Source organism: Emys orbicularis, chromosome 5 (genome assembly GCF_028017835.1).
Source record: "Emys orbicularis isolate rEmyOrb1 chromosome 5, rEmyOrb1.hap1, whole genome shotgun sequence".
In the NCBI taxonomy this organism is placed as follows: Eukaryota; Metazoa; Chordata; order Testudines; family Emydidae; genus Emys; species Emys orbicularis.
The window spans coordinates 127,436,848-127,497,795 of NC_088687.1; the positions used below are offsets into that span (position 1 = coordinate 127,436,848).

The 60,948-nt window shown below is 45.4% G+C and overlaps 1 protein-coding gene across 1 annotated transcript; it reads right to left on the bottom strand.

The window, feature by feature from the left end:
- Positions 1–30,401: 30,401 nt before the first annotated feature.
- NICOL1 (NELL2 interacting cell ontogeny regulator 1) lies at positions 30,402–46,925 on the bottom strand. Its single transcript, XM_065404634.1, has 4 exons — positions 46,842–46,925; positions 43,751–43,895; positions 40,389–40,477; positions 30,402–30,473 (listed from the first exon to the last, which is right to left on the bottom strand). The coding sequence occupies exons 1-4, from the start codon at positions 46,923–46,925 to the stop codon at positions 30,402–30,404; spliced, it is 390 nt and encodes a 129-aa protein (XP_065260706.1).
- Positions 46,926–60,948: the final 14,023 nt, after the last annotated feature.

Genomic DNA, 60,948 nt, shown 5'->3' on the forward strand with positions numbered 1-60,948 from the left:
TGTAGTTTTGCACACACATTGGCAGGTGAGGGTAGAATTTGGGCCACTGGGTTCAAAAATTAAGCAGATACGGATACTTATTTCAGCCTGAACAGAAACACGTATTCATGGCATTCAAGCTATTTGAACATGCCAGACTTAGAATTCAGAAGTGCCTAACTCCCAGCCCCACATTCAAATCACTAGCCCAAACACCCTTGCTAATCATAAGAAACTTGCATTTTATCCATTAAGGATGCGGAAATTCCCTCAAAGACATAAAATGACTCACCGTAATTTAAATTTTAAACTAGAGTGAACAAATTATGTTTTATACATAAGCAACAATAGCGTGTATTTAAATACAGTGCACAATACATGATTCTTAACTCCACTGCAGATTTTTTTCTTAATTAATAGACAGTATTTATTTTTGCATATGTATGCAATTTTCCAAAGCAATAAAAAGGCACATTAAGCGCTGTAATACAGCTCATCTTTTATTGTTATAGACAATGAGGAGTACATATAACATAATGGCTACCATCACAGCTGTGAACTTGCAATGAATTCTATATGGGAAACATCCACCTATTATTCACTCTGCTTCTAACTCACGATACGCTGCATATGTGAAAATTCAAATGCTATCGACTACTTTCTAAATGCAATGCATGACATACCAAACAATATTATTTGCTTATAGGACTTTCCAGACTCTTTAAGTTGTTGTGACAGTAATAAGCATGCAAGATATTGATACAAAGCCATAGATACTATATTTACCCCCACTCCCCAAAGGGTGAGGCTGTGCTAGGAAATCCACAGGTTCAATGATGTATACAGGGTGAAATTTACCCCTTGTGCAGGGGTCAGCATAAGGCCACTTAAGTCCAAGTTCAAGTCCAAGTGGGAGTTAAGTGGTGCATTGACCTTGTGCTGTCTCTCTGCACAGGGGTGGGTTTCACCCAATTTGTTCTGCCTGTCGAAAAATATGTGATCTGTAACAGAGACATCTACAGCTACCCACTAGCTATGGTGAACTACTTTAGAGCATGGTGCAATGAGATTAGAAATAATTTTCTATTTTATAACCTGGTCCTGCAGCCCTTATTACATACAAAACTCTTCCTGACTTCACTGGGGGGATCTGCACATGAGGCTCAGTAAATATTGGTCCCTGATAATCTGCACAAGTGGCTTCTCTAGAATACCACAAGGTTCAAGGCATGATTCACACCTATAATGGAGAGTGAGAGGAGGTTTAAGCTTTCCTTTCCCGGGAAAATGTGGGGCCCAATCCTAAAGTCTTTACTCAGGCAAAACTCCCACTGAAGTCACAGGGTGAAATTCACCCCATACAGAAAGCCAGCCCAGCTCAAGGTTGATGCATTTAAATCCCACCTGAGCCCCACATCTTAAGGAGGATTTAAATGATGCACAGATCTACAGCTGGCTTTCCCCACAGGGCTGAATTTCATCCAAACTGATGAAGGACTGCAGGATCAGGCCCAAGAGAGCCACAGCACATAAGGTCCTCCACCACTGATAATGAATTCAGACACTGTGAGTCATTTCTGTTTACTGGCTGTTGTAAATGCAGCTTCTGGAGATGTTCAACAGGATGTTGGTGTTTGGCGGCAGGGTCTCGGATGAGTCAGGTATATCACCCTGGAAATTGTTTACAGGATGCCTCCTGCAAGCTGTCAGGACTTGAGCCCCAGCATGGTTTTATAATTACAGCCTGCGTGTGTTGTCCTTAGAACACCTCATCCTCCAGTTTTGCCAAAATGTTTAGCAATTCGGACACTGCTTGTAACCCAATTTATACGTATGTAGTAATGATGATAAATGTTTCAAAGCTAATTGTTTCATTAAGGAAAAAAAGTAAAAGCCCCACCATTCCTGAGTAGCCCGACAGTAACCTGTCAGTCACTTCTGGAAAGGTGCTATTGAATTCAATAGAAATTAAACAATAAGAATGAATAGATATTACTCTGAAAACCTGGGTCATTTCACACAGAGAATACTGTCCTTTCTATAGAACTTGTAAACCAGCTTATAGCATTCTCTAGCCAGGATATAATTCTCTATTAATTCTACAAGATGGTTTTAAGAACCCTAGAGAAAGTTTATTATTTTCTACAAGAGATTTGTCTGGCAAACAGAATGGAAGTGAAAGAATTAAAAAGGAATCATATTTCACTTGCAAGGTTTAAAAGAGTAACATGGCCAGCTACTGCAAACTGCTGCATGTCTCCTGAGAGGTCCTGCGCACCCTCATTTCCCACTGACTGCAGTGGGGAGCTGAAGGCACTTAGCAGGATCACCAGGCAGGAAACAATCAACACCTTGCAACCCTAGGGTGAAATTCATGCCCATTCAGAAGGCCCACTCAAAGGCTATGCACAACTTAAGTGCCACTTAATTCCTCAAAATAGGATTTACAGGGGATTTAAGTGAGGCATAGGCATTGTGTAGCGCCTCTGCCAAAACCATCTGAAGAAGGTAAGCTAGAATGGTTCAATCCAATACATGGTTTGCTTAATAAAGGACACTTCTTCAGAGAGTTTTGGCAGGTACATCCTGTTAAGCTGCCAGGCAGCATTCATGTGATTGCTAATGTTGCTGATTACTTCCCTCTCCCCCCGCCAAAAAAAATAAACCCCAAGATCAGATCTACCGTATGGCTCTGAAGAAGTTAGTGGTGTGAGATACAAATAACTGTATAACATACAAGATCAGGGGTAGGCAACCTATGGCACGTATGCCGAAGGCGGCACGCAAGCTGATTTTCAGTGGCACTCACACTGCCCGGGTCCTGGCCACCGGTCCGGGGGGGTTCTGCGTTTTAATTTAATTTTAAATGAAGCTTCTTAAACATTTTATAAACCTTATTTACTTTACATACAATAGTTTAGTTATATATTATAGACTTATAGAAAGAGACCTTCTAAAAATGTTAAAATGTATTACTGGCACGCGAAACCTTAAATTATAGTGAATAAATGAAGACTCGGCACACCACTTCTGAAAGGTTGCCGACCCCTGTACTAGATACTGATACAACTGGTATATTAATATGATAGATAACTGCTTTATTCACACTGCAAAGCAGTACATGTTAACCATTATTTTCTACATAAAACCATGACTTTTTGTGGAAAACTCTTTAGCTGAGCTCATTGTAGAATACGCTGCTTTTGGATGTGTAGGGTCATATTTTGACATTGGATACACCCATCATGAGTCATCAGTAAAGCCAATGGAAACCCCTTGGGGCCTCATCCCCAGTTGGTATGAACTGGTGTAGTTCTTTAGTGGACCTATGCCAATTTACATCGGCAGAAGACCTGGCCTGAACATCCAAGGGCAAAACTTGACTTGACATTTCAGAATAATGCAAATCTATTGTTACATAAATCCTAGAAGTGCAACTTTGGCACTGTTTCTTCTTTGACATTTCAGCATGTGTGACAAGAGAGACAGTAATGATCAACTATGTCAAAGCAAAAAAGGTCTAACTCAGCTGAATCTGTACAGATGAAAACAATGTTTTCCTTACATTGTGACATGTACTCAATAAATCTGTCCGTAGTTTATTCAATAGCATTTTTAAAATGAATAATGTCCATTGGCCAGGTCCCAGTGCTCATTTCAGTGCATTGCAGGAAAGCAATCACATAGGCCTCTCTTTTCTGCTCTCAGGAGGAGGGTTTCTGTCTGCAAAAGAACATTAAATCATGGAATTTAATATATCACTTTAAAGGAATATATAATTGATTAGATCTAATCCCTCAGCACTGCGATTGTCAGGGTGCCTTGTGGAATGAGAAATCATGGTTATTATAGCTGGTTTATATGGTGACTTACCTGGCAAACTGGTACATAATAAGCATGTTCAGAACTGAGGAATACAGACTAAACTGCATGGAAATATTTGGTGGTTTTAATGTTTTCACTTTCACAGTTAACCTCAGGGGGTTAGATTGTCAGAATTTATTGAAGTGTCTTTTATTAATGCTGGGCAAAACTCCACTCAGTTACACTCTTAATTCCTTCCACTTAACAGGAAGACATCAGCTACTGAACTGCCCAGAACTGTATAATTTAATAGTACCAGTTACTGTGCTAAGGGTCCAATTCTGCTCTCAGCTACACGCCTGTAAATCCAGAACAACTCCACTGAATTCTTTGGGGCTGTCAATTTAACTTCCCTGCCCCAACTTTTCTGAATCTGGACCCTTTCAAGGTAGGTCTGGGCTAGAGCTTGTGGTCCTGTTTTAACTCGAGTTAATTTATTGCCAGTTACAATACTGCCAAACCCAAGTGCTCAGAAATCATGAGTCAGACTCTCAAAACCCAGGAGACTAGCTCAAAAAATCAAGATTAAAACAAAACAAACAAACAAACGTCTTTATTTGACTTTTTGGTTTGGTGCTTTTAGGGGTTATGTTTACAAGATTTGATTATCACTACAAAAGGTTTTTTTCTCCTGAAGATAATAGTCCACCTTAATTGATTAGTCTGGTTAGAGTTGGTAAGGCAACCCCCATTTTTTCATGTTCTCTGTGTGTATATATATATATATATATATATATCTTTCTACTGTATTTTCCACTGCATGTATCTGATGAAGTGGGCTTTAGCCCACGAAAGCTTATTCCCAAATAAATGTGTTAGTCTTTAAGGTGCCACAAGTACTCCTCGTTCTTTTTGCTGATACAGACTAACACGGCTACCACTCTGAAAGATTTTCTCTGTAACCATGAGGGTTAGAAACTTACTTTAAAAAAAAAATGAAAGCTGAAATTCCCACCTACTCACATCACTACAGAAGCTGGGGCTTTCAGAGCAAATATCACAGGAATTGCGATAAAATCATGACTGTTGGCACTAACTCAAGATAGCGAAGACAATAATGTCTGGACACTTCACAAACATTTTTGCTGAATGTAACTAACCTTTCATGGTTTACCTTAGGCTAAATCCAATCCCAGATCAGGAAGGGTGAAATTCACCCTGACGTAGAGAGCCAGCACAAGGCCTATCCAGATTGGTTAAGGTAAACCACAAACATTTGTGTTCTGGCATTTTCAATAAGGTGTTCATTAATTTGAGTTAATAACCTGAATGAACTAACAGGACCTTTAACCAGTCAACTCTCCTTTGCCCTGATGCCTACAAAAAAACCTTTGACATTAGGTAGGCAGCTGCTGTGCTAAAATCACTGCCTATCAGGCTGACCAGAACTGCCTCATTGTTCTCTTGTGCTCCCGCTGTCTGTCTGTTTCTACCTGTTGTCTCTTTTGTCTTATACTTAGATTGTGAGGTCTTTGGGGCAGGTACTGTCTTTTTATTCTGTATTTGTACAGTGCCTAGCACAACAGGGTCTCATAGGCACTGTGGTAATATAAATAATAATAATGGACCACAAACTCCAGTTCAGACATATTTCAGGGTGAAATTCACCCTTGTGCAGAGAGACACGCTCATGTTCTAACTCTAACTGAAGCCCTGTTTTTTGTAGGCTTAAATAGCACATTGGCTTTGTGCTAGCTCTCTGCACAGGGTAAATACCACTCTTCCTGATTTGGGACTCGACTGCTTTCCCCTCCTATGTTCCCCCGACCCCTTTTTCTTTTAAACGCACAAGCTTTGCCTTTCACCTTGACATTAGAACGGAAGGCTTGCTCATTTTTCCTGTTGGCTTTCAATTATTGGCTTGATGCTGCAGCGTGTGTCATTAAACAACGCTCTTTGTGTGATTCAGAGCTGTGTGAGGTGAACATTCTTGTTGTCATAAGCCTAGCAGACAACATAAGATTATTTTAGCACCACAGCAGCTCTTTGGATTTGAATACTTGTGTAGGAGCAACGCCCTGGCATTCCCACCACATGCTTCCTATATGAGTCTCTTGGTCCTTATACAAGCTGGAAGGGCTGATCCGGGAGTGTTCAAAAATAATCTCAAAGGCTAACGAATGCAAAAAGATCCCCATCAATGCCACCGTTGGTCCCAGGAGTCCCCTAAAAGAACACTACTCTGCAGGCCGTGCTCTTGTAAAAGGTATTCTGAATATTTAGTTATTACATTAAATTAATTTGGCGTAAAACTTCACAAAAAGATGAGGTGGGCCAAACGCTGACTTGGAATAAGGATAATTGAGGGTGACATTTTCATAAGGCCGGAAGTGACCGTTGGGTCATCTAGTCTGATCTCCTGTATAATGCAGGCCATGGAATTTCACCTAGTTACCTCCTGTATTGATCCCACTAAGCTGTAAATGACTAAGCCACATCTTCGAGAAAGGCAGCCAGTCTTCATCTGAAGACTTCAAGAGATGGAGAACCCACCACTTCCCTGGGTAGTTTGTTCCCATTATTTAGTCACCATTTGACTCCTATAATGCAAGATAGAATCATAGGAATGTGGAAGGCACCTTGAAAGGTCATCTAGTCCATCCCCCTGCACTGAAGCAGGACTAGATACACTTAAACCATCCCTGACAGCATAGGCGCCGACTCCGCGGGTACTCCGGAGCTGGAGCACCCACAGGGAAAAATTGGTGGGTGCGAAGCACCCACTGGTAGCGCCCCGCCCCTCCCCCTGCCTCAGCTCACCTCCGCCTCCGCCTCCTCCCCTGAGCGGCCTCCGCGGCCTGCTTCTCCCCCCTCCCTCCCAGCGCTTGCGCTGCAAAACACCTGTTTCGCGGGGCAAGCCTGGGAGGGAGGGGGGAGGAGGAGTAACGCAGCAAGCTTGGGGAAGAGACGGGGCCAGGGTGGGGATTTGGGGAGGGATCCAATAGGGGCAGGGAGGGGGCGGGGACGGGGGGGGGGGTGCGAGCACCCACCAGCTCCAACAAAAGTTGATGCCTGTGCCTGACAGGTGTTTGTCCAACCTATCCTTAGAAACCTTCAGTAATAGGGATTCCACAACCTCCATTGGTTCCTGTACTTAACTATCCTTATAGTTAGAAAGATTTTCCTAATATCTAACCTAAATCTCCCTTGTGGCAGATTAAGCCCATTACTTCTTGTGTCCTACCGTCAGCAGACATGGAGAACACTGATCATTTATGCTTTCAAGGGCACAGTCTAATCCAGACCCACTAGTAGGGACGTCCTGTGGAGGATTTCAGCTAGTATTTTTAGATCTGCCTCGCTTAGAGGGACCGATCCTGGTCCAGTGTAAATCAAAGGCAAAAGTTCTCGTTAACTTCAATGGCGAAAGATCAGACACAAGAGGGTCAGTAAGACTCATTCATATCTTTGGCAGCCTTTCTTCTTTCCTGGTAATGGTGATATCCTCCTTTCTCGCCGCGCAGAGAGTAGTAAAACTGCACTGCTGAAAGTCTCGTTGTACATGGTAAGCAAGAGCTCTATCAACGTCCTGTTGAGATTTATCTTGTCAAAACTCAATGGGAATCTGTCAGTTGTAACTTAGATAGTGCTTGGTTATCTCTTCCTATTCTTCCCCATAAGGCCCTGTCTGCATTAAGGCAATTTGCGCTAGTGTCACTACATCATTGCAGTGGAAACCCCTAATGCAGGCATACTGCATCAGTGCAAAGCAGGGCTTGCAGCAGTGCAGCCTCACCCCAAGTAAAATACATATTGGTCACACCTCCCAAAGTAAGCCCCTCTGGCATAAGCTCCACAGCAGCACACCTGCCCTAGGGGTTTGCACTGGAATAACCATATTCATTGTTACACCACTAGTAAGTGGCAAGATATTATTATTTTAGTGCCTATGTCGGAGCTGAAATGTAGCCCTTAATGTACAGAGAATCCAGACATGATCAGTTTGCTGATCAATGGGAGCTGAGGGCACTCAGGACTTTCCAGGCTACAACCAGTACCTCACAGATTTGGGCCTTCTGTGACTGCCCAAGGTCACAGAAAGCAGTGGCAGAGCAAGGCAATAGTCTTGTTTGATATGTTTACAGTTCTTCAGATTGACCAGCTGTGAATGATGATTTCAGCAGACCATGACCTTAAAGAAACAGGTGGCTATAATCTCTAATTGGCCAAAGGCACCGCAATGATCAAAAGTACTGAATAGCTTTGGACAGTGGAAGCTGTGTAAAACTCATGCTTGGCCGTGGCTATTGAGCTCATAGGTAAACAGAAGAAATTTCAGATAATGCACAGAGAGGTGCTTTATTACATAATAATGATTTTTCCCTTCTGACAGCATGTACAGAGTGTTGTGCATTTTAAATTCATAAATTCCATCTTGTTCAGATGTGTCCATTCATGCTTCTGGATTAATATCCATATTCATTGTTAACAATGGTAAATCGATCATGCATTGATTTTCTGTATTCTAGGGCTTTGTATTCTGGTTCTGCAGGAACCCAAATCAAGCCCAATTCCCTGGCATTGGGCTCTATGTTTATATTTTGAATAGCGCTGTTTTGTTTTTGTTGTTTGCTTCATGGAGCCATTTATAATGACAAAATAATATGAGTTTGGTTCTCCTTGCCATCCGAGACATGAAACACTACGCGAAGGATATATCTCATGTTATTATTTTATCCCCATAAATGGCTCCCAGAGATTTTAAAAAGACTGAAATAAAACAAACACAAATTCTGGTCCACATTAGAAAACCTGCACCAGTTCAGCTAGATCAGTTTTAAATTGATCTAGTTAAACTGGCGCAAACCCCTAAGGTAGACAGACATACTTAAAATGGTTTAACCCTTGTTTAAATCAATTTAGCTTAATTTGACACAGGCTAAACCAGTTTAACAGTTAATACAATCTAAGGCTTTGTCTACACAGGAAAGTGGCACCAATTTAATTTAAAATCAGTTTTTACACCAATATAGTTATACCCAGTGCAAACTCCTATATAGATGCTCTTAGTTCAGATTAATTTAAACCTGTTCCCAAACAACTTAAGCTAAACCAAGAAGACCACTCTGATGCTGAAATGAGAGCATCTGCACAGGGAGTTGCTATGGTTTTATGATATCTGTTTAAATTCATGCCTTAGGTTATATCAGTGCACATTTCCCTAAGTGCATCTATGTTTGGGTTTTGTACCAAATTTAACTAAACTGATTGTGTTAAACCAGTTCAAAGTTCTAATGTGAACCAACCCGAACACGAAAACCCACGCATGTCATAAATTGTACCTGACCATGCCATCGGCAAAGCAATCAGAATGCTTTTGCACCCATGTGAGCTGTTTAAGCTGGTTTATTATGAGCTGGCACCAATGATGGGTGCAAATGTGACACCACGTAAGCTTTTCCTCCTCCTTTGTGCTCCCATTCCCTTTTGTCAGTGCTGCTATACTGTCTCTCTCCACTTTCCACCTTCTGCTGCTGTCCTGTTAACAGCCGTTGCTGAGTGGTGACTGACAATCAAAAAGGAATCCTACAAAGAATTGCTAAGGAGGAGGACAAAAGAATAACACAAGCATGTAGGGACAAAATCAGAAAGGCTAAGGCACAAAATGAGTTACACCTAGCAAGGGACATAAAAGGCAACAAGAAAAGGTTCTATAAATACATTAGGAAGAAGAGACAGATGAAGGGAAGTGTAGGTCCTCTGCTTAGAAGGGAAGGAGAGCTAATAATGGGTGACATCAAGAAGGCTAAGATGTTCAGTGCCTGTTTTGTTTCAGTCTTCACTAAAAAGGTTAATTATAACGTGGGAAGGAATGCAAACCAAAATAAGGAAAGAACAGGTTAAATAATAGTTAGATGTTTTCAAGTCAGCAGGGCCCATTGAAATTCATTCTAGGTACTTAAGGAACTAGCTGAAGCAATCTCAGAACTGTTAGAAATTATCTTTGAAAACTCACGGAGGAATGGTGAGGTCCCAGAGGACTGGAAAATGGAAAACAAAGAACCTAGTTTTAAAAAGGGGAACGGAGCGGATGCAGGGAATTATAGATCAATCAGTCTAACTTCAATACCTGGACAGATACTGGACCAAATGATTAAGCAATCAGTTTGTAAACACCTATAGGATAATAGGGTGATAAGTAATAGCCAACATGAATTTGACAACAAATCATATCAAATCAACCTAATTTCCTCTGGTTCTTGCTCTAGTAGATAACAAACTAGGGAAATGTGGTCTAGATGAAATTATTATAAGGGGATGTAAAACTAGTTGAAAAATCATACTCAGAGTAGTTATCAATGGTTCACTGTCAAACTGGGAGAACATATCTACTAGGATCCCGGAAGAGTCTGTCCTGGCTCTAGTACTACTCAATATTTTCATTAATGACTTGGATAATGTAGTGGAGACTATGCTTATAAAATCTGCAGATGACACCAAGCTGGGAGGGGTTGCTAGCACTTTGGAGGACAGGATTAGAATTCAAACAACCTTGACAAATTAGTCCAAAATCAACAAGATGAAATTCAATAAAGACAAGTGCAAAATACTTCATCTAGGAAGGAAACATCAAATGCACAACTTCAAAATGGGGAATAACTGGCTAGGTGGTAGTACTGCTGAAAAGGATCTGGGGATTATAGTTGATCATAAATTGAATATGAGCCAATAATGTGAGGCAGATACATACAGACCCCAGAATGTGTAAGATATGGGAGGTAATTGTCCCCCTCTACTCGGCATTGGTGAGGCCTCAGCTGGAGCACTGTGTCCAGTTCCGGGCACCACACTTTAAGGAAAATTTGGACAAATTGTGGTGAGTCAAGAGGAGAGCAACAGAAAAGGTTAGAAAACCAGCCCTATGAAGAAAACTTAGACAAACACCGCTCAGCAATGGTCTAGGTCAGGGGTGGCCAAACCATGGCTCGCGGCTCTTTTACAGTTGAAAGTGCGGCTCACGGAGCCCCCCACGCTTCCCCATTCTCCACCTACCAGACGGGGGGGGGGGCAAGCTCAGGGCTTCTGCCAGAGACAACTGGTGCCTGCTGAGAGTTGGGGGGCACAATTTAAAGGTCTGGCCCCCCAATAGCTTGTCATGCCCCCCCTTACCCTCGGCAGCCCCTCCCTGCAGCTCCCAGATGTTAACTCCAGGTGGAGAGGCAGTGGCAGAGAGCTGAGAGCTGCAGGGAGGGGCTGCTGCTATAGTTCCAGGGAAGAGGCATCAGCAAAAGCAGCGGCTCTTCCTGCAGCTCCCAGCTGTTTGCCGCTGCCTCTCCCCATGGCCGCAGCCCCCAGCTTGCTGGCTCCGGCAACTGCCGTGCATGGAGGGGGCACAGCAGCAGCACGTGACCGAGTGGGGCCAGCAAACCCAGGCAAAAAGCTGGGGGGGCCACCTGACCCAACCTGCCTCCCCCATGCGTTACCAGTGGGGAGGGGAGTCTTGGGGCTTTAGCCGCATGGGGCGCACCTGCCGGGGCTCAGGGCTTCAGCAGAGCAGGGCTGAAGCCCCAAGCTCAGCAGGTGCACCCCGGCTCTCGAATGTCTGAAGAGTGTCATATGCGGCTCGGAGTACATTTGGCCACCCTTGGTTTAGGTATACTTGGTCCTGCCTCAGCACAGGGGGATAGCCTCTCAAGGTTCCTTGCAGCCCTACATTTTTATGATTGTGATGGGAAAGGAAAGTCACCCTTCTTACGCTTCTCCTCTCCTTCTCCCTATGTGGGCTAGATGCAGGAACCAGTTGCTGTCGTTTTCTAGCCTGTGTAATGCAGAAAATCAGACTAGATGGTCATAATGGTCCCTTCTGGCCTTAAAAACTACTAATCTCTGCTTGACCCCAGTACAGTCCTATTTGTTTGAAATGAAAATCAGTCAGCAAAAGATGTTATGTCAGCTTTGCTCAGTCAGGGCGAGTTGGTACATTAAGCCTAAGTATCATTTCTAAGGTAACACCTACCCGTGTGTCTAGATTGTACGCAGTCTTCTTTAAATCCTGCAGGGCCCTCTGCATGAATTCAAACGCATGGCAGTCAACGCAGGGACGACCTGGGAAAGGGTTCAGTAGAAAGACATCACTGAAATGGCACGGAATTGATATCATGGCAATTCCAAGAGAAAATATGATCTTGTATTTCCGAGAAAAGTGCATTTAATAAAGTGAATGTGCCTGGGTTGCACACACAAAATGCCTGTGTGCATGTACAGGATGGGGCTGTGCCTATACAAAAGTATATGCCTGTATGTGCAAATCCCCTGTTCGCATGTCATTGCAAAAGTACAGGTACATTTTTGCACACCTGCTTTTTAAAACCTGGACCGTGCTGTTGAAGAACCTGACCCTGGTGTCACGTGCCGTCAACTCCCATTCACTTCCCTGGAGTGAAAACACTCAGACCCTCACATGAACGGGTCAGCTCCCTGCAGGACAAGACGCTATGGAGACATTTTCAGTGGTTCCAGAAATGTTACAGACATTTGTTCAGAAGCCCCCATGCATGTCTTGGCGAGGGAGAATGCCAAATCTGGGTTTTCCTCCTTTCTCCTGCTGTCATGTTGTGGGGGGGAGGGGGCAAAAATATTCCAGCTTAGGGCCCCTGATGGACTAGCACCGACACTGCCCACCCAACACTGATCGAGGTCTCAGTCTCCTGCATTTGATCAATGAATTAAGAAAGTCTGCCCTCTGAGGGAAATACATCATATAAAACTGCAACCCCTGGATAAACAGAAAATAAGGAGATTGTGATGTACAGTGATAACAGAGCATCCACTCCCAGAGAAAGGGGACCAGATCCTGGCCCATACAGCCTCTTTGTGCTGCTCTGACAATGCAAAGTGGTCGGAAAGCTGCCTTAGCCATACAGCTGACAAGAACCTCAGGTGAGGGAGTCCCTGGGTGGTGCAGGGCAGGTGTAGCTGTCACCCAGTTGTGGCCTCCTGGTATAGGGAGCGTATCAAAAGAGGGATGAAGAGAGGGATGTAGCCAAAGCACTTCTGTGCTCCGTCAATCCACAGCAGGCATAACAGCCCTTTGGAGAAGTTCCAGCAGCCCTGAGACTCCCCTAACTTGCAGCAGAAGCCAAACGAGTGCCTTAGTTGTGTGGATGAGGTGAGCAAGCATACCTCACCTTGTTACACACTGATCCTCGTGTCTGGCTGAGCTTTGAATTGGGGAGACTCAGATAGCTGGAAACTGCCTTTACCCCATCCCCATTCTGGACCCAGCAAGACACTTTTATGACAATTTTGTAAGAGTGACTTAATCCTTTTTTTTTTCTTCCCTCTTCCACCTAATCAGGAAGGATATCATTGTGTCTCAAGCATTTCTGATAGCTGAATATCTTCTGTAGTGTTAAAGAAAGGCTACCACTAAAGCTTTTCAACACCTTGGCAATTTATAACCCTATCTATTGCAATATGAATATTTTTCTAAATTAACACATTTTATTGTCTGTAGTTTATAGTTGTATTCTTATTGATTAAGGTGGATAATTGTGATGAGAATGAACTGTTCTCTTTATAGCACATCTGTACATATGTGGACCTCAGACTAGAGCGAGACTAAGGCAAGACATCAACAGTGCATATTCTTTTAACCTTTCCTCAGAGATCCTATTTTTCTAAACCTCCGTTGTTGCTGTCCTATGATATGAACTCAAATTTCTAACTCTTCTCCATTTTTCTCGATGCCAGGCATAGACATTACTGCATTAAGAGGCATTCCCCTATAAATGACAAGCAGCAAAGGCATTGTTCTCCAGGGTGGGGTTGAGTGGTGGAGAGGGGCTGGCTATGAGCCAGCCTTTAAAGTAACTCAGATTTGGAATGGTTTAAACAAATGGGATTTTTTAAAGGATTTCTGGTCTAATCATTTTAACTGCTGAGCACAGAATGAGAACCAGCAGAAAGAAGACTGGCTTTCCTCATCTTTTATCAGTGAACATATCATTAGCTTGGCATTGCAGCCTACTTTCTTAAATTACTGCATGTCTTTTGTAAGAGTCTTGTGATGACTCGGTACGATAAGGAGCTGCCCAAGCTGAAGTTATGGTCACTAAAACATTTACATCATCAGAACTTGGTGGTGCAAAAATGAAAGTCCGAAATGCTCATCTCAAGATGAGACACCTGTCTGTCTGCATAAGGAAGTGACACTGCAATCTGCAGTCAAACGCTGACTACGCCCCTCACAAAAACCATCAGCATGATGGGCATTAGTTTGCAGAACCTCACACTGAAGACTGGGAGACAGTGAAGATTCCCCAAAGATGTGTGCTAGAGTGAGGCTGAAATTCACCTCTGAAGAGGGTCAGCTCAAGGTCTATGTGCCACTTAACCCCCAGTTACACCCTGAACGTGGAGCATCAGCCTTGTGCTGTCCCTCAGCACAGAGGCAAATTTCACCCTAAGCAAACAAACAAGGGCAGGGCTGTTTTAATTGTGTGTAATGATTTGTAGGATGCACTTAGGCGTACTGTAGTATATTTTGCAAGAGTGATGACCTCTAAGTCACACGAGAGCTCAGTACAACATTCTGAATCTGCTATTCAATCTTTTCTGAGGAGTGGGGACCAGCTGGCATTTTGGGGGGAAGATTTAACAGGTTTGTGGATTAGCAGAACAAGAACACTCAAGATTCTAGTATAAATTTAAATGGATCCTGTCTGCATGGAAATTGTACAATGCCTTGCTTGTGTTCCTGCCGTCCTCCTAGTAAACGACTGAAACTGAAATAATTTCAGAAGTCTAATTTACTTTCCATCACATGTGCAATTTATTTACTCTTTGCATTTTATGCAGCTTGGACTGTGAAACTAGACTGGCTGGTTCCCATTTTCAAGCTCTCCTGCACAAGCACAAGATTGCTGTGTTTGGGTTATAAACACAACAGGGGAGGTTTACATTTTTAAAAAAAAATTGGTTTTCATTGACATTTAAAGAAAACTATTCTAAAAACATTGATATTGTTTAATGTTTGCATAGTCCTTTGCAAACGTTAAGCATTAAGTACAAGGTACTGATTATTCATTGCTAATTACTATTCATAACCAGCTAGGTCCTGCTCTCTGCTTCACTTGTGAGCAAAGTGGGAAACAGGATCCAGCATCTATAGCTTCCTTCCACCCCAAACAGCAGGGCAAGGTATAGCAAGAGAAGGTCAAGAGAACTCTAGTAGGCAGGACCAGTAAATTCACTTGCCCAAGAGGGTGTAGTCTGCCAGCTAGGGAGTGCCTGGTATTCGCTAGAGCACTCTTATGTGTACTGCAGTCAGCAGTACACACTAGCTGGAAGCTACATGGTGCTCCTGCTCATAGCAATAGCAAACTGCACTCCATCATGCATCTCCCAGGCCTGCCCTGAAGCATGAGGTCTTGGCTGGCAGGATTCCCACACTGCAGGAACTATCTGCCAGTGTCCTTGTTCTCACTTGCAGCAGCAAGGAGTGCAAATGCTCTCCTGCACTGAGTTTATTAGGTTTGGTAAGCCTCCCTTCCCAGCCCCCCTCTTCTTTGACAAAACTTAAAGGTAGAGCCCATACTAATTTAACACCTCCACCATCACACCCCTCACTTGTGGGGTTCCTCAAGGGTCAACACTCTCTTCAGGCCTATTCAACATCTACATGCAGCCACCAGGTGAACTGGTCAGATGACATGCACTTAGGTGCTAACAATACACAGGTGGCACATGGCTCTACCTATCCTTCATCCCATACAGCCAGGCCACTACTGTCAAGGTTGGGCAAGCTCAGCTCACGGATGTAGAACAGCTGGTTGAAGATGAACCCAAGCAAGACAGAACTTAAGGAAGTGGGCAAAAGAAAGCACTTTGAGTAGTTTGCAGCCACAGTGCAGTCTCCTTTGGTTAAAGATATTCACCAACAATTCACTCAGGGATGCCCCTGGATTCCTCGCTGGCATTAAGTTCTGACATTGCAGCATCACAAGCAAAGCATTCTACCATTTATAGCTGTCCTGACAGACAATGACCTACCCTCAGTTATACACACCCTTCTCAATCCCCAGCTGGGCTGGGGCAAGCAATGCCGTCTACCTGGGAAAAATGTCGCGAGCCCTCAGGAAACGCCAGCTAAAACCTATATAGCAGTTCATCTCCTCAGCAGCACCAGCTACAGGAGCACATCATACCTGTCTTCCACTCACTGCACTGGCTTCTTCCCATACCATATTATGTCAAAGGCAAAGGCCTCGTTCTGAATCTTCAAGGTGCTCAACAGCCTGGGTCCAGGGTATCTAAAAGCTCAGGGTTGAGGAGCGTGGTTGACAGTGCTGTTGAATAGAACTCTCTACCACACAGGGGGAGAGCGCCTGTGAAGGAGTCAGGAGCCCTCAACTGGGGAATGAACTGCCACGAACAAAGAACCACTACAACACTTCACTACCTTCCATTCAATGTGCAAAGCGCACTTGTTTGCCCCACCTTTGCTAATATAAACACATAGCACAGGGCACATTTAATTTAAAAACCCCTACAATTTTCCCTCTGGTCAGAGGGTGATAGAAAGAATGAACCATGTTTGCCAGATGTTAGTCAAGTCGATTAATGCGCTACTGGAAGGCGCTTGGATACTACGGTGATGAGGGCAGTAGAAGAGTCTGAATAGAACAAGAAAAATAGAATTTAACACTCTCTAATAAAGATGAGACTAGAACAGAAAAGAACAGAACTGGGACATTACCCTCTAGTCCTGTGTAGGTACCAAGGGTTCATCTGAAAAGCAGCTATGTTATCCCAGGAAAGTAAAATGTAGTGACCAAATGGACTTTTGAATTAAAAGCTTTGGTGTCAGGAGAATGGACGGAGATGGCTGTGATAAAATCTAACATTGATTTATGTTCAGGGACCAGTTTTATTTATGCAGTCACCTTCCACTCTTTTTAAAACTCTGGGTGAGAGCTACCTCATATTTTTATTGCTCTAGGGAGTGGCCATTCTGCGCTTCCGGAGCACTTTTCATTGTCAGACCACTTTACAACACTATCTTCTCAAAACATCCTCACATCATCTCTGTTACAATTATCCTCCTCATTTCACTGGGGGAAACTGAAACCAGTGACTGGCCCAAAGCAGTCAGTGCTAAAGCTGGGATTAGAATTTGGGAGTTCCTGGCTCCCAGACCTGTGCTCAGACCACTACCTCACATTTTAATATTTTGCGCTGATGTACAGCAGTGCAATTCCAGAATTCCACATGCATTAGAGGGTTAAACTCTGTGGGTCAAATTCCTTTGTGTAAATCCACTGGGGCTACACCAAAGATGAATCCAGCCGAATATACCTTGTTCCAACCAAATAACAAAAGACATAAAAAACATGCCTGCAACACCCTAGCAGAACTAAGCAACAGTTTGCCTGTAACAGTAACCAGTAAGGATTTCATGTGTACAATTGCACACCTAGAGTATCTTCTTGCAGACCTGGAAGAAAACAAAAATGACCTAAGACTATACAGGTTTAAGATAACGTCACAAATATTTAGTAGTTAATTTGTTTTCAAATAAGTGCTAATGAAATAATAATAATGCAAAAATTTCATTTACTTTCCTGGTGTGTTACAAACCAGTTTGCACTTCCTAGCAGAAGGGCAGCCTACAGATGGAGCTCATGAAATTTGAGCGTTCACTGGATGAAGTGATGTACGTAAACAATGCAGATTCGGCTTCTGAATCTGAGCCACCATAGCGTGGCAGGGGTACATACTTTCTGCTGGAATGACACTCCCAGATTCTTGACTGGCCCCGACCAGCTTCACACTCAATAGGCCAACCACTGAAATTAACTGGATTGCCATCCACATCGCTCTCCAGACAGAAGGAGACGCCATTATTATCATCAAGAATTAAAGCTTCCTTCCCAGCCTGAAACAAGAAGAAATAGGAAAGATCAATTGTTCGCTCCCAGCACATTCAGCCTAATGAAACAGATGTGAAATGACAGCCTTAGGTACACATGCACACACACACACACCCCATTGCAGCCACGGGCCATGCACTTGGAAATGAAACTCACCCAAACTACTAATTTGCTAAGTGCCTGATCTTCCTCTGTCTTTTGTGACAGACCCTTGGAAATGGCAGTAGCAAGCAGCTAAGGGAACCACTGCAGCCATACTGAGCATGCGTCCCCTGCATTCCCCCTCTCACTGATTAGGGTCATTGCCATGGAGATTCACTATAGCAACATATAAGAACTGAGCTGCCAAGGAGAGGAGAAGATTTAAAGGAGCAGCGACAGGACATATGGTAGCTGCTTTGTTTACTAATTGCCTCCGTTCTTGGATGGTCACTTACTCCCATCGGCATACATTGGCACACTTCAGCGACTGCTGCAACCACGTAATATAACAAAGATATTTATGAATTTTTGGATTGTTGCCTTTATTCCAAAATGTGGCTATGCTAAAATGGGCAGCTCCTAACCCATGCTTAGCTGCGAGACATTTACAGCAGGATTTCAGCTGGAGCAGAATCAGGCACCTGGTATCCAACTCTTGCTCTTTGTGGCAAAGACTCTGTTCTGTGTCTAGTAATAGGCAGGGCATGTCATCAGTGCTTAACAAGCAACACTAGTCATAAACCCACCCCTTATGGCCAATAGAAGTGAATGTGAGTCAACCAGATGAATCACGCCTTCCAACCAGTTTCCATGGATCGGACATAGAATCACAGAAGGTCACATGGATGGCCCCAAGCCAATATCCCAGAGATAAACACCCTGAGTTTTGGGGGAGTTCATAATCCAAAGCCAACTCTGGATCTGAGTTTCTGTTAATGGACCTGTGTAGAAGGTGCACAACCATCAACAGTGCTGCCTTATGGTCAGACAGTGGTTAGCAAGACGTCTCTCCCTTGAAGTATAGTCCAGTCTTGTCCTGTCCGTCAGCACCTCCACCCCAGGGGTTTCCAGTGCTCCCCTTTAGCACAGGGGCTTTGAGGACTGGGCCTGTGAACAATCAGTCTTTTCCAGCTGGTCTCTCACCAGAAGTGAAGGCTACTGTTGTAGTATTGTCCTCTTGGAGTGGGTAGGGGAGGCCAGGCCCACCCTCTCCTCTGGGCTCAAGTCCAGGGCCCAAAGGTGGACAGCTACATCCAACATCTTGTGGTGCTAAGCTGCTGCACTGGACCACTTCCTACTCTTGTCTCCTTCAGCTTCCCAGAGTAAATCACTCCAATCAAGTCTCTGACCCACACACTCCGACCCCTGCTTCTCCTTTGTGCGTTTGCACAGGTCTTGCTGTCGGTACTCCTGGGCAGTCATTTCCCCTCAGAGCAGCCGTCTGCTCCCTTCCACTGCCCGTCTCTGAACTGCTCTATCCCCCTTTTTACAGCCCTGCCTCCAGCTTGTGCAGGCTTTGGGGCTGCCTTTGCCCAGAGCTGTTCCTTAATCCCTTACTCTCCAGTGTGGAGTTTGTACACCCAATCAGAGGGCCTATCCGTAGAATAACCCAAACAAAGAACCCAGATCTGAACTCCCCTGAACTCAGGAGTGCTTGAGATCCTGACCCAGAGCTGGCTGACGCTAAACCCTAGCAAGATAGAGGTAATGCTTGTTGGCAGCTGGAAACACTTTGAAAAGCAGGTAGCCAGAGTGCAGGTGCCACTGATTAAGGACGCAAACCCACAACTCATCATGTCAGTCTGAATTTTAAGAGTTCTTCTAGACTGACACCCAGCACACACTGTGACTGAGGAAAGTATTCTGCCACCTCCAGCTGGCTAGGAGACTGCATCCATCTGGACTACAGCAATGTAATGTACTTGGGTTTGAAAGCACCAGTCCTGAGAAAATGGCAGTTGGGAAAACAACACAGACTGCCACTGGCACCTGCACTCTGCTCACTCCACTGGCTTCCTCCAGAATTCCAAGATCAGCATCTGTCCTCGCAGTCTGAGGCTAGGACACCTTAAAGACCACCTCACACTCCGTCTGGGACCTTGACGGCCAGTCACAGTCCTAATGCCCTAGCAAAATGGAAATGTCTATTGGAAAGATGAAGCTCACCTGTGCAGAAAGACAGGGCTTTTCGGGGCTAACCAAAGGCTGTGGAACTCATTCCTGTAGGAACCACAAGCCACACCACTTTTTGGTTCAAATGCAAAGTGCATTCCTTAGCCCTTGCCTTAAAAATACCCATTGCATGTGAGCACATCAGCTGAAATACCACCCTCACCCCAACCCCAACCACAGAGCAACTCAGATCCAATTTTCTCCCTGAGGAGGGGATCAGAAAGGGATCCATATTTGACAGATGCTACTCACTTTGTGTCATTTATCTTTTGAAAGGTACTCAGATACCTGATACAGTTACCGGTGTGGTGTAGCAACTTGGAAAAAACAGTAACATTTTGCAGTTTGTGCCCATCTTCACTCTGGTTATCTAGCCCATCTCATGGTGCAGGAATATTCCCTGTGGGGGGCATTTGTGAGTGTTTTGTCCAGTCTAGTTTTAAATAACTCCAAATGGAAATTCTGGCACAAAATCAGAACTTCACACACCCATTCTCCCTGGCATTCAGCTATGTTCTTGACACACAGAACATTGGTACTCTTATACCATCCTTGGGGCCATACTGTTTCTTTCATTAATATATTAGGTTATAGCAGAGTTCACCAGAAAGTTATGTAGAGATAGAGTCTGATAGTTTTTGGAAGGGTGGAAGGCGATGTCCATTTAAATACTTTTTCCAGAGAGCAATGCAAACGGTTCTGAGCCAGTAAGACATTTGCGAGTTTCCCCTTTATAATTGCTTGATCTTAGCACTTTGCAGTAGGCAGGTAGGGACAGGAGCGCAACAATAATAATTTCTGGGTCTCTAGGGCTAGAAATTTAGTTCCTGTGGTACTCACTTAGGTGCTCCAACTTTTTTAAGGGAAAAGAAAGAAGAATCTGTCTCCTATCAGCATCTTGGGATGGCCTCAGAGTTGTCTGCAGTCCAGAGGTAAGTGATTTAGCTGCTGTCAGAGATGAAGAATAAGGCAAACATCTGGAGAGGCAAAAAAGAAATAGAAGATATGAAGCAAACCATTACATCTTGTGACAGAGCTGTACAGAGGCAAACCCATACCAGGCATGTCACTGGGGAGTAATGGGGAGGAAAGGAGTGGAATAACACCTTCCCAAGACTGCAGACTGGCAGAGGCTGCTTAATGGCTAGAATAGCCACCTTGCTACCTCTGTCCATAGGAGAGAAGGGCATGGGGATCCATTCAGTGGTGGATCCTCTGGGCCCACCCCCAAGCACCTTGTGTGCACTGCAACAGAAGGTACACCTGCAGAGTTGGAGCCTTGCCATGCAGGGAGTGCACCTGTATTGTGTAACTCCCACCACATCCTGCCGCCAAATTGTATAGCAGAACGGCTGTCAGGGGCCCTCCACACTTGCCAAGGTGGGACCAGGGCTTGCCCCTTATTAATGAAAATCTAAACCAGGTTACAACAAAGCTGAATTCAGCCCAGTTTCCTGAGCATTCACGTGGCCGGAAGCGCTGCTTCTGGACACATACCAATGGCAAAGTTTTATCTGGAAACAAATTTTTTAAGCTTTTTAAATTTAAAAAAAATCAGCATTTTGCAGCCCTTCTGTAACTGTGTGGTGTTACTCACTGTACTGCCGAGATGTGACACTGGCAGGATGTGAGCTCACTGGACAAGACTGTAGAGTAATTTCTGTCCAGTTTTAATCATGCTGGCGATCAGAAGCCTCATCCTGTATTCTTTGCCCTCCCAGAGCTCCCACTGAGGCAGCTTAGGTAGTACAAGTCATGCAGGATCAGGTCCAAGAAGCAGAAATATAGAGCCAAATTCAGAGCTGCTATAAGCAGCAGTTCTGCTCCGCTCCACTGAGGTCAACGGAGTGGCTCTTGCTTACATCAGGTCAGAATTTGGCCAATAATGTTTAAACATTATCCATCTGCGATTTCAGTTGGATTCAATATTTCCTCTTCTTGCTTAAATGATTGTGTAATGTCACTGTGCAATATTAAACTGCTACCCCTTTTATACCATCAGTAGAGGATCAAGTCATTCCTGCAAGTAGCGAGGAAAGCACTTTGAACTACAACCTGGACCCCTTACTCAGACTGTGTAGCCCTTTAGTCCTCATGTAGTCCCAGTGACACCCGTGGAGTAAAGTATTATTCAGCATGGGTACAGGTATCAGATTTTGGCCCTTTAGGATCCTTGGGATGAAAGCCATTATATGTGTATATTAGATATTATGAATGAATCTGTTTAAATTATACGAGAATATGCCTTTTCTAACTGCTGGTTGCTAAAATTAAGTAATACTAATACTTTGCACTTTTCATCTGAGGACCCCAAAGCACTTTGCAAAGGTGGCTAAGTATCATTATTCCCATTTTACAGATGGATAAAGTGAAACACTGAGAGTAAGCATCTTGCCCAATGTAGCAGAGTAAACCAAAGCTTTCTAATTCCCAGGGCCAAATTCTGTGCTGGTGTAAATTGGTGCAGCTCCACTTAAATCAATGGAGATGTGATGTGCTAATTTACAGCACCAATAGCTTGCTCTGAACTGCAGGCTACACTGTTTACCCTCTGTCAACATTGGGATTTTTTTATTATTGTTTTATTTTCAAAACTAGTTAACAGTTTGTAGACAGCAAGATTCACTTTCCACTAGGAGAACTTTCAGAACAGAGCATTGTACAATCACTTCAAATAAAGCTGAACAACAGGGAAGCATGAAAGGGCACATATGCCTTGCTTTGGTATGATGTGTATTATAGATTCTGTGTCCATGGATAAAGGTGTCATCTGTCTACTTACCATCTATGCATCCGAAGAAGTGGGCTGTAGCCCACAAAAGCTTATGCTCAAATAAATTTGTTAGTCTCTAAGGTGCCACAAGTACTCCTGTTCTTTTTGTGGATACAGACTAACACGGCTGCTACTCTGAAACTTACCATCAAAGATGATCAAATTCCAAGCCATGCACTAGAGTCCATATGGTGTCTAAAGAAAAAAGTAGTGAAATCCCAAATGGCTGTCCAATCAGGTTTGCAAGGAGTTTAATCTTCCCTTTCTATAGAGATGGAAGAAGTTTCTATACTTAGTAGAAATCTGATCACGAAAGACCCAAGAACAGTCAGACAGCCAAAAGAATTAAAGGCAGCTAACGACTTTCTGGGAAGACATTTAGTGAGGACTTTTAGTGTGGAGAGACCTCTGGGAGCACTGTAAAATATACTATTGATCTCGTAGTGCCCTTACTATCACAGGTGCTGACAGAATTATGGGAACTAGCGCAGATTTGTCTGTGCAGTAAATGAATAAAAAAATTATACAGCTACTTCAAAAATCACTAACATTAAGGGCATAAGTTAAATACACAGACAGAATATTCAGAGGGAAGGCTGGGTGCTCCAGTTATAATGTATGCCCCTAAATATACACGCTGATACCATGATCATAGGTATACATGGTTTTAGAGAGAACGGGTATTGGTTAAATAGATACATTAGCCAGCTATCTTGTCCCTCTATAACCTGATAAATCAGTGGCCCTGGATATGTTGCACCCTGCTCCCTGTCAGCCATGTTGTGCCTCTCCTGCCTCTGTGCTCACTTGCTGCCAGGGCAGCTTCAAGGCTTCTCTGCTTCCCCAGTTTCTTTCTGAGTGGCAGAGGGTTTTGGAGGTTGTAGCTGGGAAGTGATTTGTTCACATTGTTCGTGCCAGCTTATTAACTCTCATTTATATTATTGTTTTTTTTAATTTTGCAGCTGGGCTGAGATGACTGGTTAGTGCATTATAAACATAGAATCATAGAAATGTAGTGCTGGAAAGGATCTTGGGAGGTCATTTAGTCCAGCCCCCTGGGCGGAGACAGAGCCAAATATACCTAGACCATCCCTGACAGGTATTTGTCTAACCTGTTCTTAAAAACTCTGATCATATAGATTCCATAACCTCCCTTGGAATCCTATTCCTGAGCTTAACTACCTTTGTAGGTCAAAAGATTTTCCCTTACTAACTAACCTAAATCTCTCTTGTTGCATTTTGAGCACATTACTTCTTGTCCTACCTTCAGTGGACAAAGAGAACAATTGATTGCCACCCTCTTTATAACAGCCCTTAACATATATGAAGACTGTTACCAGGTCCCGCCTCATTCTTCTTTTCTCAAGACTAAACATGTCCATTTTTTTTTTAACCTTCGGTCATAGGTCAGCTTTTCTAAACCTTTTATCACTCGTGTTGCTTTCCACTGGACTCCCTCCAATTTCTCCACATCTTTCTTAAAGTGTGGTGCCTAGACCTGGGCACAGCACTCCAACTGAGTCCTCACAGTGCCCGTAGAGCAGGACAATTACCACCCGTGTCCATAGGTGCTGGGGATGCTGCTGCACCCCCTGGCTTAAAGTGGTTTCCATCATATAGTTTGGTTCAATGGCTCTCAGCACTCCCACTATACAAATTGTTCCAGCACCCCTGCCCGTGTCTGACATACGACTATTCCTGTTAACACGCCCCAGAACAACATTCATCTTTTTCACAACTGCATCACGTTGTTGGCTCGTATTCAATTTGTGATCCACTCTAACCCCCAGATCCTTTTCAGCGGTACTATCACCTACTCAGTTATTCCCTATTTTGTACTTGTGCATTTGATTTTTCCTTCCTAAGTGAAGTACTTTGCACTTGTCTTTAATGAATTTCATCTTGTTGATTTCAGGTCAATTCTCTAGATTGTCAAGGCTGTTTTGAATTCTAATCCTGTCCTCCAAAGTGCTTGCAATCCCTCCCAGCCTGTTGTCATCTGCAAATTTAATAAACATACCTCCAATCCACTATCCAAGTCATTAATGAAAATACTGAGTAGTACAGGACCAGGACAGACGCCTGTAGGACCCCACGAGATATGTTTTTTTACATATCAGAAAATAAATACTGCAGGCCACTTTGCTTCCTCTGAGAGCCAGGGGACCAGTGAATCCAGGAGAAGGGCCAAAAGTCAAGTAGCCCAGGGGTTGTCTGTTTCCTCTGTCCCACCAGATACTGGTTCAATCTTGCTCCGTGCCTAGGAAATGGTTCAGTGTCTTTTTCAAACATGAAGTCACTGGCTTGGTGAGGAAAAGAATCACCTGTCATGTCTGCACATGGAATGAACTCCTCCTCATTGGCAGTCTGACACTCAGAACTTTCCCCCCTTAAAGTTCCATGAAACACACCAGGGATACTACAAAACCTTTCTGACCCTCAGGGACTTGGGATGTTGATACTGTCCTCAGTACCTCAATGAAACACAGGAAAAATGAGGTGTTGATACAGAAGTGGGTACAATAGTAACAAAATGAAGAGAAAGTTTCCCCTTGTAGAGGAACTACAAATTATACTTTGCATCACTATGTATGATGGAGGAAAGGATCAAGTCAGAAAAACACTTTTGCAGTTCATGCAAGAAGTGGTTCTCAACCTATTTACCATTGTGGGCCACATATGCAGCTCTCTGTGTGTTATGTGGGCCGCATCCACACAATATATATTCTATCTGTATGGCTCTGAGGATGTCACAGGAGCCGCAGCTGTGTGCTGATGGCTGCAAGTGGCCAGTAGGCTGTGGGTTGAGAACCACTGATCTAGATACAACAGTGACAGGCATATTAGAAATGCATATGTTCTTAATAGTTTATAGTTTTCTCTTTTCTGTTGCCCAAGAAAGGTCACTGTAAGATTACTGTGAAATGAAGCTCTGTTTTAGGTTCTAGGTTTCAAGCAAGGATAAAATCCATCAGGGTAAATCATGGCTTTTCTAGTCTACACTTTGGGCTTGCACTGGACTTGTATAGCTCCAGCCACTGCTTGCTGGAAACTGGACAAGTTCCCACTAGAGACAAGGCTTTTGTGTTCTGTGTGCATGCTGATTCTTCTGAAAAGCCAGGGCTAACAGCAGCTCGAAGCAATATCAAAGCTTGGACCTGCTGCTGCCGGGCTTAAATTATATTCACTGCTGACAATTTTTCAAAGCGAATTTTTAGTCATTGGCACCATTGGGATCTTCGTCTGAGAAGACTCAAGCAAGCAATATTTGCTTGCTCTTGTTTTTTTGGTCTTTTTTGCCCAGTGGGAATTAGCCTGTAAAATCTCTTCTGACTTGTTTGTTTGGCCCAAGAAAAGTTAGAAATTCTTGTGTTCTGAGAACATTTCCCCCCATGGTGCTTCTTTTGTTAGTTTGGATTTTTAAGAAGGGGAAGCTTTGCCAGATTAGCTATTCTGCAGCTGCCAGCAACCAACTATCAGGAGCTCAAGATGAGGAAGATGCAGCAGTTTTCCTTCACAGGGGCTCATTCGAACATTTTTTTCAGCTTCAATTCACCTGAGTTCATATCTTCTGCGCTTTGCTTGGAAAAGTTACCATGATGCAGAATATGGTTGCAAATCAAAATGGTTAAAATACTGTTTGGTCTTACATTACAGATAAGACTACCGTGTTTTAACAGAATCATGCTACAGTCACTGAGAACACGGAACTGAACAATGTTTTGACTATCTACGGTGCAAGACTGAATTGTTCATTAGCTGCGTGTTGTGCTACCATGTTGGATGCTCCAGCATGGAAACTTTTCACAATGTATGCAGGCCCTTATAGCCAAGGATGAGCATACCACGGTTACTTTTATCTTAGGGAGGCAAGAAATCATGCCTTTCAGATTTACTACATGGATAACTTGAGGGCTTGTCATTTAATTGAGGGGGGGAAATATCAAACCTCAAAACTTAAAGATGTGAAAATTAACTTTTACCAGTCAAGACTGGTCCCAACTAAAGCCTTGTGTCTGAACACTCATGCTTTGGGAAATTTTGAATCTGGTTCCATATTTTGTGGATGTCTCCAGATCTCTATAATGGACCAAAGTCTTAGATTTAAACAACCCTAAACTTTGGAGAAGTTTGCCTTAGGATCTGGATCCAAAGTATATAGTTTAGGCCTGTCTCTATCTGCTAGCATCTTACTGCTGTGGTCGATCAATGGACAACATTTTCTCGATAAACTTGTCTGATTTCATTAAAAACTTTAAACTCAGCAAAGATTTACTCAAAGCAAAATGACAAGTTTCCCCCGGCTTTGTGCAGAAACCTCATGGAATTATAAACTTCATCTGACTGTGTTGCACAGCCATAAATCAACACTGGTTCACTTAAAACTTGGCACAGATTTGATCAAAAATGTCAAGAACCTTAGCAAATTTTTCAGTGAACATGGACAAGATATAGTCTTGATACATAAATGCACTCCAACACTTTCTGCTAAATTTTTGTATCAGCTCCTTATATGTATAACTTTCAGTACCTCAGATTAAAATATACTAGAGATGCTTTAGCCTTGTAGCTAAAATGGAAGCTGTGTTTTCTGTGATCCTTCAGCTAACAATCAAAATAAGAGCCAATTCCTGTGATGCAACAACTGGCACTTTATGAATATGGGAGAGAAAAAACAGCAGGTTACCGCTTCACAGTCACTGTATGATTCCAGTGGCCCAGAAGGCATAACACATGGCCAAACACTTCGTGGAGTTGAGGAATAAAACACAGGATGAAGTATAAAAATAATGTTCAGCTACTGTATTCAATTTTACAGGTTGATGTTATTACATTAAAAATAACATGAACTATAATGCTTAGACATCAAATGATCATTAATAGAGTACAGCCCTAGCTGCAATAGTCTTTGCCAGTGCAGAGACAATCAGTGTAATGTACAGGCAAGAACACACACACACACACAACATTCAGGTCTTTCAAAGAAAAGAACTTTAATGCAGGCCTCTCTTGAAATGCATGTCCCGCTAATCCTACGCAACAGCAAAAGTCAGCAGTCCTGCGAGCTGATTTTGTAACTCAAAAAAGAGCAGCTATATGAACTGTGAGTTTTCAGCACAGTCCCATTTTCAGACTTTATTGACAAAGCAATAAGAATGTAACATGGTTTTAACCACTGACTGGCTACTTAAGTGAGACTCAGAGGGTGGTATCATGTGCCTTGATTCAAAGAGCAGCTTGCACTCAAGGCTCATGAAGACATACTGACGTGGTGGAAGATCTTCATTGTTCACAGCAGAAATCAGAGAGTGACATCAGGAAATATTGGACCAGTTGCAGGAAACAATCCATTGCCTGGGTGGGGGTCCTGTTTATTACATTTACTGCAGTCCCTGCTCCACAGTTCAGAATGAATAATAGTTTTAAAATAACATTTTTATGGTGGGATGTTTCCTTACCCCACTATGGCTGCATGTCATTGACCACTAGTAAATACTTGCAAAGAGGGACGGATTATATAAAGAAGTGACGTGCCTGCAGATCTTTGTGTCTTTTTCTTCTTCATGGCCCCCAACATTTGGAATTCCTCTGACCTGGTCTGATATGCCTCCACCCTCACCTCCTTCAAGTCACTTCTTAAAATTCAATTCTTTCATAAGACCTCTGAGCCCCTATCTCCGCTGTTACCCACTCCCATGGAGTGACTGTGAGAAAGACAGAGTCGTAAAGATACTGAGCATCTCCATGGATGAGGGGGAAAGAGTATGAGTGTAGGTGGGTTATGTTATATTAAATTGCAGACATGGGCCCATTTATTTGTGTATGTATGTTATCAAATAAATGTTGTACATGAAACTAGAGCAACAGATATACACATTTTAAATGGCGATGCTTAGTTTATATGTTTACAGCACCACAAAGTGTACTGGGTACTTTCAGTGGGTGTGGGATAGCTCAGTGGTTTGAACATTGGACTACTAAACCCAGGGTTGTGAGCTCAATCCTTGAGAGGGGCCATTTAGGGAACCGGGGCAAAAACCAGTACTTGGTTTTGCTAGTGAAGGCCGGGGGCTGGACTCAGTGACCTTTGGTCCCTTCCAATTCTAGGAGATAGGATATCTCCATTAATTTATTTTTTATTTTATTTATTTTAAATAAGACAAAAGCTCTGCCTCAAAGAGCTTCTAATTTAATTTTATAATGACACAGTGAGGGGTTAACACACAATGCAGGGAAGGGGTGAGGAAGGACAAAGCTTATAGTAATAAGATTATATGCATGCCCTGATGGTGCTGTTAAATATACTAAAAAGGGGGACTGGGGGTTTAGTTGTTTGTGGAGTTTTAGATTAATTAACTTACTTCTTGTAGGAGGCCTGGCAGCAGGAGTGACTTTTAAGGAGGGCCTGAAAGAAAAGAAGCTAAATAAATAAAGCTTGCTTCTAGTGATGGGCTTGGAGAGGTTGGGAGGTTATTTGGGGGCCAGAAAAGGGGATTCGGGTAAGATTTATTTCAGGAGGGGTTTAAACAGGCCTTGAATGGTCCCTTAGACCATGTGCTAACTACTTATGCTCAACTAGCTGTTGGATCTTGTATTTAGATGTGACACTCTGACTACCTTTCCCAGATCTGAAGAAGAGCTCTGTGTAGCTCAAAAGCATGTCTCTCTCACCAACAAAAGTTGATCCAATAAAAGATATTACCTCACCCTCCTTGTCTCTCTACATCTTGTCTCTCTTAATTTGCATAACTCAGTAATTCCTAATGCTTTCACTTCTTCCCCTTTTCATACTTACAATATACACACAAGGTTTGCAGAGGGCAAAGAAAACAGGGCTCCCGTAGTGCATGAGCACTCACCCTGAGGAGAACGTAGAAGACATTTTTGATGTGTACAAAAGTTAACTTGTTCAATAGTGTGTTGCTTTGTGACACCACTAAGTAGCTCAGTGACAACATCTGAGTGCCATGTACATTCCTATGGTGAACGTACTTTCTCAGAGAAAAGCTACACTGCACTGTGACAGTGAATGAAAATTTGATTCCTCCTTCCCCCATTCACACTGAGCTTTTAGCTTAGCCTATTGTCAAGATCTCATTCAAAAGGAAACAAGGTACATTTGGGTGTGGGGTTACCTGTTTTTCTAGTAGTTTTATTCTCCTTTTCCCTTTGTACAGAACATGCATTTAGATTGTTAAAACAATAGCTATTTCTACACGTGCTGGCACACAGTGGGAGCACTAAGTAGGTAGTGACAGTGTATGATTTAATTCAGGGATACCTATATTTTCTCCAATCAAGTAGACAGCTTCCCAGGAGACCCAGGAGTCCTGTTTAGGGCCAAATTCAGTCCAGATATAAGCAGGTGTAGCACCATTGAAATCCACAGAGTTACAAACTGGCTGAATCTGGTCCAAATTTACATTATAAATAAACAGAATGGATTGCAGCTACCATTACCTTTAATATGGAGATAGAGCCTGCAGAGACTACAGATTCCAGCATGCAATGCTCTGTCTTGATATGATCAATCAGTCAAGCCACAATAGTTGCACCTTCATACTGGAGAAAACAAGCATAAGACAGACCACCCCACCCCACCCCACCATCTCATACAGAAACTCCCCGCCTGCTTTCCTCACTACACTGGGGCTTACGTGCTTGCAATATGTACTCCACACAGCTGTCCGTATTACATACAGCAGCATTTTAAAAAACAGCTGAACCGGTGACACTTTTTGGCTGTTCTCCAGCATTCAGTTCAGCGTGTCTGCAGTTACACAGTCACACAGAGTTCTCTTTTCCACTTGAAGAAGCAGTGTTTCTGTCTGCAAGGAAGGGGGAAAGAAAAAACAACATCAAAAAATGAGCGTCAGAATTCTAAAACTAATTAGCTCCTAAAGAAAAGTCTGTTTTATTTTTGTCACAAGAGATATCAGTTTGGTTCTACATGATGAGGCTTGAGAATAATAACCAGACATATTGTTTAGTTATAGATGGTAATTAAGCCTTTGGCTATTAAATTTGCATAATAGTATGGCAACACTTCCTGTGATGATCTGAAAAATATAGGAACCTGGTACACTCTAGGTTTTATTTATTTAGTTTCACATTAAAAAGACTAATGTACACGAGAGATTTTAAATAATTATTGTGCATTTTAAAAAGAATTTGTATTTATAATGACCCCATTTAATGTAGTGCTCTGAGTGTCATAGCAGGTTCAGGGGAAGTGTATGGGGACAAGACAGTGTTTTTGTATAAATATTATTTAACAGAAGTGATGGATTTGGGGATGGTGAAATATTTTATGTATCCAAGATGCAGCATATGGGAGGACTTTAAAATCAGAATTTTGCGTTTATTTCAGAGGGGAAACAGACAATGAAAAGAATCAGGAGTAGAGCTGGGCAAATAACTGAATTTTCAGTGACCATTTCTGGTGACCATTCCAGGCCCTGGAGCGGAGTATGCTCTGCAGAGTTTCTCAAACTGGGGTCCACAGACCCCTGGGGGTCCGCGAGGGTACTCCAGGGGCTCCGCGAGCCCCGCTGATCAACTCCTCCCCCTCCCACCCTCAACTCCTGCATGCCAGGGACCAGCTGTTCCCCGGTGTGCAGGAGGTGCTCTGGGGGGGGAGGAGGAGGGGGCCGAAATAGGCAGGGGAGAGGAGGGGCAGGGGTGGAGCGGGGGTGGGGCCTTGGGGGAAAGGGTGGAGTGGGGGTGGGGCCTGGGGCTGAGCAGGGAGGTTTGGCAAAATTTTAAATCAAAATGGGGGTCCTTGGGTTACTAAAGTTTGAGAATCACTACTCTAGTGGGCACAGATTTTTCTGCCCATTCCTCCCAAGTGTCCTTCTGCCCTATCCCTGTCTAGTCTCTTTCCCCACCCCTGGCTCCTTCTTCCAGTCACAGTTTCCACTCCTCAGGCTTCTCATCCCAGTCCTGTCTCCTTGCCCAGCAAGTCCTAAACTCCCAATCCCAGACTCCCCAACTCCCAGTCTCTCCTCCTCCCCACATCCAGTCCCACTCTCCTTGCCCAGCCAGTCCCAGTTTCCCTCTCCCCACACCCCAACTCCTTGGCTCCAGTCTCCTTGTACAACCATTCTAAGTTCTCCCCTCCTGGCTCCTCCTCCTATCTGTCTCTCCCCTCCCCTTTCACCCTGGCTCCCAATTCCAGTCTCCTTGCGTAGCCAGTGACAGACTCTCCAAAGCCCCAGTCTCCTTGCCCTCTCCCTGTTCCAGTCCTCCTCTCCCCTGCCTCTGGTTCCCAGTCCTGGCTTTATTTTTTTTTTAAATTAAATTAATGGAGATATCCTATCTCCTAGAACTGGAAGGGACCTTGAAAGGTCATCAAGTCCAGCCCCCTGCCTTCACTAACAGGACCAAGTATTGATTTTGCCCCAGATCCCTAAGTGGTCCCCTCAAGGATTGAACTCACAACCCTGGGTTTAGCAGACCAATGCTCAAACCACTGAGCTATCCCTCTCCCCCATTCACCTCGTCCCAGCATCACAGGCACTGCCAGAAAGGGATGGAGCATGCGCCGCAAGGACAGAATCTTTGGAGATTTTAGCTGTTAAAATAAAAGGAGTGAGCATGTGTGAATTGTGATTTTCAAAGGCTTCTAAGGTGGCTAAATTTGGGAGGATTTTCATTGACTTCAGTGAATTTCCCATGTTACGAGGGGCAGCAGGTTTGTATAATTTTTGGTGGTGCCCAGAATGGGTCCAAGTCCCGCCCCCCCCCACCTGCCTAAGGCTCTGGGAGGGAGTTTGGGTGCGGGAGGGATGTGGGCTCTGGGTCAGAGTTTGGGTGCTGGGTGCAGGCTCTGGGCTGGGACAGGAGGTTGGGGTGCAGGAGGGGGTGCAGGCTCTGGGAGGGGGTTTGGGCGCTGGGTGCAGGCTCTGAGCTGGGGCAGGGGGTTGGGGTGCAGGAGGGGGTGCGGGCTCTGGGAGGGAGTTTGGGGTGCAGGATCTCGGAGGAAGTTTGGGTGCGGGAGGGGTGCGGGCTCTGGAAGGGAGTTTGAGTGCTGGGTGTGGGCTCTGGGCTGGGACAGGGAGTTGGGGTGCAGGAGAGGGTGTGGGAGGGGATTTGGGGTGCTGGCTGCGGGCTCTGGGAGGGGGTTTGGGTGCAGGCTCTGGGCTGGGACAGAGGGTAGGGGTGCGGGAGGGGGTGTAGGGTCTGGGCCGGGGATGAGGAGTTTGGGGTGCAGCAGGCAGGCTGGGCTGGGGCGGGGGGACCAGAGAGGAGGACTCCCCCCAGCCCTCTCCCTGCCGGCAGCAGCGAGCTCGGGGGGAGGGAGGGGCCCCCTGGCACAACACTCAGGGAGATCCAGCCAGGATAAGCCCCCCGGAGTCAACTCGGAGTCACCTGCTGGGGGGGGGGGAGGGCTGCCATGTGCCTCCTCCCCTGCCCTCCTCAGGCGCAGCAATCGCCTCAGCCTGCCCCCGGCGCCGCTCCCTTGTAGCCGGCAGCGGACGGCAAGGAAGCACAGTGTGGAGCTGCAGGGGGAAGCCGCCCGCTGCCCAGGGCAGGCAGGGATGCTTGGGGGAAGCACCCAGGAGGCGGCAGGAGAGCTAGGATTAGAACCAAAGTGTCCAGAGCGCCTACCCTCTTCTCTAAGCAATAAACATCTTCTCCTATATTAATCTTTTGCCTGTTGTTAAACCATTAAAATACAATTGTATCGTATCTAATTCAGGGAATCACTAATATTGAGCCCTTCAGTTACTCTGAGTGGGAAAGTCTAATCAGACTTTTGCTAATCACTTAAAAGCACTCAATCATCTACCTTTTAAATATCACCTTCACATTATTCATAAAGGCTTGAATATGATAACCCGACAGCTTTCCAATGGTTTCTGAGCTAAGTCTCAAGGCTGCTTACCAACTTTTATATTTCTAGTGAAAATTTACAAACTCAGTCATGGCTAATGTTTTATTTTTATTTGCATGAGCATATCTAATTTGATATGCTTTGCATAAACTAATTTACCATGAATAGTGTAGAAATTAATAAAGAACAAATAGAGGTTTTGGTAGCTGTTACTTGAGCATGATCATAAAACTGTTTACACACAAAATTAAAATATCCCTAAAATTACACCTAAAAATTAGAGATGGGTCCCAGCTGCTAAATTAAGACCTGGATTTTGAGTCCATCAAAATTTAGGGCTATTCAGAGCTGAGGTTTTGGTTAGGCCCATTGTAGAGAGAAGAACACACTACAAACTTTGGATCTGGATCCAGGTTCAGATTCTGAACCCAGCCAAATGTTCATGGTTGTCTGGAACCTGGTTTTTGGTTCATTTATCCTAAATATGCACGGTCTCGGACCTCTTAACTTTTTAGAATAATGATAACACGTCCAACATCTCATGGCTAGCTTTAAAAAACACCCATTAGAATTCTGAACAAGTGAATATCTGTTTTGCCAGTATTTACACAGATAAACATAGCCATCAATGCCAAGTTCATTGCAAAGCATCCGTCAAGTTCAGCTAGTAATAAAAGAGTATGGTCCATTCTCACAATATTTTCTCCTGTGGAGAACTTTAGATTAAGGGTTTTAAAAAGCAGCTAAAGGAGATGGGAGCTCAACTCCTTTCAATGGAAGTTGGGCATCTAGTTCCCTGAGGAGCTTTTGAAAATCCCACCCTACAACAGAAGGTTATGAGAAGAGCTAAGCAGGAATTCTTAAATGAAATGGGATTTCATCAGAAAATGTCATAAGAACATGAAAATGGCCATACTAGGTCAAACCAATGGTCCATTTAGCCCAGTATCCTGTCTTCTGACTGTGGCAAGTGCCAGATGCTTCAGAGGCAATGAACAGAACATGGAGTGATCCATCCCTTATCATCCAGTCCCAACTTCTGGCAGTCAGAGGGTTAAGGACACCCAGAGCATGGGTTGCATCCCTGACCATCCTGGTTAGTAGGAATTGATGGACCTATCCTCTATGAACTTATCTAATTTGTTTTTGAACCCAGGTATACTTCTGGCCTTCACAACATCCCCTGGCAACAAGTTCCATAGGTTGACTACGTGGTGTGTGAAGAAGTTCTTCCTTTTGTTTATTTTAAACCCACTGCCTATTAATTTCATTTGGTGACCCCTAGTTCTTGTGTTATGTGAAGGGGTAAATAACCCTTGCCTATTCACTTTCTCCATACCACTCATGATTTTATAGACCTCTATCATATCCCCCCTTAATCATCTTTTTTCTAAGATGAACAGGCCCAGTCTTTTTAATCTCTCCTCACATGGAAGCAAGCTGTTCCATATTTGGACACAGACTGACTAACCTAGTGAGGAGGGCTTTAAACTAGGTTCGACGGCGACAGGTGAGCAAAGCCCACAGGTAAGGTAAGGGGAACATGGAGACCTGGGAGATGGGTCGGAAATAGGAGGGAGCGTGGGCCATAATGGCAGAGAGAAAGGAAGGTCAGGGCAAAACTGGGAGGCAAGATCAAATCAGTATCTTAGATGCCTATATACGAATGCGAGAAGTATGGGTAATAAGCAGGAAGAACTGGAAGTGCTAATAAATAAAGGGGTAAAAAACAAGGGTGATGTCATGCTAGGAGTCTACTACAGGTCACCTAACCAGGTGGAAGAGGTGGATGAGTCTTTTTTTATACAACTAACAAAATCATCCCAAGCCCAAGATTTGGTGGTGATGGGGGACTTCAACTATCCAGATATAAGTTGGGAAAATAACACAGCGGGGCACAGACCATCCAATAAGTTCTTGGACTGCATTGCAGACAGGACCAAATACTGTCTAGACCATCCCTGATAGACATTTATCTAACCTACTCTTAAATATCTCCCGAGATGGAGATTCCACAACCTCCCTAGGCAGTTTATTCCAGTGTTTAACCATCCTGACAGTTAGGAACTTTTTCCTAATGTCCAACCTAAACCTCCCTTGCTGCAGTTTAAGCCCATTGCTTCTTGTTCTATCCTTAGAAGCTAAGATGAACAAGTTTTCTCCCTCCTCCTTATGACACCCTTTTAGATACCTGAAAACTGCTATCATGTCCCCTCTCAGTCTTCTCTTTTCCAAACTAAACAAACCCAATTCTTTCAGCCTTACTTCATAGGTCATGTTATCTAGACCTTTAATCATTCTTGTTGCTCTTCTCTGGACCCTCTCCAATTTCTCCACATCTTTCTTGAAATGCGGTGCCCAGAACTGGACACAATACTCCAGTTGAGGCCTAACCAGCGCAGAGTAGAGCGGAAGAATGACTTCTCGTGTCTTGCTCACAACACACCTGTTAATGCAGCCCAGAATCATGTTTGGTTTTTTTGCAACAGCATCACACTGTTGACTCACATTTAGCTTATGGTCCACTATAACCCCTAGATCCCTTTCTGCCGTACTCCTTCCTAGACAGTCTCTTCCCATTCTGTATGTGTGAAACTGATTGTTCCTTCCTAAGTGGAGCACTTTGCATTTGTCTTTGTTAAACTTCATCCTATTTACCTCAGACCATTTCTCTAATTTGTCTAGATCATTTTGAATTATGACCCTGTCCTCCAAAGCACTTGAAATCCCTCCCAGTTTGGTATCATCTGCAAACTTAATAAGTGTACTTTCTATGCCAATGTCTAAGTCGTTGATGAAGATATTGAACAGAGCCAGTCCCAAAACAGACCCCTGCGGAAACCCACTTGTTATACCTTTCCAGCAGGATTGGGAACCATTAATAACTACTTGTGAATATGAAAACTGCTTAGGCAAAGATTATAATTTGCTAATCTTAAATTTTAGTCTCTAGAAAGACGGTTTTATTTTGTTTTATTTGTAACCACTGCTGTCTCTTTTTCTCTTGCTTAGTATCACCTAAATCTCTGTTCTTTGTTAAACAAATTTATTCTTGTTTTATTACAAAACCATCTCAGTGTTGCATATTAAAGTGAAGTGTGAGTCTTCAGCTCACCTAACAGACTGATGTGTCTCTGTTTTTTTGGAGGCAGGGAACCGAATAATTTCTGCGAGCATCCAGCAAGAGGGACTAGACACTGCAGGGAGACTGGGGTTCCCTGATCATTACCTGCAAAGCAAGGTATAAATAGGTAGAGTTTTGAAGAGTTTGCTGGCAAGGCAAACAGGCTGGTGTGTCAGGGAGCTGACACACAGCATAGCAGCAGCAAAGCTCTCACTCTTGCTAAGGCAGAGGGGTAGCACAGTGGCTCACAGTTCTGGGTGTCCTGAGTAGGACATCACAATATCAGTAAGGGTATCAATGGTTTATGGGATGGCATGGCAGCAATAGGAACTAGATTAAGACAACCAAGCACATTATACATAGTCTGCCAAATATACATAATATACTAAGACAACCAGACATATTGATGTGTAAACTATCACATTGAAACTTTTGGTAAGCACTAACTCAAGCTAGAGTGAACTAGTGAGCAGAGAGTTGAAAAGCTCCATAACCCATTAGCAATCTTCTGAGCCATCCAGTTAAATGCTTTAATGTTTTTTGAGAACATATAGAGAGAATTCCTAGTGGACATTCCTAGTCCAGACACATTCAAGGATTCAGTCATTTGGATTTAAACAGACTCCTAAATTAAGGGTAGGTCTACACTTACCCAGTAGTTCGGCGGCGAGCGATCGAACTTCTGGGTTTGACTTATCGCGTCTTGTCTGGACGCGATAAGTCGAACCCGGAAGTGCTCGCCGTCGACTGCGGTACTCCTGCTTGGCAAGAGGAGTACCGCGGAGTCGACGGGGGAGCCTGCCTGCCGCGTGTGGACCGAGGTAAGTTCGAACTAAGGTACTTCGAACTTCAGCTACGTTATTCACGTAGCTGAAGTTGCGTACCTTAGTTCGAATTGGGGGGTTAGTGTAGACCTGCCCTTAGATGGAGAAAGACAGAGGGTCTGGTTTTGTAAGAATATCTCACAAAGTGATGTTCTCAAACTCAGCTGTCATACCTACAATTGGGAAATACTGTACATACTCAATCATAAGCCAGTTAGTTTATAAGCTGACCTCCCCAAGATGGACAAGTAAAAATGGAATTTTTTTATGACCCATTCATAAGCCAACCCTATACTTCAGGGGTCGGCAAACTTTGGCTCCCGGGCCATCAGGATAAGCCGCTGGTTGGCCAAGATGGTTTGTTTACCTCGAGCGTCTGCAGACACAGAGGTAAACCTAAGTAAACAAAGTGTCCCAGCACACCAGCTGCTTACCCTGACGGGCCAGGACAGCAACCGGTGGGGAAATTTTTTTGGGGGGGGAGAAGCTGGGGGTCAGGGGAGTAACCCCGTGACTACCCCCCACATGACCCCACCCCTAGCCCAGGATCCCCACACTCTCCCCATCCCATCCCTTCCCACCTTAGCTGAGACGGGCCAGGGGAGGATGTCTCTGGCCTGGCTGGAGCTGCTCCAGCAGGCTGGGCGGCATGGCTGCAGCCTGCTTCGGAGGGCCAGACCAGGCGGCGCGGCCGCAGCGTGCTCTGGCGGGCCAGATCAGGTGGCGCAGCCGCAGCGTGCTCTGGCAGGCAGGGCCGAGCAGCGTGGCTGCAACATGCTCCGGCAGGCAGGGCCGAGTGACGTGGCCTCAGCCTGCTCCGGGAGCTGGGGCCGGGCAGCGCGCCTGCAGCCTGCAAGCCCCGGAGCTGCAGCTGCTTCGGAGGCTGGGGGGAGAGCAGCGTGGCCAGAAGCGGAGAGACTCTGGCCCCACCTCTTCCCTTCTGGCTCTGCTGGTTGTGCTGCCTCTCCTTGCTCCCTCTGTTGAGGGGAGGGGCTGGGTCCTACCTCTCCCTCTCTATACCCGTTCATAAGCCGACCCCCTTCTCTGGTGTGTCCCTTTTTTTACTAAAAAAATTCAGCTTATGAATGAGTATATACAGTACATGTCCTTGGCATTCATCTCAGCTGATCCCCTTCCCCTCCCTCCTAATTTTTTCTCTGCCATTCAGGTAAATATAGCTTCAAGTAACTTTATTCTTTTTAAAATAGGGAAAGAATACATCCCCCCCAACATCAAGTGAATTTAGAGACCTGAGGGGCTCAAGAATTCAGTCTTCTCTGCAGTCTCTCTCTCTCTCTTTTATTCAGCCTCACTTTTTCTTTGCTGTAGTATCTGTCGCCATGACAGTGTAGAACCCATCAGGGAAACTGCTGAGAATCTTTATTCACTATGGAGGTTTTTGAAGCAGTCCTGAGAAATCACTGCAAAAAACCGGAGTTTGAAACCAGTTGGGCAGGTCAGATCTACTTTTTATTCCTCTTTCAGAAATCTGAGTATCAGGGAATAATCAACTGATGCTGAGTGCTCTGCTTGCTGAAGAGGTTCAACTATACTTCTAACAGAAGAAAAGATGTACTGGTACATTTCAGCATGGCATGAATATATAGTTTTAGGTTTAGTGATGCTCAGCAGATGTATTCATTAAGCAAATTTATTCATGGAGGAGTCTGACGTACATTTGACTTGTATTCTTATAAACAAACCTGCTTAATAAATACATCTGCTGTGCATCAATTTGGCCCCGCTGAAACACATTTTTCCATAGTAAAATCTTCAGGGTATCTTCAGCCCTGCAGCTGCCTTTTTCTGTAAACATTATGGCTCAACTTTCAAAGGATCCTCAGACCAATCTCTAAAAATGCCAATGTGCTTTTGTGTTTCCAAACCTGTAAAATACATTTGCTTATATAAATCAGATGTCAGACAATATAATGATCAAATTTTTAGAAGCTTCTTTTGAAAAATTTGCATGAATGAAAAACACAGAAAATGAAGATCTTACTATGGTCTATGTTCATTTTGATGTTGCATATGCAACAGTGGGGTATTTTATGTCTGCTAGACGATAAACCATGCATATTCACTGGGTTTAGGTCATTTAAATATCTTATATTTACATAGTGTCTTTCATCCCACAGTATTTAAATTGCACAACACAGGAATCATTTCACCTACCACTGAAAAGCAGCCACCTCTAGGGAGGAACATGGCAGGTATTTACCAGCAGATAGCAACACTGCACTACAGTTTAAGATAGGACTTGAAGAAGCTTCCAGGTTGCTTAAGGTGCAGCCCTAAGTGGAGTGAATTTCAATAGTGCAATATCAAGGTGAAAAACGTATAACTCACAGTAGTAAGGTTTGCATCTGAAAGAAACACTTTCAACATCCTAGCTACGCAAAGACTAAAAAACCCCTTCCTAGACACTGCTACTGTTTAACAGTAGTTGGAGACAACAGTATCCACAGATTGCAAGCTCTAGTGACAACAGGTAGACACACACTCTCAATAAGAGGGGAAGGTACGATCCTTGGAATATTTTTTGATAATTTTCCCCCAGCCTACCAGCATCACTTCAGTCTTATCCAGAATGAGCTTCAGCCAACTAGCTCTCATCCCTGCCCCAACCCCAACCAGCTACTGGACCATGGGCTGGTAGCACTGACTGAGTTGGGTGAGATAGAGATAGGGATGGAGCGGGATGTCATCAAAATACTGAAAGCTGCGCAGACCACAGCTCCTCACTAATCCTTTCAGTGGTCTTATACATTGAATAAGAGGGAGCTAGGTAACTCATGCTATTATCCTGAGCAATGAACAGATATTGCCCTACACCATCCCTCGAGAACAGCTGTGTACAGCAGATTGATATTGCCCAAACAAAAAAAATCTATCAATTTTACCCACTTCTAAGCAAAACAACTTTGTCATATCACAAAAAAGTCCAATGCCTCCTTACCCGTGTGTCTAGATTATACGCAGTCTTCTTTAAATCCTGCAAGGCCCTCTGCATGAATTCAAATGCATGGCAGTCAACGCAGGGGCGACCTAGGGAAGAGTTTTAGTAGAGAGACATTCCTAAATGGCATGAAATAGTAATCAAAGGGAATGATTATGACTTTTTACTGAATCAGGCCCTTCCAAGAGAGACAACAAGCAAGGCAGCAAGAGGAACATCCACTACCAGTATTGGGTAGCTAGCTTAGAAAAGCAGAGAACGAATGCTGTGATTTAAGAGTAGTGCAAGTGAAAGTCCAGGAAGCAAATCAATCTATGCATTCATGTTTTTTTACCATGCCTATGATCCTAGTATCTGAGTTCCTCAAAAAGAATTCATAATAAAAAATAAAGTTAGGACGTCTAATTTTCTTCTCACTTCTGCCTGAGGCAGTTTGGACTATGTTTTAGTAAGTTATTTATTTATTTAAGATTATTTTTCCTCTTTCCCCCTGTTCTTTCCTTTTCTTCCTCTTATTAATTAGTTACTATTTGTATGGAGGTAATTCCTGGCAGAGCCAGTCAGAGATCAGGACCCCGTTGTGCTAGGTGCTGTACAAACTATTGCCATGTCTCCCTTTCCTTCCTCTCTTCTTTGTTACTATTTTAGTTGCTGTGGGATTGCTAAATTGAAGTAGTGAGTTTTCTGCTTCCCCTTTACTCTGAAAGGTTTCAGAGTGGTAGCCGTGTTAGTCTGTATTTATTTCCTATCTTTTAACCAGTTACTGATCCATGAGAGGACGTTCCCTCTTATCCCATGACTGCTTACTTTGCTTAAGAGCCTTTGGTGGGGGACCTTGCTAAAGTCTTTCTGAAAATCTAAGTACACTATATCCACTGGATCCCCCTTGTCCACATGCTTGTTGACCCCTTCAAATAATTCTAGTAGATGGTGAGGCATGATTTCCCTTTACAAAAACCATATTGACTTTCCCCCAACAAATGATGTTCATCTATGTGTCTGACAATTCTGTTCTTTACTATAGTTTCAAGCAGTTTGCCCAGTACTGAAGTCAGGCTTACCGGCCTGTAATTGCTGGGATCACCTCTGGAGCCCTTTTTAAAAATTGGCATCATATTAGCTGTCCTCCAGTCATTTGGTACAGAAGCTGATTTAAATGATAGGTTACAAACCTCAGACCTCCAAAGCCTTGGACCTGTTCCCAAGAAAGTCCTGTTTCCAGCTGTCATAAGCTTGAAATGGACAGTTTAATGGAATGCATCTGAGATCATCATCACACAGAGTTTGGGTCAATGTGAAGACCTGAGACTTTGAATTTGACGCATTATTGCACGGGGAGCCATTGTAGTGAGCAGTGTACCGAGGTGCTCCTAGTGGCTGGGGTCGCTGAGAATGTGGGCTGCTGCCTGCTGGACTAATTGCAGCATTTTTAAGGTTTGTGTTCTCTGGTCTAAGTAATCCAAGCTGCAGGTCACATTAGCAATTCAGAGACAGGACAGATAAAGCAATGATACTAATATGCTCTAAAATCAACTATTATTGGCATTCCATATGCTCTCACTTGCCTCTTAACTTCTATGCATCTTTGATTACTTCACTGGGAGATTTGCTCAAATGAGACGTTCAGGACTTGGGGCCAGTCAGCACTCTGAAGTTGAGCAGAGACAAGGAAAGAACTAGCGTGAGGCTGCAATGACCTTCAGCCTGTTGTGCAAACACTGACTGATTTCCACACACTTTTGATAAACTGGAGCGGGATCCTACAACATGAAGTCTGCCTGCTAATAAGGAAAGATGAATTTTCAGAGTCCTTTAAAAGTCTGCCTGCCTGAGAAAAGAAACACTCCAAATTATTCAGCTGTAGCTGAATAAAAGGAGAAATGTATAAAAATATATTTAAAGAGCTAATCTCTGAATGTTCTAGTACAGGGGTGGGCAAACGTTTTGGGCCGAGGGCCACATCTGGGTGAGGAAATAGTATGCAGGGCCGGGGTTGGGGTGCGGGAAGGAGTGCGGGGTGTGGGAGGGGGTGCGGTGTGCAGGAAGGGGCTCAGGGCAGGGGTGCAGGAGGGGTGCGGATTGCGGGAGGGGGCTCAGGGCAGGGGGTTGGGGTGCAGCAGGGGTGCAGGGTGCAGCAGGGGGCTCAGGGCAGGGAGTTGGGTGCAGGAGGGGTGCGAGGTGCAGGCAGGGAGTTGCGGGGTGGGGTACAGGAGGGGTTCGGGCTCCGGCCCCGCTAACCTCAAGCGGCTTCAGGGTGGCAGCGGCGCGCCCCAGGGCCAGGGCAGGCTCCCTGCACACCTGCCCTGTCCCCGGCCCCGCGTGGCTCTAGGAAGCGCTGCAGCCCCTGGGGGAGGGGGGATGAAGGGCTCTGCGTGTGCTGCCTTTGCCGCGCCTCCAGGTACCTCCCCCAAAGCTCCCATTGGCCGCGGTTCCCCGTTCCCAGCCAATGGGAGCTGCGGTGGGCGGTGCCTGGAGGCAAGGGCAACGCACGGAGCCCTGTGCCCCCCTACCCGGGGGCCGCAGGGACGTGGTGCCGGCAGCACCATGGGTCGGATCCAAACCCCTGAGGGGCCGGATCCAGCCCGCGGGCCGTAGTTTGCCCACCCCCGTTCTAGTATATTTCTTAGTCTAATTTTGTTATTATTATTAATTATATACATAGAACCATAGGTGAGGATGGCACTTTCCAGACAAATAAAATGACAGGTCCTTGTTCCAAGTAATTTATAACGTGAACTAGACTCATCACAGCTCAACGGATGTCTATACACAAAGAGAGGGGAATGGGAGGATGGAGATTATGATCATGAAAGATTATGAGATGTGCTTATTATTATTTCGGTATCCTGTTCATTCGTTTTTTTAATTTAAGAAAATTTTTACTATATTAGGTTGGGGGATAATGCCCGGCATGAAGGCAGCAGTGAGGGCATTGTTGGCGGAAAGAAGTGATCCTTGAGGATCCATATAAAGGTGGAGACTATAATTGCATGGAACACAGGACCGGAGAGGACGCTCCAAATGTAGGGGGTGGGGAATGGAGCGTCAAGGTGTGCCACTCTGGCAGAGTACAGCATGTAAGCAGGGTAGGGATAGGACTGAAGAAGTGCAGGACGGTGCAGAGCAGTGAGGTGCCCTGGATGAGTGAATGGGGAGGACGAATGTGATCCAGAAGCCACTGTGGGACTGAGGAAGGGGGTACACAGTATCTTATGAAGATTTTCTCTAGTGCAATGAAAACATGAAGTTTCCAGGACTGGTTGAATTAAGATGATCTTTAAACACCTGTAAATGCTGCAGCATTAAATCTGTGTTACACTCATGTATAGTTATGAGATAACCATATACAGGGCAGTACATACTTTCAGCTGGGATTGTTGTTCCTGCTTCTTGGTCGGCTTTAATGGGCTCCATGGTGAGCAGCACAACTACAAAAATTAAAGGAACCAGGAAGACCACTCTTCTTAGGAGGCAAGGTGTCAGCATCCTGCTAATTGGCGCTTCCTCCTTTATTAGGGGCAATAAACAAGTTAGTGAGAAACATTAAGTTATGTAAAATAAACCCTTTTTGTCTGTAATGTTCATGATTATTACAAGACTGACTGTCCTGAAGATTAAATTCCTCTCTTTAGCTACGGAACAGGTACAGCATGGACAGTGGCAGAGCAACATTCTTCACCCCACTCCACCCATGTGCCTCAAACCTGGCCTAGAGGGACTTCTTGTAGGAATGAGATGGAAATTCAGTTGCCATGGCTCAGTCACTCTTTGGCCTCTCTGCTGAGATGGGTAACGATGGTGCCAGCTTTGTGATGCTGATACTTGTCCTATTTTAACACCAACCCAAACCAGCAATGGTTGGGTCATTGCTAACCCCTGGGAATTTGTGCAGCTCTGCTACCAAGCTGACCTGCATTTGAACCTAGAGATGAAAAGTGCTCTCTCCCTCGCATTTTTAAGGTACCATCTTTTCACATATACCTGCAAAACTAAAACTAATTTTATAATTATTTTGCAACTAAACAAATCACAAAAGCTGGTGTCACACAGCTTTCTTTATGCAGAAGAAGAGGCTTTTCTTAAACCCCAACCCATAGAACCATAGGCATAGTCACTGGTCACAACTAAAACAAAGCCAGCAGTTTGTTTCTTGAAATGAATTATTCCCCCTTGTCTCTCCTCTGATCCCTGCTTGGTTTTCAGACCTTTACTTATTGTCATCCATTTGTTCCTGTACACCAGAGATGGCGAAAGCATGGTCGGAAGTGTTGGACAGCCTGACCCAAGGCTACCTCATCTGAATACAAAGATGAAGCCTGTGAACACTATCAGCTCTCGTATGCAGTGTTTCATCTTGACCCAAGTAGGTAAGTTGCTTAGCTCAAGATGGAGCATTGTATACTGGGACCAGTTGCTGTACATTCAAACACAGACAAAGAGAAAAACTTACTCAGTTCTAAGCAGTAACAAGACTAAAATAAATTCCATATGCAGAGAGTGCAGATTCTCATTAGCAGAGCACAGGAAGGCAAGAGGATGAGTTGTCTGTTCTTTTTCTAATTTTTAAATATTAACACTGAGCAAAAATGTTGCATCCTTGTGCTCGGAATGTGATGCTGGAATACAGCATTATGCAGTATAGTCTACATTTCCCAGTCAGAAGAGGTGGTTTTCCTCATATTGCAAGAGAAACATAAGGGAATAAACCTGCTGTTTAGACAACTGCAGGGCCACATTTGCAAACCCTGGCAACTGAGATGAATCTGCAAATTTTGCATGAACACCTGCTGCATATGCAAATTGGCAGCTGGGCCAGCAAAGGAGTACTGTTATGTGCAATCATCTGTGCTCCATGCACAAATCCCTGGTTGTAGTGTAAGTTTACAGTGGACAGACTTGCACATTTTGCAGCCACAAACTCAGGAGGCCAGTTTTAGGGAAAAAATGGGTTCCTTCTGTAATTCTTTCAACAAAAGAACTGAGACACTGTGTGCATTTATTGATTCCCTTTGCCTGTCTTCATTATCTTTACTAACAAAGTAAACTTTAGTAAGAGCATTAACAGCACACAAAAAAGTGGTGGGTTTTTTTTTTATCAGTAGTGATCCAAGTGAAAACAAGTCCAGTCAAATCCTAGTCCTTGCAATGAGATACAGCAAAAGCAGAGTGTCCTCCTGAAACCGCAAATTAGGATAGTGCCATTTACATCTAAAGTGCCTATAGCTGCACAGGAGCATCATGAACAAGAAGCTAATTCCTATAATCTAGGGTTACCATACGTCCGGTTTTTCCCGGACATGTCCGGCTTTTTGGTAATCAAACCCCTGTCTGGGGGGAATTGCCAAAAAGCCGAACATGTCCGGGAAAAATGCCGGCCGGGCACTTCCCCTCCCGCGGCTGCTCTGCTCCTCCCCTGACTCTTCCGCTCTGTTTAAGAGCCGAGCTGCCCGAGCGCTATGGGCTTCAGGCAGCCCCCTTGCCTCCAGACCCCAGCTGCCGGCCGGGCACTTCCCCTCCCGGGCTCCGGCGGCGCAGGGTCCAGAGGCATGGGGGCTGCCCGAAGCCGGTAGCGCTCGGGCAGCTCGGCTCTTAAACAGAGCCGAAGAGTCAGGGAAGGAGCAGAGCCTCCGGCCGCGGCGGCTCTGCTCCTCCCCTGACTCTTCGGCTCTGTTTAAGAGCCAAGCGCTACGGGCTTCGGGCAGCCCCCATGCCTCCGGACCCTGCGCCGCCAGAGCCCGGGAGGGGAAGTGCCCGGCCGGGGGCGCAGGGTCCGGAGGCATGGGGGCTGCCCGAAGCCCGAGCGCTACCGGCTTCACGGTTTGCCGGGCAGCCTCCAGACCCTGCGCCCCCGGCTGGGCGCTTCCCCTCCCGGGCTCCAGCTGCGCTGGGGAAGCGCCAGCCGGGGGCGCAGGGTCTGGGGGCTGCCTGGCAAACCGTGAAGCCAGTAGCGCTCGGGCAGCCCTTTTCGCGTGGCTGGGAGTGGGAGGGAGGAGGGGGCGGAGTTGGGGCAGGGAAGGGGCGGAGTTGGGGCGGGGCTGGGGGTGGGAAATGGGCGGGGCCAGGGCCCCGTGGAGGGTCCTCTTTTGTTATTTGTTAAATATGGTAACCCTATATAATCTCATGCTGAAGCTTCAGCACCAGTGAGGCAAATGAAGCAGATGCTCAGCTAAACTTTTTCAGGGCACCTGAGACATGTTCAGTCCCAGCCCCAGCTCAGCTTTTTAATGAGCCCCTCTGTAAAAGAAACATTCCCTTGGGGCATCAGTTGTCTCACACCACATCTAAGTGACTATTAGGTTTTTGAACAGAAATAGCATAATCACAACATGCTTTCAAGTGTTGTCTGCCTCTGCCTTTGCAACCGACAGCCGATAAAAATCTGAGCATGGCCTGTTTGGAGTTTTATGAAACAAAAGTCACCCCATCCCACAAATTAAATATATATATTAGTACCTGATTTCTCTTGTCTTTGTGATGGTCTCTTTGACATGGCCGCTGCAAACTGCCAACAGAACAAGAAAAAGCATCTCTGAGCATGTGCACTGCTTCTTTTTAATCTTCCCTGAAAGAGGTTATTACTATGGTGAAGCATCTCCCATAGCAACAGTGCAGAGCAGTGCAGTACAAAGGCACGATTTAAAGAGGAACAGGCTATGGCTCAGTCTTATGTGGGAAGTTTCTGTTTAAAGTTGTTAAGATTAGCTACACCTCCCCACTCAAGAGGGTTTGTCTAGCACGGCCAGTTAAAGGGTCTGTAATCACCCAAGAATTAGCAAGACTGGAGGCACTGAACGTATCAGAGTAAGAACTTTATCCCTGCCTCCCTGCCCCAGAGCCAGCACCTCTGCTCCCCTCTCATAGCCCTGGAGCCATACATGGTGGTGCATTGCTCGATTTAGAACATATACTTGCGGAATGTATCATGGTGATAGAAAGTTGTGGATTAAACTCTTTTTTCAGAAGTAAAATTAAGTTTCCTGGATTTCATCTTTGCCCTTTGTGCACATTTGCCCCATCATGAGACATCCACACGATGCAGCATGTTTGACAGTCCCTGTTTCAAAAGGATGGTGTGAGGGTTCACACCCCTCGTTGCAAGGTAGCACGGCCTAGCGGCCAGACTCCATAGAATCGCCCCTGGTTACAGGGCGGCACGGCCTAAGGGCCAGAGTCCATAGAATCGCCCCTGGTTACAGGGCGGCACGGCCTAAGGGCCAGAGTCCATAGAATCGCCCCTGGTTACAGGGCGGCACGGCCTAAGGGCCAGAGTCCATAGAATCGCCCCTGGTTACAGGGCGGCACGGCCCAGTGGCGGTAGTCCATAGAATTGCCCTAGTTACAGCACCATAGGGCCTTGACACTGGCTCAGCGGGGAGATCCTATCGAAACACGCTGAGGTTTACCGGGGGCAAGTAGCTTCCTACCGTCTTGAGAGTTGGAATCTCCCATGAATCTCCAGGTTCTCCGCGGGTCTCCGGGTCCGTTGCCTCCTCGGGCTCCTCCCGCAGCAGGGCTTCATGCCGGCCACGGGAAGCTTCAGATCCCAGCGAGTTCAAGGGTGGTGGCTGGTCCTCCGCAGGAGCTTCCCAGGTAGGTCCTTCCCCTGCGGCCGCCAGCCCAGACTGAGCTGAATTCCCTCCTTTTATACTCCCCGAGCACTTGGAGCATGCCCAGTACAAACGGGGCAGGACTTCCTCCGTCAGAGCTACTGGTATGACGCTGCTGGGGCTAGTGCGGTGCGGGGCTGCCCCGTCACACACCCTCCCCCTTAAGAGGGATCCCCTGGGTTGGTCCGCCCCCTCCTCCCCCTGTCTGGAAAAGAAATCCGCGTTAGCATGTGCCTTACCCGGGCGATGAAATATGCGGAAGTCGTATGGTTGGAGGGAGAGGTACCAGCACAGAATCCGGGGGTTTGTGTCCTTCATACTATGTATCCACCTTAGGGGGGCATGGTCTGTGATCATCCTGAAGTTATTCCCCAACAGATAATAACGTAGGGCGTCGATGGCAAGGGAAATTCTCCTTGTAAAGCTACCACTATGTCTTCTCATCAAATCCCTCTAATGCATGGGTTGGCAACCTACGGCACGCGTGCCAAAGGCGGCATGTGAGCTGATTTTGCCTGGCACGCGGCTGCCAGCCAGGGTCCCGGCCACTGGCCCCGCTCAGCCCAGGCTGGCAGGAGGCTGAGCAGGGCCAGTGGCCGGGACCCCAGACCGGCGGCAGGCACACCCCCCCGGCTCCCCCCTCACTGCGCTCGGGCTCTGCGGCTCCCAGAAGTGTGAGCCGCCGGGGCGCGGGGCCCTGAGCCTGTGGCGGCGGCTCACACTCCCGGGAGCCGCAGAGCCCGAGCACGGTGAGATGGGAGCCGGGGGGCTCACGGGGACCACCGCCCGCATGCGTCCACTGCAAGAGCCCCCCGGGGGGGGCACCGGGCTGCAACCTGAGCAGGCGCGCCCCCCGGCTCCCCCCTCACCGCGCTCGGGTTCTCGGCTCCTGGAAGTGTGAGCGGCCACCGCTGCCCTCAGCACTCTGCGGGGGAGGGGCTGTGCGTGCGGCAGCCCTGCAGCGTGTTTTGCCTCCACGTGGAGCCAGCGTCTGACTGGCATGGGCATGGTAAGGGGAGTCCTGGGGGGTAGTCAAGGAGCAGGGGGAGGGTTGGAAGGGTCGGGCATTCTGGGGATCCTGTCAGAGGGCAGGGAGTGGTTGGATGGGGCGTGGAAGTCCTGGGGATCTGTCTGGGGGTGGGGGGGGGTGGATAAGGGTTGGGGCAGTCAGGGGGCAGGTAGGGGGTAGGGTCCTAGGGGGGAAGTTAGGGTGGGGGGGTCTCAGGAGGGGGCAGTCAGGGGACAAGGAACAGGGAGGCTTAGGTAGGGGGTGGGGTTCTGGGGGGGGAGTTAGGGGCAGGGATCCCAGGAGGGGGCAGTCAGGGGACAAGGAGCGGGGGGGGGTTGGGGGTTTTGAGGGGGGCAGTCAGGAGGTGAGAAGTGGGAGGGAGTGGATGGGGGCGGGGCTCTCCCCCCCGTCCTCTCTTTTGATTGTTGAAATATGGTAACCCTAGGCTCTCCGGTGCCTCCGGAAGGCGGCTTCTCCCTGCCAAGCTGCTGCAGCGGCCCAAGCCCGGCAAAGCCAGTGAGTGGACTCGGGGCGGGGGCCACCAGGTGGGGTGGGGAGGTCTCGCGGGGGCGCTGTGCACCCTCAAGGGGAGTTCAGGGGGCAGGGAGGGGGGAACCTGGTTTGGGGAACAGCCCCTGGGCACAGCTGGCCCCTGGGGTCTATAAAGGCTCGTTGGGATTTGCCCCTCAATGAACCCATGTGCAAGGGGGGCGGAGGTGGAAGTTTCGCCTAGGGAGCAAAATATCCTTGCACCGGCCCTGCCCCAGGGGGTGCGTGCACCCCAGGTTAAGAACCACTGCACTAAACTGATAAGATCTGCATTTTAATTTAATTTTAAATGAAGCTTCTTAAACATTTTACAAAACTTGTTTACTTTACATACAACAATAGTTTATAGACTTATAGAGAGAGACCTTCTAAAAACGGTAAAATGTATTACCGGCACGCAAAACCTTAAATTAGAGTGAATAAATGAAGACTCGGCACACCACTTCTGAAAGGTTGCCGACCCCTGCTCTAACGTTTTCCTCTGCCAGGACGACTCCAAAATACTGTTCTCTGGAAGTGGCTGGGGAAATGGCTGACTGGAACTACTGATTTTTACGCAAATAGGCTCGGCACACAGGTATCTCACCCTTCCACACCCTTCTCTGCATTCCGACCCCATGTCGTAATCCCAGAGTGTGAACGCTCTAGGGCAGAGACTAAATTTTCACTTGGGACCGGATCACACACAGCACAATGAGGCCCTGAGCACTGACTGGGACTTCAGGTGCTACTGATTCACAAATACTGAATAATAATATCAAACGGCTTAATGGTCATTACATTGTCCTAGAGATTGATATTTGAACTCCTCGTGAAGCAAACATCTAATCTCCCCCTCCCCAGTTTAATGCTCAGGAGAAGCATCAGAGTAACCAGACCGAGAAACGAAGCCCTCTGCTTATTCACAGAACAGGCCCAACTTGGCTGGACAGCACTTAAATAACCAAAACCTTTCCTCAAGGTGTTTCTCATTAATAATTTTAGAAATGATTCTCCTGTTAGTGACACAGGCGCTCTGGTTTCCGCATTCAGTGTCACGGAGAGTACAGCTCATCTGGAACCATTCGAGGCCTGAAATGTCCTGGGTTCAAGTACCATATTAAGAATGGGCTCACATCCAATGCGGACTCACAAAGGCCAATTTTTTTTCCTAACAAGTCTGCCTAAAGTTAGACACCCAAAGCCAGAGATGCTGAATGCCTGCAGATCTCATTGACTTCAAAGGGAACTGCAGGTACTCTACACCTCTGGCAGCAAGTCACTTTCCTTTTGGGGACCTAAGTACGGATTTAAGTACCTAGATTTATACACTCAAATTGGAATACATTGTCCTTGACCTCTATGTGATTCCCTATCCCTTCCACAGCGGAGAGAGGGATAATGATATTTACTTAGCTCACAGAGGGATTATGGCAATTAAGCAGTTAATGCTTGTGAAGTGCTATTGTGATGGCCACCATCTTGGCCAACACACCAGGGCCTGAACCACAGCTAAAAGCATGAGCTGCTACTGCTGGAGCTGAAGACTCAAAGGCTGTCGAACCAGGACTGTTAGAGACTCATTTCCTCTGCAGATTGGGAGCGAAGGAAGACCTGTGACACATACTCACCTGCATGATACATGATACAAGTCCTAAAACTCAGCTGACAACAGCAGCCTCCACAGCCTCAGCTTATTTGGACAACTGTCCCTTGTAAAACTTTTCTTACTTTTGGAAAATATGCATAGACCCCATCACCAGGCTCCACTTCTCCCGCAGCAAGATCCCATGGTGGGCTGTGACTTAAGAACTCCCTCACCTCCAAATCACACATGGACATGTTTCTTATTGGCATTATGAAATCATCCAGACTGTGCTAGGCACTGTCCAAACAAACAGTGACATGCAATCTCTGCTCTAAAAGTTGACTCCTCACCAAGCTTGGATGACCAGGTAGCATGAGTTTTCAAAAATGCTTTATTTCACCTTCAGCTTCATGGGAAACTTTGTCCCTTCCTCCTGGGTGAGGACCTGGCCACAGTGATCCAGGCATTTGTCTTCTCCAGGCTGGATTACTGTAACTCATTACACTTTACTGTAACTCACCTAAAATGTGGAGACGATACACAGGCTACAACTGGTACTGAATGCGGCTGCCTATCTACTCCATGGCTTGGGCTGCCATGAGCCCATCAGATCTGTGCTTAAGTTCCTCCACAGGCTCCCAGTCCTAATTTTCAAAGCAAGTAACAGGTCAAGCCCCAGCTGCATAAGACCGAATTTTGATCGATGACACATTGTGATAGCTACACTCCTCTGGAGCAATGGAGACGACAAAGCCTAGGGCAAAGTGCATGAGAGCTGAGGATAGAGCATTCGCGGTTGAGGGGATCCAACCAGGGAACAAACTTCCAGAGGAGATCAGGCAAATGCAGAATTTGACAGTCTTTAGGAAGTGTCGCAAAGTCTTCTCTTTTAGAGAGCCTCTCACCATAAGTAACGCTCATTATACTAACACCCCCTTTTATTCCCAAGCCCCCAGGTTTTGATTTATGTCAGAAAGACTGGTGCAGATTGAATCGCATCAGGACATCTCATGGAAGATGTGGACAAACCCTCTTTAAATGGAAAATGAGGCAAACACCTGTATGCGACTGTGGTCACTAGGCACAAACGATAGAGCACATCATATCTGCAGGGCCGGATCCAGGCACCAGCGTAGCAAGCTGGTGCTTGGGGCGGCACATGGAAGGGGGCGGCACGTCCGGCTCTTCGGCGGCAGGTCCCTCACTCCCTCTCGGAGGGAAGGACCTGCCGCCGAATTGCTGCCGAAGAATGAAGCGGCGGCGGTAGAGCTGCCGCCGATCCCGATCGCGGCTTTTTTTTTTTTTTTTTTTTGGCTGCTTGGGGCGACAAAAACCCTGGAGCCGGCCCTGCATATCTGAATGTCCCCTTTGTTCCTTTGTCGGGGGCCTGAAGGACATTGCTGCAGCAGTGAGCTGGTGAATGTGCTGGCTATCAAACTTACATATAAATTTGTAATTGTTGCTACCTAAAAAAGCCATACGAAAGAAGAAGATTCCCAAGCCCCTAGCACAGGGGTGGGCAAACTTTTTGGGCTGAGGGCCCCATCTGGGTGGGGAAATTGTATGCAGGGCCAGGGCAGGGGGTTGGGGTGCGTGAGGGAGTGCGGGGTGCAGGAGGGGGTGCGGGGTGCAGGAAGGGGCCGGATCCAAAGCCGTGGGCCGGATCCAAAGCCCTGAGGGTCTGGATCCGGCCTGCGGGCTGTAGTTTGCCCACCCCTGCCCTCCACAAAAAACTTATCCTACAGAGTTTTGACCCTGCAAAAGGGAGAAGAGCTAGAGATCCCATGAAGCCTCCTAGGAACTAAACTATTAATTTTATGTGGAAGGCGCTCAGATTCTATGGGCAGCAGTATGAAACCCTAAAATAGATAAAGAGTTTACAGTCTTAGACAAGCAACAAGCCAAATGTAGAGGGTGAGGAACAAAACATACAATAAACTTTTTTCTTTAATCATCTACCCCAATTGGCCGATAAGCCACTGTTAGTACAGTAAATTCATTTTATGTGAGCATCATGGTAAAGCTGGGTCTTGCAGAGGGATTTGAAGGAGAAGGGAGTTGCTTTACAGCTTGCAGAGGGCGTTCTACCAGTCAGGAGTGGTTGTGAGAGAAATAGACAAAAGGGGAGGCTGGAGCTGGCATAACTGCAGGGCAGAGATGGCAGGAGACAAGACCAGATAAGCAAGGAGGGGTAGAGAAGTGAAGGGCATGCTGAGTTTGGGGTACAGGCCAAAGAATCATCCCATTAACCTTTATCCCAAAGCCTTCAGGCCAGCCCTGTGCATAGTAATATATTTGTAGTGGATGGGGTCTTTAGAGGTTAGACAGCAAAATATTGTTTTCCAGGCCCACTCAAAAACTATGGAGGCTGGTATGCAATTCTCAGAGAAACAATAATCATTCTGACTTTGATGATTAAAACCTGACAAATAAGCTACAAAGTGTTGCTGAAATGATACAGGCTACACCTTCATCATTCTAGAAAACATTTTGTTATCAAGAGCAGACTGCAGGAGATGCACTCCACCCCATTGTCGTGCTGTGCATTGCCCTATTACTGTGATTTCTGCAGAATACTGTTTTTAGACACTTAAACTTCAGTGAACCAAGAAAAATTCTCAGGATTTGCACTGTTATCACTGGAACCCAGAACTGTCCAAAAGCCTTAAGCCCGGCAGTCTGATGGGTGAGTCTGCACACCAAAACATCAGAACGATCCCTCAGAAACTCAAAGTTGCCTGAGCCAGAGTTGCACAGATACTTACAATAGTTTAATAGCTTGAGACAGGATTTATGTTTCAAAATAAAAGCAGGTCATTTAGAGGACAGACAGATTTTCAAGGTGAAAAGCCAGGACACTTGTTCCAGTGAAAGAATTTACAGACACTTTTTAGGGGGGCTGAGATGTGCACAGGAGGGTTTGTCAGCTGTGTCATGACCAGGACATGGGCAGTCAGACCTAGTGGTTGGAACAGGAGTCAGGCACCAGGAGGCCAGAGGGTGAACCAAGAGTCAGGTGCCAGGAGGCAGGCAGGCAGGAGGTCAGGGTTGGGCACCAGGGGGTTACAGACAGCAATCTAAGAGTGAAGTCAAGAACAAACCAGGGTCGATTGCAAACAGGGGTCTGGAGCAAAAATGGGCAGGTAGTCTGAGTTGTTGCTCATACAGCTTCCCATCACGGCTTCCTGGTTTAAGTACTGGTATTGGCCAATCAGGGGGCTGTGAGAGGCTGCCACTCAGTTCCTGCTGGGTGGTACTTCCTGCCAAGCCCAGCCTCGCAGGGTCCTCCCATAAGAACCCAGCCTAAGCCTTCTATGGTGATATGGAGGCATCAGCAGCCCAGAACCCCCCAGGTTCCAGCCCTGCAGGTTCTAGGAAGCTAAGAAAGATGGGAAAAGAAAAGGGTGCCTCTTCTGTACCTCTGTCTTTTTTTTGCTTTACCTCTGCTCCTTTCCTCTTGTCTTCCTAATTTTCTCTCTCCCTCTGCCACACGTTTTCATTCTCTCTCACACATTCACTCTTAGTCCTTTGTCTCCCACCTTGATCCCTTTCATTCCCCACTCTGGCCTTGACACCCTACCAAAATCTGGAGCTCACCTGCAGTGTATGCGTGCCTGTGGTGGCAGTGAGTGTAGCTGAGCTGCCTGTAGGCTGTCATTCAGAGGTGTCAAGAATCTCAGCCTCCTCAGAGACCTGACTTCTTGTGGGGCAGGAGGAGAATCATGGGAGGTGCATAAGGGGCAGGGTGGAAACATTACTATATGGCAGATATAGAAGTGGTCCCTAAGGTTAGTATGTGCTCACTCAGCCAGCTGTCAATTTCACCAGCTCAGCTGCCTGGCAGCTCCTTCATGCAGCCAGTCTACTGGGGTTTGTAATACACTGCTTCTGTAAAACAGACAGGGACATGGAGAGGGACTCAGAAAAAAAGGGACATCCCTGATTTTCAAAGCCACATGATTACCCTGAGGACTTCACTATTGCTATCAGTTTTACATGGAAGGCACTCAGACAGTGACGGGAGGCACTGACATAGATAGACATTTATACAAATTGGGATTGTAGCCTTTTATTTTATTTTAAATAAATTTAGTAATGTTGTATTACAACATGGTGAGTTCGGCGCTGGTGGCTACGGTTTTAAGCTCAACAGAGTGAAAGTCACTCTGCTACTTGCTTCAGATTTAGAGTCTCTAGGAACACATAGAGACCAAGGATTGTGACCACACATACATTTCACAAGTACAAGGTCTAGTCTGTTTTACAAGTTTTATTAAAGTCACAGTTCAAGTTATTACCCAAGCATATAGAAATTCTATAAAGACCTATGTACAAGTTACACATATAGTCATACTCACATCCTTAGCAATATTCTTAAGGTCTGATAGCTGCCTTGCCAATTGATCTTCTGTAGAGCAATGGTTCCTGCTGGAGTTTCCCATAGGGAGCTCCGTTTTCCTAATCTGGGCACCCTCTTTTTATAATGTGATTCTGACTATACCTCATTAGCATTTACGCATATAGTGCACCCTACTGTTAGGGCATGTGTTAGAAAAATGTGACTACCGGGTATCTTGTAAGCAAAAAATTCTCTTACTGTTAATTTTTCGCAATTGGTGCATCTTTTCACGTAATCTTGTGGTATAAGGTCATTCTTTGATCACTTACTTGTGTCAAGCATTTCTTAAGCCTATGGCCTAGTATGATGAAGCTAAAATTTTACAGGCCTCAGCCTGTAGGCCTTGCATTTCAGCCATACTTACTTAGGACTGGTCTACATTGGGGGGGGGGGCTCAATCTAAGTTACGCAACTTCAGCTACGTGAATAATGTAGCTGAAGTCGATGTACTTAGATCGACTTACTGTGGGGTCTTCACCGCGGTGAGTCGACTGCTGCTGCTCCCCTGTCAACTCCACCTGCACCTCTCATGGCGGTGAAGTACAGGAGTCGACAGGAGAGCACTCCGGGATCGATTTATCGCATCTAGACTAGAAACCATAAATCGACCCCCGCTGGATTGACCGATACCCTTAGATATCTAATACATAATTATCCCTTCTAACGCCTGATCAATCTTATACTTCTATAATCTGACAATTTAAATCTATTTAGCATGCAATGATGATATATGAAATAGCATATGAGTTAGTTATAACATTACACAACAAATGAATAATAAACTAAAATCATTGGCTACAGGATTGTGTTGTTAATTCACATTAACACACAGTGCGGGAGGATGGGGGTGATCATGATGAGTAAGTATCAGTTAAAATTTACTTTTTGCAGGGAGCGTGGGACAAGAGTAACTTTTATTTTTAAGGGAATCTGAAGACAGGAGAGCTGGTTGCAAAATATTTTGCAGGCTGGCAAAAAACAAACAAAAAATGCCTATGGCTGGCCTTGACCAAGGCCCTTGTTCATCCTGGGGACACCCTAAGAAAGGCACCTGTGCCATAGAGAAAATTTTTCTCCAACTTTTCCATACTAAAGACCTGCCTTCTCTACCCCAGGAACACCCATCCAGGATGGGCAAGGTGATCACAACCAGTGCCGGGCAAAAATTTTCCCCTGAAAGTTTTTTCAGCAAAAAAATGAAGATTTGGTTATACTGAAACATTTCACAAATTTGTGTTGATGTTGCCAAATTATTTTTGTCAAAAAAAAAAAAAAATACAAAAACCAATTCAGAAAAGGTAAAACTGTTTCAGTTCAAAACAATTTTGTTTAGAAATTTCCTTCAATTTAATTTAAAAAACCCAACATCCTTTAAAAATGGTCAAAACTGAAACAAAACATTTTGTTCACACTGAAACAACTTTTTTGTCTCTGACTTTTTGATTCACTAAAAATTCTGGAAAGTATCAATATTATCTTGATCCAAACAAATTTTTTTCAGTATTTTGAAATTGCTAGTGAAAAATCTGTTACTCACACAGCTCTAATATTATTAATATAATTATGTATTTGTATTACCATACTGCCTAGGAGCCCTAGACATGGGCCAGACAGACACTGAGTCCAGTTCACAACCTGTAAGTTGAAAAGCCATGCACTGGAATAGAGTTCCCAACCAACACATATGCTGGGATTCCACAGTACATTTCATTATTATTTTTAGGGTGCACTTAAATCCCCTCGATCGTGCAAAGCTGTAGTCCTAATGGCCACTCACTGTGTCAAAGAAAAGAAGACAAAAATACAAAGCTTTCTGTTTCTCAGATATCAGAGGGGTAGCCGTGTTAGTCTGAATCTGTAAAAAGCAACAGAGGGTCCTGTGGCACCTTTAAGACTAACAGAAGTATTGGGAGCATAAGCTTTCGTGGGTAAGAACCTCACTTCTTCAGATGCAAGTAATGGAAATCTCCAGAGGCAGGTATAAATCAGTATGTCCTGATGCATTATGTCAGTATGCAGTTTCTTAGTGTATTCCTCAGTGGGATCTGAGGAAAGTGGCCTGTAGAATTTGGTATTGGAGAGTTGTCTGGCAGCCTCCTTCTGGTAGTCAGACCTGTTCATGATGACAACAGCACCTCCTTTATCAGCCTCTTTGATGATAATGTCAGGGTGGTTTCTGAGGCTGTGGATGGCATTGCGTTCTGCACGACTTAGGTTATGAGGCAAGCGATGTTGTTTTTGACAACAAAAACAACAGAAGGAGGCTGCCAGACAACTCTCCAATACCAAATTCTACAGGCCACTTTCCTCAGATCCCACTGAGGAATACACTAAGAAACTGCACCATCTACTCAGGACACTCCCTACACTAACACAGGAACAAATCAACATACCCTTAGAGCCCCGACCAGGGTTATTCTATCTACTGCCCAAGATCCACAAACCTGGAAATCCTGAACGCCCCATCATCTTGGGCATTTGCACTCTCACTGAAGGACTGTCTGGATATGTGGACTCCCTACTCAGACCCTACGCCACCAGCACTCCCAGCTATCTCCGTGACACCACAGATTTCCTGAGAAAACTACAATGCATTGGTGACCTCCCAGAAAACACCATCCTAGCCACCATGGATGTAGAGGCTCTCTACACAAACATCCCACACACAGATGGAATACAAGCTGTCAGGAACAGTATCCCTGATGATGACACAGCACAACTTATTGCTGAGCTCTGTGACTTTATCCTCACGCACAATTATTTCAAATTTGGTGACAATATATACCTCCAGACCAGTGGCACCGCTATGGGCACCCGCATGGCCCCACAATATGCCAACATTTTTATGGCTGACCTGGAACAACGCTTCCTCAGCTCTCGTCCACTCACGCCCCTTCTCTACCTACGCTACATTGATGACATCTTCATCATCTGGACCCATGGGAAGGAGACCCTGGAAGAATTCCACCATGATTTCAACAGCTTCCACCCCACCATCAATCTCAGCCTGGACCAATCTACACGAGAGGTCCACTTCCTAGACACCACCGTACAAATAAGCGATGGCCACATTAACACCACCCTATACCGAAAACCCACCGACCGCTACGCCTACCTTCATGCCTCCAGCTTCCACCCTGGACACACCACACGATCCATCGTCTACAGCCAAGCACTGAGGTACAATCGCATCTGCTCCAACCCCTCAACATCTACAAGATCTTCACCAAGCATTCTCAAAACTACGATACCCACACAAGGAAATAAAGAAACAAATCAACAGAGCCAGACGTGTACCCAGAAGCCTCCTGCTACAAGACAGGCCCAAAAAAGAAACCAACAGAACTCCACTGGCCATCACCTACAGTCCTCAGCTTAAACCTCTCCAACGCATCATCAGTGATCTACAACCCATCCTGGACAATGATCCCTCACTTTCACAGACCTTGGGAGGCAGGCCAGTCCTCGCCCACAGACAACCCGCCAACCTTAAGCATATTCTCACCAGCAACCACGCACCGCACCATAACAACTCTAACTCAGGAACCAACCCATGCAACAAACCTCGATGCCAACTCTGCCCACATATCTACACCAGCAACACCATCACAGGACCTAACCAGATCAGCTACAACATCACCGGCTCATTCACCTGCACGTCCACCAATGTTATATATGCCATCATGTGCCAGCAATGCCCCTCTGCTATGTACATTGGCCAAACTGGACAGTCACTACGCAAGAGGATAAATGGACACAAGTCAGATATCAGGAATGGCAATATACAAAAACCTGTAGGAGAACACTTCAACCTCCCTGGCCACACAATAGCAGATGTAAAGGTAGCCATCTTACAGCAAAAAAACTTCAGGACCAGACTCCAAAGAGAAACTGCTGAGCTCCAGTTCATTTGCAAATTTGACACCATCAGATCAGGATTAAACTGAGGCTACATCTACACTACAGGGGGGGGTCGATTTAAGATACGCAAATTCAGCTACGCGAATAGCGTAGCTGAATTCGACGTATCGCAGCCGACTTACCCCGCTGTGAGGACGGCGGCAAAATCGACCTCCGCGGCTTCCCGTCGACGGCTCTTACTCCCACCTTCGCTGGTGGAGTAAGAGCGTCGATTCGGGGATCGATTGTCGCGTCCTGATGGGACGCGATAAATCGATCCCCGAGAGGTCGATTTCTACCCGCCGATTCCGGCGGGTACTGTAGACCAGGCCAAAGACTGTGAATGGCTATCCAACTACAGAAGCAGTTTCTCCTCCCTTGGTGTTCACACCTCAACTGCTAGCAGAGCACCTCACCCTCCCTGATTGAACTAACCTCGTTATCTCCATACTGATTTATACCTGCCTCTGGAGATTTCCATTACTTGCATCTGAAGAAGTGAGGTTCTTACCCACGAAAGCTTATGCTCCCAATACTTCTGTTAGTCTTAAAGGTGCCACAGGACCCTCTGTTGTTTCTCAGATGTTTTTCTAATGCCAAGGAACCTGTTCTGTGCAGACATCTCTGGGTTTTCATCCCCTCAGAACAATCTCATCTCAGAAGGGAGATTTCTTTTAACTAGCTTTCCGACTGCGCCTTGGAAATTGCATCAGGGTAAAGAGGAAACGGGTTGTGGTGGGGTTAAAAGCTCTTATTTTTCAAAGCACATATTCTTGCCATGTCTGTGCTAATGGAACACTTGTGATATGCTAATTTTGCTGTCACAATACTGCCACCTTTGAAGAGTTACAGTACAATCCAATACTGCTCTGAATCATGGAGGGGAAAATGTGTTCACGCTTAGGGCATGTGGTTTTCATATTGTTGGGTTTTTTTAACTGTGCAAGTTGAAGTGAGAATTTTTCAAGATTCAAAATAGAAAAAGAAAAAAACCACAAGTCCCAGTGGATTTATGGCAGCTTTACAACATGGTTCAGGCAAACAAAGGTTTTTAAGTAACAATAATAAGAAAAATCTCTTTTTAACACAAACAAGACCACGGCTGCATTCGGTATCTGAAAAATACACATTGCACATGACAGATAAATTAGGATGTGCTACTGCTCACTCTGCAGTTAAAGTTGAATTCCAACTTCCATTATAACCCCCCACTTAATCTCTTCAATTGCTCATGGCTCTTGCAAACAAATGCATTTGAGTCTGTAATTTTCCATACTTAGTCTCATCACAGAAATGAATCGGGGATGGGTGGGGGGAGAGACACTTTGAAGAGAATTGATTCAGTTTGTGTGAAAACTAAACAAATGCACTATTCCTCACTTATTCCAGGAAAAAATATTGACCCTGCATCATTCACAGTTGGCTCAAACTTTTGTTATTTAAAGTTGGATTGTTTTGTAGCTATGGTGCAAGCCACATTTGAAGAAAATCTGTTCAGTACTTTTAAAAAAGGAGATGAGCGTATAAAT

Excerpts from the sequence above, each read along its gene's own strand:
- NICOL1 (XM_065404634.1), bottom strand. The coding sequence starts at position 46,925 with ATGCTCAGAGATGCTTTTTCTTGTTCTGTTGGCAGTTTGCAGCGGCCA. Across the intron at positions 40,478-43,750 it reads AACAACAATCCCAGCTGAAA|GTCGCCCCTGCGTTGACTGC; the intron begins GTATGTACTGCC and ends ACTCTTCCCTAG. Across the intron at positions 30,474-40,388 it reads CGTATAATCTAGACACACGG|ACAGAAACACTGCTTCTTCA; the intron begins GTAAGGAGGCAT and ends CCTTCCTTGCAG.